We start from the raw sequence: 72,089 nt of genomic DNA, 5'->3' as shown, positions 1-72,089 counted from the left end.
AGTAGTTTTATTTTTGGTGTCACTGACTCACCCCCCCTCTCAGTGCTTTTCAAGTCCATTAGAATCATTTTTGGAAAGATTTACAAGATGCCTTCTCCATGATGGACTTCATTTTTGGAATGGACAAGGACAATGATGTTGACTAATTTCAAGTTGCTTTCGGGTATAAGCTACAGACGGAGAGTACTTTTAGTATAGACTTCTCGAAGGTTATCACCAACAAAATGACCCAACAGTTACAAAATTATAGAACTAAATCAACTTGTAGGTATTCTTCTTTTCTGGTACATATGATATTACATCAAAATGATAAAAATAAAAAATAAAAAAAATTGTTTATTGTAATTAATTAATATTTTTATCCTAATTAATTATAATAAACATCTTATTAATTAATTACAATAAATATTTTTTATTTATTTATATTAATTGATTCACTATAGATTGATATTTCTATAATAAATTTAATTTTTTAAATTATAAAAGATAAAACAAGTTATGAAGGGCCCAAAACCCTATTACTCTTACAACAAGCATAAGGATAGCCAAAGCCCAACCAAAACAAAAACAATCATTTGCATTATCTCACCCTTACAAATCATAGAACAAAGAAAAATAATCCCTACACAACCAAAAATGGCTAAAAACACACAACGCAAGTTACATATATTCTTAAGTTTTTTCTATAGTCACTACAAATCAATACCCCCACCCTTACACATTTGTGAACATTCTTTTACTAAGCTTTGACTAGGAAAGTGAAAAATGTGTTTATTTATGGTTTTATAATTTTACAGTCATATATAATTAATTGAAGTAAATTGATTGGAACAATGACCTTCTCCATATGTAACTACAAACTTCTTCATATATTAGAGTTCAATTAGTTGATTTTCTTAGTGTCATGAAAATATCTACATTTTTATTTTTCCTTGGTTTAGTTTTTTAGCAAAAATTGAGGGAGATTAGAAATTTTTACTTGAGGTAGTCAAGGGCCTTGTGTATTGGGATTAAGTTCGCATTTTAAAAAGTATATTATGAAAATGTGTATTTAGGGGTGGAAACTAAATGAATGAAGACAATATTTATAAGGATAAGTTCACATTGATTTCATTGTGAGATAGATATCAAAGTCAATTTCTCTTTCAAGGACTACTTCCACTCTTGCCTTATTTTAGTTTCTAACCTAATTATAATTTAAATTGGTTCTGGCATATTTTTTTTCTAATTTTGGACTCTAACTAAATTGTAAAGGGTTGGTTTCTAGTAGATAAGCTCCATCTTGTATTCTACTATCTTAGGATTTATAAATGGAAAAGGATACTAAACTAGATATAATTTAACAATAAATAAATAAAATTCTAGATTATAGGTGTGAAACTTTAAAAAATGAGAGGAAAAGTATGTGTAGGGGAGAAAAGGTCATACATTATCCTATTACCATCTTATTTTAAACTCATTCTAGCCTTGTTATAAATGTAAGACCCCATCTAAAGGACCAAGGCAAAAACCAAATTAACAAAAAAAAATTGAAATACTTACATTAACATACCACCTCAAAGAAGATAAAAGGGTAAATAATCTCACATGTAGAGGAATGCTCACAAGAGTTTCACATAGGGATATAGTGTCATTGTGATTAAGTTAAAGGAGAAGTCCCCACCATTGCATAGGCAAGGTGGTACATGTAGAAGATTAATTATTTCCAAAGAAAGATCAACCACAATGGACGATGAGGAGAGTGAATAAGAACATCCTTGGATGCCTAGGGTCATCATCAGAAATATTCCTCACCGAGGAGATATGAATTATCAAAGTTTAATTTTCTATGTCTCAAAATAATGTATTTTTGAAGGAATTCGAAGTGGAATTAGGGTTTAAAATTCCATCTCCCTCTTAGAATGATTACCATAGATCACTTCGAGCTCTTTCTGATAAGATATAGAAGTTATAAATTCACTAGTTTAGAAGTTAGGACCTTTCAAAGATAGGGTAAAAATTAACACTAGATTGGATAATATTAGATTTGTTGTTAGGGTTTAGGGATTAAAGCTTCACTTTACCTTGTTCACAAAATAAAGAAAACTCAAAAAGACGAAGCCGAAATTTCAATGTTCGAAGAATAAATTGGGGATCAAAGGTTGAGGATTCAGCTTGCCTAGTGCTGAACATAGGAGGACATGATAAGGTGAAAGTAAAAAAAATTTAAGCTTAACAAACATGGAACTTTCAAAGTTAGACATCCAAATGGTCTTCGCCAGAGATTGATTAAAAAAAATTATAACTAGTCAAAGTCAAACAATGAAGGCCTGATGCCCGTTGTCCAAAAAATGTTGAGGGTGCAAGCCCAAAATTTATCTTTTGGGGTTGAGGATTTGGGGTCCACCTTCCCACTTTCCACAAGAAACTTAAAGTGTAAGGTGAACATTCAACATCTGATGCTTGATACCCTTATAAAAATTTAGTGATAGAGAAAGAGATTTTAGGGCTCAAGGGTTGAGGTTCCTCCTTACATTTTCACATACTTTGTGAACTTAGAAATGCAAAGGCCAAATCCTTGAAACTAAAAAAACTTAGATATTTTTATAGATGAAGAAGAAGCTTTTAGGGTTTGGGGATCGAGGCTGCACTTTACCTTGTTCATACATTTAACGAAATTCACAAGGCAAAGGTTTGATCCTTGAAGCCTAAAACACTTAGAAATTTCTCTTTTAGATTGAGAAAACAATGTTTAAAAGGATTTATTGTTACAACTAGGGGATTCATTTTAAGCCCAAATAAAGGTTCCTATAATCATTTAACCAATTACAACATTCATTTTAGAAGGAGAGGTACATGATCTTCATGCTTGAAATCAACACTGAAGAACGCAAACTATTATAATCATTCTCGTTTACATTTTATTATAATTATTTCTTGAAGAATGTATAATATAAAATAATACACCATTCGATAGCTATGATTGAAAAATCCTTGAATTATGCATTTGCAAGAATAAAAATGATTAGAAAGCATGAAAAGAAGGGTGAGAAAATGGAATCCAATGTCGACTCCAATGTTAAAGCCTCTAGTCTCTAATGATGGTTACCGTGCCAACCTACCATGTGGAACTTGTAGGTCCTCCAAACCATTCTATGGTAATCACATCCCAAAAATAACAAATACATAATGCACTTGGGGAAAAAGGCTTACACGCACCAACCATGAAGTATACACATCATGCAATACATAGAATAAACACCAAAATGGAAAGGAGTATTACATTTCTAGGGTACTACCCAAGATACAAAGGGGCTACATATTAAATTCATGGAAGGGGAGTGTCATTGTGTAGGACCAAATTATAGGACACATGGAACAAAGTGATCCTCTTGAGGGCACAAGGAGACTCGATCATACTAACTCAACATACTGAGGATGGTAAAATATTTTGCTTGAAAAGTTTGTAAACTAGGGAAGGTTTACAAAATGATAATTTCAAACATAGTGTATAAGAAAATATCTCTTAGAAGGCAAGATACAGTCTCTCCTATTTATAAGGAAAGGCTCCTCCTTTTTGCTGCAATTTATATCTAATATTTATTCTACCTGGTAACTTTACACTAATCAAGGATGATGCAATTACTTCACTCTCTTTTTTCAAAGTAAGTATTTTCCCAATTCCCTATCTAGTATAATTTTCTTTTCATAATACTGAAGACAATTTTAACTTGCTATAATTCAAAAATATACCCTAATTAGAAGATGTAGTGTCATCAAATTGTGACCCTAGCAATTTTTGACTGCATTAGGGTCCTCACACATGTGAGATCGAATCCTCTATCTTGATCGGAGACCGAAGATTGCTGAGCTTGCGGAAACAACTTCTTCCTTGGCCTCTGCATCACCCCATCCGCACTCTACCTTGGAGAAAGAGGTAGGAAATATGCATGGTGTCACTATCCCCCTTTGATAGGGGCGTGGTGCCCTTGTCCTCCTAGGACAAAGGCATGGCACCCCTGTCCCTACCCTATTTTGGGGTAAGACCCTTCTTAGGGTTGCATTGATGGTTGTGCATCAGGCGGGAAACTCCCCCGATGTCGGCTTGTGATGAAAATCATATCGACTAACATGTATTTAAGGGGCATTCATCCTCTCATTTGCATAAGTTCAATAAGTTGAAGTTGGATAAGATTGGAGTGTGCACAAGTGATCAAGCATTCAAGAGCATTCAAGCATTCTCAAGTCTCCCTTCAAGGATAGGTGTTGCATTCAAGTCAAGGATTCAACCATTGAAGAGGAGATTGATTTCAACATTCAATTCCATGCAAGCATTTCTATCAACATTGCTATCACAACCTCCATTGAGGTGATTTATAATATAGTCTTTCAGTTACATCTACTTGCAAGTACTTTCTTTCATTACTTGGTTAATTCCAAAACCGGGGTTTGACCTAAAGGAAAACCCCCAATCCCAACCCATTTTCCTCTCTTTTCTATGTGTAAGTTGCAGGTGTGCAACTATACTTTCAGATCCAGGCTTCATTTGTAGAGGCAAAAAAACCCTTTTCATTTCATGGATTTTTTGGAGGACCATGTATGTTCCCATGATGATTCAGGCAACTTTTCCTCAAATTCATAGGGCAACTTCATCTTGACATTTTACTGCCAAGTCCAGGTGTACAACTTCATCCCATATTCTGATCTCAAGTTATAATCAGTTCTTTGTCACTTTTGCACTACATAATTCAATATATTCCTTTCCATTTCCAACAATGAAGAGGGGATCAACTTAACATTCCCAATTCATTCAGAATTCAATCTACCATCTTCATGTGGAGAGATCGAATCTAGTGAATTATCCTCTCATCTTCCTAATATAATATGGTGAAAAGTGCTTGAATTGTAATCGATAGTGAAGCTCTCATCTCTCTTTGAGGGAAAGGGTAGTTTCCTTCTTGATCTATCATTCACCATTTTCCCACCATTACATTTTGGTGAACCCGACATCTTGCATTCTTTCTTTTGAACAAAATTGCATATTTTTCATTATAAGTTTTAAATTTCTGCAAACTTAGTGGTTAAATCATTAAAAACCCTAGTTTTTTTTTATTAAAATAGATCTTGTGATTTGTAAAAATTGCTTGTGGTTATCTTAGATCTGAAAATTGTTTTGTTTGTAAAATTCAATTTCCTCATTCTCTTGTTCAATTTACAATTAATATTTACAAAATTAAGAGGTTACTTGTTAAAACCCTAATTTTCAAAAATCTTCTTGAAGATGTGCAAAAATTGGATTTCCATTTAATTTTCAGATTTCTGATTGTTCTCAGATTTGTCTTCAATCCTACAATTCAAATTTTCAATTTGCCCCCTTTTTCCCAAAATTCAAATTTCAAAATTAAGTGGTTAGGTCATCAAACCCTAATTTTTAAAATTAATTAGATTTTGTGTGAATTTCAAATCATTTTTTTTACATTTAGATTTCTAAACATTTTCCAAGGTGTCCTTATCCATTAGGTTTGACCCTTTTTATAATTACAATCCAATTCCTCTTTTTCTTCAAAATCCTAATAGGGTCCTATTTTCACATTTGTGCCTTCATTTTGCCCATCTAGAGATCGTAAAATTTGCCAATTTTGGGGGTTTAGCTTTAAAATCATCCTAATATCCATCCCTGAAAATTTTGAAAAAAGTTGGTCGGGCCATGTGCGTTCCCGCCATGGTCCTCGGCTATTTTCCCAAAATTTTGGGAGACTATTATGATTGTATTTAATAGCCTAAATCCAATATATTGGCTAATTTTATCGATTTTTTATCCCTCTAGAATCAAAAATACCTCCCAAATTCAACATTTCAAATTTCAAGAAATTTTTTAAAATTAAGAGGTTAATCATAGTCTACCTTGATTTTAAAATCAAGTGGTATTCCCTTGGCCCTAATTTTAAAATTCCAGTTTCCTTTCATTTTTGGAAATTGTGTCATCCTCTTCCCCCAACAAAGTTCAAATTGTGTAATCATGATTTTCTTAAATTTTGCATTAATCAATTTTGTAAGCTTTGGTCTACAATTCAAATTTCAATTTTCCCTCTAGTGCATGAGTTTTACAACTATTAGTCCTACCCATCCTATCCTCATTAGAAAAAGCATTAGAATAAAGGCTTCCAAAGGTTTAATTACCGAGGAGATGGAGCTTAATTTGGGTGACTTCTTTAATGAGGATCATGCTAATTCTTCCCATCCTAATCATGTTCCTATTTACCCCATTGATAGACCCCATGATGAAGAAGAATCTTTAACTAGGGTTTCTTTAGATCAACTTTCCACATTGGACAATCAATTTGATAGCTTTCAATAATGGATGTCCCAAGATTACCCTAATAGTGAAGCTCTTCCATTAATTGAAGGTCTTAAGCACATGCTTCAAAGTGATAATAATGGAATTGATATATTGTGTGGCATTGCACATATTATTGATTCTAATGTCATGCCTATCAAGAGTTGTGAGGAAACCCTAGGTTACTCACAACCTTAAACACAAGTCAATCATTCTATTCCTTTGACTACTCCTATGACTAGTATTCCTACTTTTACATCTAACATCATGGCTACTTCAACTCAAAATGTCATCCCTACAACAATTGGTCATGGGGGCAATCCCTCTTCTTCATTTAATCCTCCATCTTCACCTATATCTTCCATGAGTGTTCCTATTATTCCTCAACTAATCAGTATGAAACAAGGGGGCAATTCCTTCAATAACTTTATTTCTCCTTTAAGTCTCCCTTTTCCTACCCAATCATCACCAATGCCTACTTATCATAATGTCCCACCACCTTATTCTCAGTCCATGCCTTATTTCAATAGCATTACACCACCTTCTCAATCACCTATGTCTAACATCAATTCTTCTACCGAAATGAAAATCAATAATCTTGCCCAAACTGTGTCTTACAGCAACAAATTGCTTCTATGAGTCAATCCAACTTTAGTGTGCCCACCTTTGATATTGTGAGTCCACTTTTTCTTGATATTGTTAAAGTCGTGCCACCTAAACATGTGGATATCCCTCAATTGGAACTCTATAATGGGAAAGGCGATCCTCTTATGCATGTCAAAACATTTCAAACCTTGTGTACCAATTTTGCTTATGATCAAAGATTGCTTGCAAAACTGTTTACAACAACACTAAGAGATAAGGCCTTACAATGGTATTGCTCTCTGCCTTGTTATTCTATCACTTCCTTTCAACAACTAGCAAATGCTTTCATCCAATAATTTCAAAACAACATTGGTCCTAAAATCACTTTGACTGATTTAATGCATTGTAAACAAGGTATTAAAGAAAAAGTAGCTGATTTCATTGGTAGATATAAGCATTTGTGTGCTCAAATTTCTTTTCATTTTCCTGATAATGATATTCAAAGAATTTTTATTTCTAATTTGCAAACAGATATCAGGGAAAAGCTTGTTTTGTCTAAGTTTACTTCCTTTCCGCAGTTGTGCACAACACTCCACATTTATCAACTAGTTGTGAGTCAAATGGAGCAATCCACTCCTATGGCTCTGAGTGATAAGGGGGAGAGTGTTCAACAACCATTTGCAAATTTCAAACCAACAAAAAGATTCATCAAGTCCAATGATCCAATTAACAACAACCATGTGAATTCTACAATAGGTGTGCCTTCTATTTTAAATTTTTTCAAAGAGACAGACAATTTACTCCTTTGAATGATTCTTTACATAGTATTATGTCTTCGTTGTTGCACATAAATGTTATAAAACTTCCTCCTATAAAACAAATTGATCCTTCCAAACTTTCATCTCCTTATTTTGATAACAATTCCTTTTGCCAATTTCATCGTCAACTTGGTCATGATACCGAAAAATGTTTTGCATTGAAGAATAAGATTCAAGACTTGATTGATAATAATACTATATCTGTGGCAAGTGTGAATGATAAAGTGAATAAATCAGTAGCTCCTCCTAATCAAAATCTTAATATTTTCACTGATCCCTTGCCATGTCATACCTCTAACATTATTGAGATTGTACCTAATTCTCTCTCTTCTGAAGGAGTCACCTCTATGGCTCCAAACTTGGTTAAAATGGTAGAGACACATGATGTTCCTAAGGATCCTTGTATTACATTTGACCCTAGCAAGACCATTAGAGAACCCAGTGGCCCTTTATACACAGTTGTGAAGGTTAAGGATATCCCTTGCTGTGGTGCCCTGAATGATTCCTTTTGCATGGTTAATGTCAAAATTGTAGAGTATCTTTTCACTTTACAATTGCATAAACTAATATATTATGCTTCTATTGTGGTTGTGAAGTTATTTGATGGCTTCTCTTGTCCTACCATTGTCTCTATCACCCTTCATGTTGAAGTTCATACTAAATCCATGGATGTTGACTTTTTTATCATACCATCTTCTGAGATATTTCGTGTGAAGTTGGGCTATCTTTGGCTATCTTCCATGAAGGCTATTGCTTCTCCAATACACAAGTGTCTTAAATTTCCTCACAATGGAGAAATCATAACCGTGAACCATAGCTTATTTCGTCCATCTGAAAGAAGCCCTGGTTTTCCTATTGATTTCTTTTGGCCTAAACAATTTCAATCGCTTCCATTAAGGAGTGATGCTCTTTTTCAATCTTATCAACAATGGAACAACGATATGATTTTATCCTTAGGTCAACCTAGATCTCCAACACTTGACATTTCTATTATTCTTCAAGATGATGTTCTTCCCCTCATAGATAGAACTAGTCTCCCTCCTAAGAAAGATCATCAACCTATACATATGGATGTGACTTTACCTTCTCTTAAGGAGAACAACAATATTCTTCCTAAAGTTAGACCTATACCTCCTCCTCATGATGGACTTGGTCTCCTTCCTACACCTAATATTCCTCCTTTCTATGGCGTAGTTCCACCTCCTTCCTCTTATCAAGAGAAGAGGCCTTCTTGTCCTCTTGTTCAACCAAAAAGACCTTAGCCTAAACCTTCAACTATCAAGGAGACAAATATTCCTACTTGTTCAAATGTTCCTCCTCCTTCTCAGCCTTCCACGAAGACTCGACAGAATTGTTGTGCAAGAGAACACCAATGAAGACACCATGTTAGAGCTCATGAAATTATTCCTCATAATACTCAATCTCCTCAAACTCCAACAATTGACATGATTCCCTTTTCTCCTAAGCAAGATGTTCAACCTACATCTCCAAATCATAAGTTGCATAATACATGTGATGGTTTTACTCTTATTTGTGTTCTTGCTCCTCTTTCTCTAAACTTTGATTAAGAAATGGGTGAAAATGTTATTAATAATGGTAATATAACTCCTAATGTTTCCGATAGTGAGTATGATTATGTTGATGTGGACAAACATTTATCCGATGAGTTTTCACAAACCCTAATCCTAGCTCCAAGAATCAAATAAAGTGACTTACAACATGAGCATACTCCTTGTTTGGATCTTGTGATAGCTCCATATGTTGTGCTCGATGTTGCTTCTCTGGCATGTTGCTTGCCTTCCTGAAATAGTGATCAACAAGATCTGGAGGCAGATGTCATGCTAGATTAGCAATATTAGCACTGTAGATCTTTCTCTCTCCTTTCTTTCTCTTTTGTGACCATTCTTCTATGTGTATCTACATTCTTCTATTGTTCCCTTAATGTCTACTTGGGGACCATGCAAAACATTGAAACCTTTTCTTGGTCTCTTTCATGTTGACTCAAAAGACATCCTCTCTTCCCTTACTTCTAAGGTAGTGTCCTTCTTTGGGGAATGAATATTATTATATGCATGTACATACATGATATACATGAGTTATCATACAACATATTGACCTCAAGGAAAGTGATACTACCTTGTGTTTTGTGTTCATTATCCCTGGGTTTATAACTTGATTGGGGGATAAATCCTTGTAATACCATACTCCCTCCTTTTCTCTCTCTTGGGTGTATCCTACCTGAAATAAATCACTCCCGATAAGGCATGTGTGATCGCTTTAATGTGGGGGCATACACTCCACTCGAACTTTCCTTGTGATACTTAGAATTACTTAATGAACTTTGTTTTGCTTTGTAATCTTTTGTATCCTTGCTTTCATTACTCATAGTGAAGGGAACTTTGCTACTTGCAGTCATGGTTCTCCCCTTCTTGATCTTCCCTTTTATTTTGTAAATCGAAGTCTTAAGATCCTAAGTCCACTGGGGGTTTGGCGCATCTTGCCTCCTTGACATGGTTAAAGTCTTTCAATCTTGTTTCCTTGTACTTTATCGACAGTATTCGCATACACTTATACTCCCGCTAAAGTGGGAGATAAATGTAGTGTCATAAAATTATGACCCTAGCAATTTTTGATGGTATTAGGGTCCTCACACACATGAGATCGAATCCTCTAACCTGATCGGAGACCAAAGATTGCTTAGCTTGCAGAAACATGTTTTTCCTTGGCCTTTGCATCACCCCGCCCACACTCTGCCCTGGAGAAAGGGGTAGGATAGGGGTGTGGAACCATTTCCACCCCTTGGGTAGGGTCATGGATCCCTTATCCTCCTTGGACAAGGGCGTGGCGCCCCTTTCCCTACCCTATTTGGGGTAGGACCCTTCTTAGGGTTACATTGATGGTTGTGCATCGGGTGGGAAACTTCCCCGATGTTGGCCCATGACGAAAATCAGATCCACTAACATGTATTTAAGGGGAATTCATCCTCTCATTTGCATAAGTTTGATATGTTGAAGTTGGATGGTATTGGAGTGTGCACGAGTGATCAAGCATTCAAGAGCATTCAAGAATTCAAATATTCTTTTCCAGCATTGAGCATTCTCAAGTCTCCCTTCAAGGCTAGGTGTTGCATTCAAGTCACGGATTCAATCATTGAAGAGGAGATTGATTCCAACATTCAATTCCACACAAGCATTTCTATCAACATTGCTATCACAACCTCCCTTGAGGTGATTTACAATTCAGTCTTTCATTTACATCTACTTGCAAGTACTTTCTTTCATTACCTGGTTAATTCCAAAACTGGGGTTTGACCTAAAGGCAAACCCCCAATCCCAACCCATTTTCCTCTCTTTGTTGTGTGTAGGTTGCAGGTGCGCAACTGTACTTTCAGATTCAGGCTTCATTTGCATAGGCGGAAAACCCCTTTTCCTTTCGTAGATTTTTCAAAGGACCCTATGCATTCCAACCATGATCTGGGCAAATTTTCCTCAAATTCGTAGGGTGACTTCATCTTGACATTTTACTGCTAAATCCGGGCGCACAGCTTCATCCCATATTCTGATCTCAAGTTATAATCAGTTCTTTGTCACTTTTGCACTACATAATTCAATCAATTCCTTTCCATTTCCAACAAGGAAGAGGGTATCAGCCAATTCATTCATAATTCAATCTACCATCTTCATGTGGAGAGATTGAATCTAGTGAATTATCGTCTCCTCTTCCTAATGTAAATGGTGAAAAGTACTTGAATGATAATCGATAGCGAAGCTCTCATCTCTCTTTGAGGGAAAGAGTAGTTTCCTTCTTGATCTATCATTGACCATTTTCCCACCATTATAGAAGCAAAGTGTTCATGAAATTACAATGCCTCTCATTGCTTCCTTTTCTAAAAATAACTTATGGGAAAAGAAAATAGCAACAAAGCTCACAGTCTTCTCTTTACCACTTTCATATCAACCTTTTTACAAATAACTCTTTTTGAACCAATCTTTTTTGAAATAACAAATAAAGCACAAAGTCTATATGTTTCTAATTTCACACAATTTATAACTTTCTCTAAGTATAACAAAGCAAAGCACAAAGTATTTGAATGATTATCCACACACAATTCTTATTTTCAAATTCTCAAAGTAGCACAAAGTTTACTTTGCAAAGCCAAACAACTCAATCTCATCAAGAATATATGACATAAGAACATCTATATCATAAACAAAGATGATTCCAACACACGGTTTGAAAGCCAAAATTTATCTTCTTCTTATTTGATTGAGCTTGCAAAGTCACAATTTGAACACAAAGTCTCACTTTTGTTTTCACTTTGGTAGAGTTTTGTTGCATAAAATAGAATATGCTAATTACAAAAGCACCCTCATATATATAGGTGAGGTATAGTGAGAAAAATTGAGAAAGCTACAACTAATTCAAGACTAAGTCAAAGAAAGAGTTCGATTTGACTTAGGACTTATGAACTCCTAAATGCAAAACTATATATGCAAAATGACACTATAAGTGTGAATCGAAATTATAAAATGACACTAGGCTAAGATTACATAAAATTTACTAAGTTGTTGGAGCTTCATCTTGTGTATCATCATCTCCATCTTTCTTTAGAAATTCATCATACTTTTGAAGAGAAGTTTGGATCTCTACATCATTGAGTTCATCTTCATAGATGGAGATAACTTGTATCCCAGTCACTAAATTTTCTAGTAAAGTACATTATTTCTTGGACTTCTTCAAGATAGACTCTAGAGTATCCAAAATGGACTGAATTCCTATCAACTTATCAAGAGAGGAAAGTGAGAAATCTCCTCACCCTACTTCATCCTGGATGAGAAAACTAAATACCTAAATAAATTAATCCATGAGAAAAAGATAATGTTCTTCATCAAACATTTTGAAGGGAAATTGTGTGATCTTGGCCAAAATTTCTCTGATAGTATTATCACTTGTCTTTCTGGCCTTTTAATGTCTTCAACTAATTCCTCCAAAACTTCCATTCTATGTTTTAAAGGTTCCTTATGTTGCACATAGAATTTTCTCGAAGGAACAACACCATTTTCAACTAGAACATGCAAGGGGAAATCCCTCAACCTATGCCAGGCCTCAAAGTTATTTTCATGTGTTTCAATCCGTTGTGTTAAAGTATCAAGTATTGTATCAAATTGAGATTCAACACCTTGAATACTATCGACCAACTTGATCGTTGAACTCAGAAGATGTGTCCCTTGACTTTGAATTTTGTCCATCCTCTCACCCACTACTTTTCCTCTTGAGGTGAGCCTCTCGACTTGTTTGATGGACCCTTCATCAATAGATGAGGTCATTGGCTCAACTATCTTAGTAGACTTAGTGGTTTTGATCAAAATATTTGTAAGTAATTCTACTTGAGTTTTGAGCTTATCCTTCTTTACTTTATCCTCATCTTATCTAACAATGAGATATTAGAGGGCCTCTTTAACATCTTGCTTGGTGTCATCATGGGTTTATTTTCCAAGATCTATTCTTCTGATAGTATAATCCTTTGTGTGAACTTCATCCATATTTTTATCCATAGGAAGCTCTGCCACTTTAGCATACTTATTTCTAGCCTGATCAATTTTTATCCTTGAGATAGTTTTGGCTTTCTTGGTAGTCTTTTATTTTACAGGAACTAATTGACCAAAATCAAAATCATCAAGAGAAATTGTTAGTTTCTTTCTTTTGGGGGTATTTTAAACCAACCACGGTCGAAGTGCAAATTTTTTTTACAACCAGAAACCAGTGTTTGGGAAGTAGTCTCTTGACTTTGAACAACGATAGCCACTATAGGTGAAGTAGAAGTTGTAATAATAATAGTAGGAGGATTTTGAATGGATGACTCATTAGGCTTAGAACTAGTTTCTACCAAGAATTTGTCAAAATAATCCAATATGATGGAAGTTACTTCTAGTAAAGAGGAAATAACATGAACAATGTTGTCCTAAGGGGTTTCTAACACAGACTGATTAGCTACAATTGGTAATAATTCATTAGTAGAAGTAGTTGGTACATATGAGACTTTAGATCCGAATGGCATAGAATTAGGAATAGAAACTTGTGAAGATGAAATGGTTGTTACCAGATCAGGTGCTCGAGAAACTTTCTCTTGAATCTTCTATGGTTCTCCATCCTTAGAAGTTTTTGGTAATCTTTCCTCATAAAATTCTTCCTCTTGTTATCCATCATTCTCTCCCTCGATAGGTTGATCCTCATATTGACCTTCATCATCTACTGATTCATTGTCTAAATCAGGAGGTTCATAATCCAAGTGTTCACCTAGTACCTCTAACTACTTTTTTCCCTAATCACTTGGAGTAGAAGATTCAACTTTCTCCTTTCCTTTACCTTTTCCCACTATAAATTTGAATCTAGGAGTGGAAGCTGAAGCAATAGGATCTTGTTTGTTCTTTGTTCTCAACTCTGATTTCTTCCCAATAGGTCCCGCAATATCTTCTTCTAAACCTATGGTGAATTCCTTAAGATGAATGTCTTTTGAAGCAAGCCACACACTAGTGTTTGCAATCCTTTGGAACCAGGATTTTATAGAAATAAATTCCTTTTATGACCATTAAATCAAAGAGAGGGGTGCACTATCAATTTTCTTAACCACATACATAGAATCCAAAACATTACCATTGTCATGTAGGTCTTCAGGTACATTTTCCAAGTTGAGATTAATTATCTATTCTTTGATGAGATGACAATAATCAAGTTTCTTGATATCCTTCTCTATTTTATAGCCTATCCAAATATTTGCAACCCTATGACCATGAGTATAAGATATTTTTGAGTTTGTTCTTCATACCTCTATAATCAAAATCCTTCCGAGCTTTGAAAATTGAATTAATTGAAAATCTCTCAATGGACACAAAAAAATTGAACCTTGGTCTATGTGAACCTAATTATTTCTCATGAAAATGTACCATTTGTCATGCTAATTCCATCAAGATAATCTTCTCGGATGGATACCTGGGAAGCATGAATGGTTGGTCATCAAAGCAACCAACTCTAAGGTAAGTGAAAGTGGGAAATTGGAGGAACATGCATCCATACTTATTAGCCATTTCCCAAGCTTGATTTGAAAATATTTTGTTTTCTAGACTCTTGTCAAACAAACATAAAAAGTTACCAAAGAAAGCATCATTGATTCTTCTAAAATGATATTTAATCTATTTCAAAGTCAACTGAGGATAATACTTCCAAACAAGAACAGATCTTTTGTCACCTTCTATAGATAGACCTAGAAAATTCCTCATAGATACTATAGAATATACCAAGTATGAAGTCATGTAGAACTCCAAGGCGACAGGAACCTTGGTAAGTTGATCACAAAGTGCATCACGTATTTGCCTTCCCCAAAATATTATCTTGTTATTTTACCTTATGACATGAATGTATTGATACAGACATTCATAGTATGTACCTAAGGATGGTAAATGCTTTACCCTACTAAGAAGAGTGATTAGGTCATTCACTTCTTCTTTGAAATCACTTTAGGGAAAAGTCTTGGGCCACCTAGAAATGGTTGGCCTAGGAGTTTTTAACCAATTATCATTAATGTTTCTCTTGTGCTTGTCAGAATTATTTTTGTAATAAACTTTAGTTGATTCTATATTTATGTTGGCAAAAGAATCTATATCTAAACATTTGAACAATGTATCAAATAAATCTTCATCCAAAACCAACACCTCATCAACATCTTTGACACTTCTACTCACTGGATCAAAATGACTAGCGATTGCAAGCATGAACTCGAGATTTTTAATTGATGTGGGGAAAGATGTGACCAAATGTATACTACTATTGATAGTGGGTAACATCAAATAGTAGTTAGAAGGATTTTCAACCCTTTCGACAAACTCTTCCAAGTCTACATGACCAATCTCTATATCCCTGATATTCTCTATGTTGGATGCCATTGAGGATGATGGAAAGGTAGGATGGGGATCTTGACTTTTGAACTTAATATTTTTCTAACTTGGAGAAGGTTAAGTCATGTGGTAGAAAGTTGTAATTGCAACATATTGAGGTATTTGAGGTATAACATATTCATCACATGAGAAATCATACTCAATTGAATATGACAAGTAAGGCTTACTAAGATTTGGTCATTGTAATATCTTCATTTAACCACCATCAGGGCACACTCATACCCATGGAATCGGGTGGAGTCAATACCTAGTACCTATAGCCACTTAAACACACACATTTCAAGCATACATGATCAATATACATATGAATTACTAAAGCATTAAATGATCACTATAAGGGATTCTAACATCATGTCTAATCTCATTATATTTAAATGATACAACACCACTATCTATACATCAATAACAAATTTAAGCATAATAATCATAGTTTGGGCAAGCCCACAACACGTACACAAGTTTCATGAAACATAGTCATGGTTAATCTCATTGAACACATAGGATCAACCAGAAATTATTAATGTTATAACATCCATCTAGCATCAAAATGTAAAATCAATATCAACACATTACCTCACTCAAGCTAGGGTTAGCGAGGCATTACAATAAATGTATTATATTGGTTCTCAATTTGATCTATTTTATTTACAAGCTAACACATTCCTACAACCAATACTTCATTAGCTTAATTCAATCCCCAAAGGTCTAGACCAAATTTTACCATATCCATCCACACATAAAGGAGTAGGTTGTGAGTGTAGATATATCTTTTGGATAGAGCCATGTATACTACCTAATTCTTGTAATTCAAAATCCTTTCCCTACATTTTTGAGTTGGCACTCTTATATTTTATGACTATAGCTATTAGCTTGTGTGTTAAATATTTTATGAATAAAGCACCTATGACCTTGTATTTAGGGACAAGCCCTGATACATTAGTCATCATCAAGAGGAAGCAAGTTTGGTTGAGAGAGAAAAAAGTTTAGATCATATCAAATAATGATATCAAGAACATTACTTTCTTATTTTCATCAAATATACTACACAAGGCACTTGATTAGTTTTTCTTTCATGTTTTAAATATTTAATAGACTCAAGTAAATTTTAATAGAGGGAAAATAAGAATATGCAAAAATATCTATACACTAAACCATGAGTACAACATAGTCTTAATTAGTCTTAGAGTTACACAACAAATTCATAAAATTAATAATTGTAAATTTGATTGTCAAACATAATACACAAGTAAATCAACATCATTGAAACTCTAAACTAATGAAGAACAAAGCAATATTCTAACATTTTTACATTGATCATTCTCAACTTACATTAAGTTTAGATTGATTATTTTTTATAAAATAAGATGGGAAAAGGGTCCTTCACACAATGAGTTATAGAAATAAGTTAGGCTTGATTGTTACTAAATGATCATTTCATTACATCCTAAATTAATGTAGGTGAACTTTCTTACTTTATAATATTTTTTTCAACATATTTCAAAATCACCATCATAATCATTAAATATAAATATTTTGTTGTAGAATGTATAACTTATAACAATATTAAAAAAATTTATAAATAGATGTCAAATCTATATTCTATGAAAATGACATTTTAAAGTCAAAGAGAATTTATTTACATAATTGTCTAATCAATATCAAGGTTAGCCTTTCTAACCAATACATTTATGTTTTATAAAGAACTAGGTCTTATAAACAAAAACAATTTATAATTAGATTTTTATGTAGATCTCTTCAATAATCATAGACAAATATTATACTTAATTTTAATGAAGTTTACCAATATAAGGGTTTGATTTTTTAGATGTAAAATGTGCATATTCTAACACTTTTTCCTCTTTTTACATCACTTTGGACATATGGTTATGATATTAAGGGGTCCTTCTAGATTGGCTATTTTTTACACACGTTTATGCTTTAAAGGGGGCTTCTATAATTAATTTATGTGTACGCACATTGTTTATATTATTAAATTAGTTTTAAATATCCCTGAGTCATTTTCTTAGGGTGTGTATTTAAAGGAGTTACCTCTAGGTCTTTTTATACATGGAAACAATATAGAACATTGCATCACATTACCTGTATTAAAGACTACATATAGGCATATTTTTATCTAACAATTTGTAGGTTCATATCAACCTCCTATGGATACATCAACACTTGACATCCAATTCTATGGTATCCTTTATGGTTGAAAGGTATATGAGTAAGAAAAACAATTTTGTATGCCAATATAATTGGAGGATATTATGCAAAAATTTCCTACAAACCCTTATCACTTCCCATTATTAGATGCACTTGAATCACTAATACAGTTAAATATGCAAAATAATATAAACCATAACAACTAATTTACATGGAGAAAACCCTTTCAAGAGAAAAAATCCACACTCAAAAACCAAAACTCTTTGTATTATCAATAATTAAAAGAGATTACAATATAATCATGGAGCTAAAATCATTCAAAAGACTTCAACAATGACAATATTTATAGAGTGATTATGAAATCATAACAATATATATGAAATATTCAAATAGGTACTACTTGCAAAATGAACAAGTACTAAATAAATACAAATCCACAAGAGAATATGTATTCCTAGGATTGCTACATGAAAAGAATCCAATATTTGTATGTTTGTCTTGACTCTCCTTGACATGGATGAAACTTGCATACATGCAATAGCCTTACATGAAATGCACTATCATAACTGGGACCCACCTGATTGGCATTAACCATTTTCAATTCCCTCCTCCTCATGCATAGAACCCCTCAAACATGCAATGCACATGTGTGCATGCATACACCTTGAATGCATAGGCACCTACCTACCATAATTTTTCATAGACTCTTCCATCTATCATAACTTGTCATATAAACTGTCATAATCTATCATAAATATAACTTTTACAACTTATAAAAAATTTCCACCAAATTAGCGTCCAATGGGGTCCACTAAGTGGGAGGCCTACTTCCACAATTGTAGCTTACATATGATGAAATCACCTCCATGTAGGATGTCACCTCAATGGGTAAGTCTCACAAAATGACATGATATTAGTAGGAATAAACATTAGCATAGAATAAATAATTAAACAATAAATTAAATTAAATGCTAGGATTTGCAAAGGTTGAGACACCCTAATCCCAACATTCTCCCACTTTTCAAAGATCTTTTAAGAGAAATCAATAATTAATTGCTAGGGGTCATATGGCCCATGGAATTGGAACACCTAATAAGCTTATTTGTGCTTATATGTTTTGTCAATGCATCAACAAAATTCCTTAAATTGTGAACCTTTTACAATTTAACTTTTTCATCTTACAATGTGTTGGGCCCATATAAAATTTCCATTCCATATGTGTCCTTGTTTGAAGTAATGCCCGTCTAATCCATTCGTCAAGTCATTTGCTTAATTTTCCTCATGTAACTCGGCCATTGTTAAGTTTCACTGCGTTGAACTTGAACCTTGAACTTGAACCTTTTGGTTCAAGGTTCAAAGTTCAACGGATGTTGTTTTGAATGTCTTGTTCTTCCGCGCAGTTTTAAGTCTTTACTAGTCCTTGTCGACATTTTGCATTCTTTGAACCTTGAACTTGAACCTTATAGGTTCAAGGTTCAAGGTTCAGGATTTATCATATTAATGTTGTGTCATGATTGTTTCGCAAAGTTCAGAGTTTGATGTACAAGCTTCTTGGAAGACATGTGACTTGCCACGAGGTGACGATGTGAACTTTTAGGATATGATAAATGGCTGCAGAGGGGAGGAATATTCTTTCTTCAATGATTTGAAATCTGTCATTTATAGAAAGTATGTGTGAAGATTCGTAGTGTCAGAAGTGAAGTGACTTAGCATTTAAAGCATGCTCCAGCGTAATCATTTCAAAGTAAGGTCACACGAACGAAGAGTAATGAAGACAGTTTTTGGTAATGATGGGTAAGATTTTCTCGGCTTTAAAACTAAGTAGTTGTCACGTCGAGATTATCACTTTCTTTGGAAAGTTTTGAGGAGAAGTTTTTGGAGCAGGAGAAATAGACTGCAATAGGGATTTGTAGATGTCAGAGGAAGGTATGTTCAACAACTTTCTCAATTGTTGTAGTTTGCTTTAAAAGATCTGGGTATTTTGTTAGCTGTTTGTTTCCATTTTCCCTTTCCTTCTTTGCCTAGGGTAATTGGGAAAAATCATGAGCTAAGCATGACGCCTACTTTGCCCAAATTAGTGAATTCGTCTTCCCTTGTAAGCTCTTTACCGGAACTAGGTGACACAACATTAGTTCAACTGGATTTAGATGTTTTTCTAGAAAGAGTAAGGAACCCAGCCGTAGATCCTATGATGAGAGATATTGCACAAAACATATTATTAGAAGCAGCCGCATTTCCCACAGCTGCTCCTTGCCCTGAATTAGTTTTAGAATGTATGAATCATTATGAAAAGGGTAATAGATGCATAAGGAAAAACAATAGTGAGGTTTTGTTATCCATTGATAGACAGATAGTAATGGTAGCCATGGGTATCCCACACCAGGAACCCTATGAAGATTGGACGATTGGGAAATCCTATTGAATTTTCTTTGAGAAAAAGCAGTATTACAGAACTATTATTGCATGGAATTAGCTTCTAGGATTCCAAAAAGGAGGCTCAAGGCTGCTGAGACCTCTAACCCATGAGCATTTAATTCCCGCAATTTGAGACTTGGTAATATTGTTAAGCAGAGTAAAGGGTAATTCCCACTCTTTCTTTTGGGAGGACTGGATGTATTTCTTCATCCAGGTCACTCTGGATAAAAATCGGTTCATCGACTGGGGAACTGTTATTGCGGAAAGATTACATGAAGGTTTTAGTAATTATCTTGGAATGCCTAACTTTTATATGTCTTCCTACCTATTATATATGCTTGCCTCTGTGAGAGAATGGTCTGGATTGTCCCATGCAAAATGGGTTCAAGGCATAAGAATTTATGAGTATCATCCTAATTTGACTTTAAAAGGGCATGTTGATGCTTATCTCTGTTGGAATGATATTTTTGCTGAGAGGTTGACCCTTGAATTACAAGGTAACTTGGATAGAAGGATGTATGCAGAAGCTATTGAACTTGTTAACATCTACGATAGTTTCTTTACACAGTTTAGTCACTTCACTTACCTAAGGGTTGGAGGATTTAAAGGTGAACCCTTTAGGCTACCCAAGTATGTTTTAGACTCCTGTATTTTGATCAAAATTTCTAGTCAGCTTTCCTATGTTGCAAAGGATTATGGTGATGACTCTGAAACAAGTGGGATTTTCCCCATTGATTTAGGCCATTACAACTGCAAGTTTGTCTCTGATGCATTGAATCTTGAGCTAGAATTTAAAAGGTTTCATTTGCAGACCTTTGTGAAAAGAGATAATTTTGATAGTAAAGGTTTCATTGCTCAATATGTGAAGAAGATGGTGCCTGATCAACATGTTCCTCAGTTGGAGGATTATTGGGAGGGTTGCCAGGATGAATTTGAAGGAAAAGGAGTTGGTCCAGGTTAACCTTGAAACAATTTCATGACATGAAATTGCCAATGGATACTTCAGGTGTCACCACTGATGATGAAGATATACTTGATTCTGAGTTTATGAAGTGGGTACATAAGGAACCTCTTCCAGAGGTAGATTGGAGAAAAAAGATGGAGGATAGTATTCAGACATGCACCTTCAATGTAATTTGCAGGACAAAAAATTGGCTTAGGAGTTACCGATTTCATCCGACACGAGCAACCAATTCAAGAAGCAAAAGTGGGAAGAGGAATATCGCAAGCAAAACTTTGATTTTAACTAACACTCCCATTTCTGTTGCAGGAAAAAGGTAGGCAAATATTAAAGAAGAGAAAATTGACATTGAGGCTAAACTTTCTATTGGGGGTCGGGTTACCAGGTCAAGGTCTAAGAAGAGTTTTCAGCTATCGGCTCCTCATCTCATTCTTGATTTGGATGCAGAGGAAACACTGTGCAATATGGCATCCCCTATTTCTGATATAGATAAGGTTTCAACTGGCATAGATACTACCTTCTAGGATTCAGGGACGCTTGATATCTGGTCTCATGTAGACAGTGCCACATCGCCATCCTCAGTAGGATCTCCACCCATACCATCTAAGGAACTAACTCTGGCACCCAAGTGGTTGAGTGAATCAATTACCCAGAAAAGGAACGTGGTTCCTATTTTAGTATCAATGGAGGATGTTGTGAGTAAATGTTTGGGAAAGTCCATGAAGCCCAAAAAGCTAAAAATGGAGGCTATGATTGGTTTCGATGAAAATACGAAGCATTGGACTACAGACATTGCTAAACCTACGGCCGACAAAGATGTTGTTACTATTTCGGAAGCAGACTATGCTATTGAATGAGTTGATTTAGGGGTCAGAACCAGAGCTGTGGATGTGAAACACCTGGAGACTTCAACTAAATGAATTATCTCTCGTACTTGGAAGGATGAAAGAGACAAGGGTGATTTGAAGCAGAATTTAATGAAAATGGCTCAGTATATCCATGCACTGCAGGACAACCCATTACCATTGTCCCAAAGATCAAGGCCATTTACCCCGAAATCACTTGGTAATTAGAAATTCTTTGATGAATTTCAATGAAACAGGATGATCGTTGAGGTCTTCTCAGAATGGCTCACCTCGATCATGCACCAAGGGACCAATTACATAACAAATTTAGTCCAAATTTTTAAAGATGCTAATGTAGTCACCAAAGAATTGGATTCTGATTTAATCTTGTGGTAGAAAGAGAAGGCTAAATGGGAAGTGATTTCAAAACAGATGCGCGACATTCAATATTATGGCCTAATGAATTTTCTTGTTGAAAGGCAAGTGTCAGGGTTAAATGAAGATGTAATGTTTATTTGCAAAGAGAGCATTGAGTGGTGTAATCAGATTATTGAATAGGGCCATAGTGAATCAACCAGTTTGCGTGGTGAATTAGCAACCTTAAGGACGACCATGCAAAAGGATCTCCGTTGCATGGATGTCCAATTGCTTAAAGAAGATAGCCAAACTCTGGAAGATACTGCAGAGATGATTAATCAGTTTAGCAGCCACATTAAACAAATCAAGGTGGAAAAATCCTTGGCCATGGGAGATTTTACGAGGATTTCAAAAGTAGAATCAATGCTCACAGTTTGTCTTGATCACTTGGACTCTCACAGGGACAAAGTGCAGATGGTAAAGAGAAAGGAGCTCTGGAAGCAGAGAGTAATTCACATCAGTTTGCCACATGTAACCGTAATTCAGGAATTTTTGAAGGTATATCGAGAGTGGAGTGCGGCAAAGGCGGTGATGGTTTCTGTCCAAAACACCAACCTAAGCGATCACACTGAGATGGAGCAGATGACATGACTAGCACTATTGGCAGTTGTTTGCTAGCAAGTCTAGTTCATTTAAATTTTGGTTATGCAGTTAGGGTATTTTTCTATTAACTCATTCGAGTTAATTTTACTTGGGTTTTCAAACTATTGGTTCAGCGATCTATATATATGTTTCACATTGACTTTATTGGGGTTCACTAAGTTTTTGAAAAGACTATCTTTAAAATTGGCTAAACACTTTGTGTATGTAGAAAGTAGATGATCATCAATGAATGAAAAACTTGTTAACAGTTATCTTCGATTTCAAATCTGTGTGTTTGATATTTGAAGTTTGGTTTCTGGGAAAATCTGTTTCAAAGAAGGGGCTGTTATACTTTCTATATGTGCAGAAAACTATTGGCAAATTTCATCTTTAAGAGCTTTTCATTTTGTTTTAGTGTACATGTGAAGTCTGTCGGCTTTATGTAAAGAGTTATATATGAATCAGTGCTTGCATTTATTTTGTATTGACTGGTGGATGCAATTGCCTTTTAGTGCTTTCTGGTGAAAAGCATTCTATTGATTGTGTGTAATTTGGAGCTGATTGAATATTTATTAGAGGAAGTTGTACCTTAATTTAGAGGTTAATCAATATAATTATTTTCCAACTATTTGGTAGAAAAATTATCTTTCTTTTCTCGACCCATAATGCATAAAAATTAAACAAATAAAGGGAGACAAATTTGTTTACCAACACAATGTCATAGAAAAAAATGGAGCTAAACATTAATTGAATTCATTTTAGGATAGAAATTAGGATTATTTACCAAACATATGATACTCTAACTATCACAATAGATCTACTTAATCACCCCTATATAAAAACCAATATTTGAACACAACTGTCTAAGAATAATGACTTCCTTAAAAGAATGAGTAGATTCCATATACTTTTCTTTTGTTATGGACAAAGAAGATACAAATTTTTGCTTACTCATCTAATTGGTAGCACCACCAAACATTGCAAACACATATGCAAAGGTGAATCTTTAGCAATCAATGTCACCATCCCAATTTGAATCCACATATTCATGAATACACTTTAAATGTAAAGATCCAATAGGATAATTATAAAAACATAAGTAATTTTTAAAATTACATCAAAAATATTTAAACACTCTCTTAACTACATCCCAATGTACCCATCCAAGATTAGCCATAAATTGACTCAGGACTCACACTACTTGGTAATCTATGGCCTTGCACATATCATGGCACACATTAAAATGTTAATAATACTTGCATAAGATACTCTAGTCATTTCCTCAATCTCAATTGGATATTTCGACAATACTCCATAGATAAATTGATCCCTTGTAGAACATGAACAACCAATGATTTGCAAGTTGACATGTTGAATCTCTCTAACACTAAGTTCATTTAATTTATCTAGCTTAATCAAATATTTTTGCTAGCTCTATCTCTTCTGATCTTCATTCCTAGAATGAACCTAGTTGCACCTAGATCTATCATCTCAAACTTTTCTTACAACTGATACTTCAAGTAAAAAACTAAACCCTTACCATAACCAAAAAAATAATATATCATCCACATGTTATATAATATGAATGTGAACATTACCAATTTTATAGTAAACAAATTGATTTTATTTTGACCTCTAAAATCCCAAACTCAACACATAGGTATCAAAATTTTGGTATCACATCCTAGAAGATTGTTTCAAACCATACATAGGTTTCTTCATCTTGCAAACGAGATTTTATTTACTTTTAAAAACAAAATTCTTTGGATCTGAAATATAAAGTTCCTTCTCCAAATCACCATGAAGGATTGTTGTCTTCACATCCACCAGCTCAACTAACTCATATGTTGCAGGATGTGGCAATAGGAATTGAATAATGTCAGATTTTCTAGACAAGAGAGAATATTTCACCATAATCAATTTACTCCATTTGTGAGTACCCCTTTATGACCAGCCATGACATATGATTCTCAACACTACTAATAGCACCAAAAAAAATCTTGAACACCCATTTACAACCATTGGGTTTATGTCCTTCAAGAAAAGGTACTATATCCCATGTATTAGTTTTCTTCAATGTGGCCACCTTTTCATTCATTTCTTTCATCTAAGAAGTTGCATCACTCATACTTAGAGCCTCTTTTACAATCCTAGACTCATTAGTTTTAGCAATCAAAGAAAATATACAACTAGACTCCAACAATGAATAACCAAACCTTTCTGGTTGTCACCTAACTTGTGTGGACCTCCTCAATAGTTGAGTTTGAGGTTTTTCTTCTTCTTTAGAAATTTCAAAGATATTAGAGATCTCCTCATCATCAAATAAAATATGTATTCATAGTTTATTTCTTATAAAATTATGTGTAATTTGAATTAAATCCTTTTGTTTATCTTCTTTCTCTAGCTACAAATCAATAGAGGATGGTTTCATCTCTTTAAAAGTTACATTTCTACTATAGATAACCTTCTCATCCACTGGATCCCAAAGCTTGTACCCTTTCATACTAACACCATATCTGATAAAGATACTCTTTGAAACCTTGTTCTCTAACTTAGGCCTCTTCTCACTCGACATGTGTATATGCCTCACAACCAAATGTTTTGACATGTCTCAATAAATTATCATTTCTTGACCACACATCCATGATTGTATTATCAACTATAAGTATTGATGTAGGAATTTGTGTACAAAATAGAAATTTATTGGTATTATTAAGGCGTTTTACCTTTTTTATTCTCCACCTAGATCCTAATTACACATCACTGAAGCTTACTTAGGGAACCACATAGGATTTCATTGGAGGATCTCCACTTTAGGTGGCATTATCATGTTATCATTTCCACTTTATGTGGTGTCTTCACCTTTAGTTATTTTATCGCACTATCATATCCACCTTTTGTGGCTGCACTTTTCCACCTTTGGTGTGTGATCCACCTTTAGTAGTGTTATCATGTGATTAATTTTCCACTTTAGGTGGGATGATAGGTTGTCAATTTTTGTCTCATGTCCTAAGATTATGACACATCATAATATTATGCACTCCTATTTTCTCACCTTGGCTATGTAACCAAGGGGTTTCCTATGTAATAATAATCCATTGATAATCCATTGATCCATTTTGTATTGCATCATTGATAGGAATATAGTATATTTGATTCACATTATTTCTCTCTTGTTTGTGTGCTTTCCATTTGGCCTCTAGATCCTGGGTGGCTACCTTCATAGCCAATTCTTACAAAAGAAATGGTTATAGATTTAGCCCAAAGTTTTTATTCAAGAAAAAAGCCACTTAGAATATTCCTATCCCTCTACATTAGTTTCATGTTCATCCTCTTTGTAAATCCATTCTACTGAGGGTTCTATGGATTTGTACAATTCCTCTCAATCCCATTCCCTCTACAAAACTTGTTAAATTATGTTGAACAAAACTAACCATCGTTATTAGTCCTTAAACACTGAATCTTTCTACTAGTCTAATTTTCACCCAAGGCATTAAACTCCTTAAAACAACTAAAGGAAAATATATAAATGTCTTTCTATTGTATTTTTTAATAAATGAAATAATATATATATAGAAATCAAAGGAACATTAACAAGATTAAAAACATTAGAATGAATATAGTTTGAAACACTAGAAGATTTGTGAGAAATATAGTAAAATAAAAATAGTTTCATTTTTCATAGATGTAATGTTCATGAAATTCAAACTCAAAATTACAATCATTACGATCCTCCATAAGGCATTTATTTTTTATGGTTTTAAGACCCTTCTCACCAACATGGAAAATTCATTGGTGTCATAATATTGTCTTCTTTTCTTGAACCTTCATCTCTAAGGAATGAGCATCCTTTGGTACCCAAAGTGCATGATGGTCAAGAGTAGATGCAATTGAAGAATTTATTCCTTTTTTTATCTAGTGGTGAGGATGAATCTAATCTAAGTCTATTTTCTTTGGCTTATCAAAAGATCTATTGCATTGAATAATGCATGAATTAAGATTGAAAAAGGTTTCGATTTGAATACCCTTAGCCAACACCATAGCTCCTCTCATCATCTTATATTCTCCATTTGATAAAATAACCTACACACATACATCATTAAACTTCTCACCGAAAACAGGTTTCATGCCAAACCTGATATATGTAGTATATATTCAATCCACTTCAATCTCTCATCATAGAATCAATTTTTTACTCTTTCATGACCAATAATTCTTAAATGAGATTCATCACCCAAATAAACCTTTTCACCATCAAAACAACCTATAGATAAGGTCATATGAAAAGATGCATTGGAGTCTATCAACCACACACTTCAAATGCATGCATTTATAAGGCTACAATAAAGGCTTCACCATCATCCTAGGACAATTTATCCAAGTCAAACTTGGAGGAATTATTCTTATATTTCTTATTTTTATTCTTCTTAGATTCTTTGTGGAAATGACTGGTTTTTTTCACAATTCCAACATTTTACCTTGGACTTTCCAATATACCTATATATCCCTAGAGAAATGGATTTTGACTTCTTGTCCTTCTTCTTTCCTTCATCTTTCGATCTACCATGAACAACAAGAGTCTCCTTATCCATATTAAAAAACTTTTTGCATCTCTTGAAAAAGAAATGATGTAACCACTTCATCCATCTTGAAAGTGGTGGTACTCCTAATGGCCATCGCAAGGTGATCCCATCAATCTAACAAAGAAAATAGAAATGTCATATAAAAACCCTAATCCTACATCTTAATACTAATAAAACTCAACTAATAAACAAGCATGCTAAAGGCATTTAGGTGATCAACCATGGATCCTCCTTCCATCCTTAAAGACCACAACTGCTTCTTCAAGTACAACTTGTTTACTAGGGATTTAGCCTAATAAATTTCTCCATGTTTCTTCCACAAGCTTGCAATATTTTTCTCTTCATGGAAATTTGACAAAATGAAATATTCTAAATAAAGGCTTATCAAACCCTTGGATTTTTTATCCAATAGCTTCCAATTTTCTTAAGCTATGTTGGCAGGTTTTACACTAGATATTATAGCCCATAAATATCTACCTATGAGCATATCTTCCATTTTAAGCTTCCACAAATCAAAATTACTGCCATTAAAATTTTCCATCTCGATCCTTTTGACTATTCTTGTCATCTTTTTCCTACACCAAGGTTACGAAAAAATACTTCTACAAAATTTCTCACTCAAACAAAGATTAGTACAAAAAAACCCTTTACCAATCAATGGGACAAAAATTAGCTAGACTATGATACCAATTTAAAGGAGCTTGATTAAGTAGAAATAACTTCCTACACCAATCTAATAGGAGATATTATGCAAAAAAATCTTAATAAAAACTTATTAGTTACAATTAGTATATGCACATTCATTTCATATAATTAAATATGAAAATACTACTGTAGCGTCGTAAATTGTACACCTTTATTAGTGTGTCCAATTTCATACTCTCCTAGCACCTATTTTAGTATTTCCATTTCCTCTATGTATTATAGGACCTTTATTGTAATTAATTAATATTTAATTCAATATTATGTGTCTTATTCCATTCCACTTTATTACATAATCACACTCTTATTTGGGCCCTTAATTCTAGTTGTACACTTTACCATTTTATTCTGATTTTGCCTTAATCCTACCCTAATTTCAACTCTCAAAGCATATTTCACATATCTACACATCTCGGCTTGAGCCACCGAGATGGATTTAGCATTAGAATCACAATAGATCACATCCCTTGAAATTTGAAAAAAAGTTAATAGGACCATGGCGCCCACCACCATGGTCCTGCACTTTTCCCCCCAAATTTTAGGAGGATAATTGAGCAATCTTATCCTATTCAAATTTAAGTCCGTGCCAAAAATATATCAATTCTAAGTCAGTCTAAATGTGATTTTAATTATGAAATCCCTATACAAGGCATCCTTCTCTGATAGTTCTGATACTTAATGTAAGTACAGATCCAATAGCCAACAAGATGAGAGGGGGGGGGGGTGAATCATACAAACTTAATCATCCATAAAAACATCAGATTCAACCTCGGTAACATATATTTGAGTAATAAAACCAAAATTGTTAAACATGCAAACTCAAAAGCATATAAACATCATAAACCTCATAACACTAGATTTAACGTGGAAACCCAAATAGGGAAAAACCACTATGGGATTTTGGACCCACTAAGAAATATACTCTTCTAGAGTATGCTCGGTTAAAAGAAAATCCTATTAAAGATTACAAACACATTGCTAGATGTGACCCGGTTAAGGGATTTCCCTCAGATCTGTTAGGATCTTCACCTTGTTAGAAGTGACCTTGCTAAAAGATTTCAAACACTCAATCAGAATGTCACCTTGCTAGAGGGTTTTACAAATAAGACTGTTAAGTCCACTCGGTTAAGATATTTTTTGTCACTTTCACAAAATAACAGTAATAAAAATCTATCTGTAACTTCACAACTAAAATGCTAAAGCAGATTCTTATTTGTTCAATACAATCTAGACATAGAACTAATCTTGTCTATCTATTGGGCTTCTATACTCTATTATTCAAACAAGTCTTCAAGCTTCTGTGCTCGGTAATCACTATGTAGCATCCCTATGCATACACTTGCCTGCATACATTGTTTATCAACAGTTTCCTATTTATAAACAATTAGGTAACCGCTTAATCTCCTTGATCACATTTCCCATGATCAATCATAGCCATCAGATCTTTGATCTTGTCCAGGTTCAATGCATCTTTCAATCTGAAAACATTTTACCCCACCTAGGAACTTGTATATATTTCTTGGAACTTGTGCCAGGGTATTGCAGTTCAATCTATGTTGTAGATCTTCATGCCGACTTTCCATTGCCTTAGATTCATTAACAAACTTCATGCATGGCATACCAATCATTTAATTAGTTCCAACTCATCAGCTTCCTTCATTAAATAACGCATGCAAACATTTAATGCATTCTGTTATAGCTCGGTTACAACTCGGTAACAACTCAGTAAATACTAAACTTCACTCGGTAGACATTCCGCCTTCATTAACTGATAGCGATAACCTTAGGGTTTACCGACTAGGTTCCTTAGGGTTTACTGACTAGGTTCTTTGCTTGATAACATAGTATAGTATTAACCTTTACAATTTACAACATATGTATGATGTTAAAACAATCTAAAACATCATGATCTCATCATTGTCTGACTCGGTAATAGTTGCCCATTGAATACCTTATTCATCATATTCTTTTCTGTGTCTTTTACCGACATCTTTATAATCTTCAAATCATACTTCTCAAGATATGGCAACATCATACTAAATTAGAAAATCAATTTCTTGACATCAATGACAAAATAATAATATCAAGACAGTAAACATCCTTAATCAGTTATATCCATAATCATCAACAACCTTCTCAATATCCTTATTGAAATGCCAATAATCTTCCATTGTCTGTTATAATGCCAAATGCTAACAATCTCCTCCTTTGGCATTGATGGCAAAACCAATTGATTTGACCTTAAAAGATTCGGATTGCTGTGATTCTGAAATGCTGAAATGCTCTCTTGTTGTCATTAGAATTTCTCCCCCATACATTAGACTTCTCCTATTTTCTTTAGTTTTCTTTCCAATCTCCAGTCTTCTCTCAGTCTTCTCCCCTTTATAGTAGTCTTCTCCCCCTTTGACAACAATGCCAAAAAGTAAAGAACTAAAACATAATTTCTTCCTGTATGAAGTGAATTCTTGTTGTTGTGTATCAACTGAGTCTCGGTCAGAGCATTTTGCCTTTAATTCCTGTTCTCTGTATAATTTCCTATAATAATTCTTGTACATCTTTAGAAAACATCCTAAAGTGTATAAATCAGCATCAACTCCTAAAAGATATTCGATAGAGTCATCGGATTGATGCTTTCACCGAACTCAGTAAGTGAGTAGAAGATAGGGTAGGACCCCTAACTTACTTCTGAGATATTCAAAAGTGTCCCTTGATAGTGGCTTGGTAAAGATATCTACTATTTGTTCCTTTGTTCTAACATATTCCAACACCACTTTCTTCTCTTGAGCTTCTTCTCTAAGATAATGATATTTGATAGAGATGTGCTTTGTCTTAGAGTGCATAACAGGATTCTTTGAAATATTAATGGCACTAGTATTGTCACAAAATATAGTTACTGGCTTGGTAACTTTCTCATTTATACCTTCCAACAATTGTTTGATCCATGCAATGTTGGTAGAATTCAATGCTGCAACAACGTATTCAGCTTCTGTTGTTGCCTGTGAAACACATCCTTGTTTCTTGCTAAGCCAACTCACTAGTCTTTCTCCTAAAAAGAAAGCTCCTCCACTTGTGCTTTTTCTGTCATCAATGTTGCCTGCCCAATCAGCATCTGTATAAACTTTTAAATCAAAATCATTTCCTTTCTGATATACTAAGCCATAATCCTTAGTGCCTTTCAAGTATCTAATTTTTTTTTTGATTGTTGTCATGTGTGTTTCCTTAGGATCTGCAGAGAATCTTGCAACTATACCTACTGCATGTGCTATGTCTGGTCTGCTGTGAACAACATATTGTAGCTTTCCAATCATGGATCGATAAAGTGTCTCATCAACAGATGCAGATTCATCATTCTTTGACACTTTACAGTTGGTAGTCATAGGAGTACTTACTGGTTTTGAATCCTCCATTCCAAATTTCTTCAAGATTTCCTTTATGTACTTGGATTGAGTAATGAAAATATCATTTTTCATTTGCAGTATCTGTAAACCTATAAGATACTTTATCTCACCGATTAATGACATCTCAAATTCTTTGCTCATTTCATTTCCAAAGTTCTTGCATAAAGAGTCATTTCCACAAAATATAATATCATCAACAAATATGGCTGAGATCAGTATTCCATTTTCATCATTCTTCATGTACATGTTGCTGTTCTCACTTGTCCTTATAAAACCAATCTTAATCAAATAAGAGTGCAATCTTTCATACCACGCTCTAGGTGCTTGTTTCAAACCATATAAAGCTCTGTTCAATTTACATACCTGATCTTTATTCTTGTTTTCAACAAATCCTTCAGGTTGTTCAATAAAAAATTCTTCTTCTAATATTCCATTCAGAAATGCAGATTTGACATCCATTTGATATACCTTGAAATTTTTGAAAGAAGCATATGCCAACAATGTTCTTACTCCTTCAAATCTAGCAACAGGTGCAAAAGTTTCACCATAATCAATTCCTTCTTCCTGAGCATAACCTTTGCAAACTAGTCTTGCTTTGTTTCGAATGACCTCTCCTTTTTCATTTAGCTTGTTTTTGAAAAAACACTTTGTACCGATTATAGTCTTGTCCTTCGGTCTTGGGATTAGTGTCCATGTGTCATTCTTCTTGATTTGATCAATCTCTTCTGTCATAGTATTTATCCAATCTTCACTATTAAATGCCTCTTTCACTATTCTAGGTTCAAATTCAAATATCAAACATGTGTTCTGTCTCAGTTTGTTCCTTGTCATCACTGGATCATCCTTATCTCCTATAATTTGACTTGGTGCATGATGTCTTCTGACATACTTGGCTAATACAGGCTTGGTAGGCTCTGTATGATCTTCTTCATCACTCGGTAACTGGATATTCTCTTCATTTTCTTCAACAGTCCTCTCGGTAAGACTTCTTGATTGAACGTAGAAAAATTCATCATAGTCTTGTGGTTCCTTGGAATTTCCTTTATCATTTCTTTCTACAAATTCATCAATTTTCACATTTGCACTTTCTACTATTTTGTTAGATGATTTGATCAGACATTTAAATGCTTTGCTTCTAGAAGAATAACCTAGAAATGTTCCTTCTTCACTTTTCTGATCAAACTTGCCATTTCTATCATCTTTGTGAACATAGCATCTACTTCCAAAGATTTTAAAATAACTTACATTAGGTTTCTTATCATACTAGATTTCATATGGTGTCTTCAAAGTACCTTTCTTCAATTGAACTTGGTTCAAGGTGTAAACAGCAGTGCTTATTGCTTCTCTCCAAAATGTTTGTGGTACCTTCTTTTCAATCATCAGTGTTCTAGAACAATCCACAATAGATCTGTTTCTTCTCTCAGCTATTCCATTCTGCTATGGAGTTCTCAGTGCAGAGACTTGTCTTTTAATACCATGATAATTATAGAATAAGTTGAACTCATTAGATGTGAACTCTCCTCCTCTATCTGATCTAAGACATTTCAGTTGTCTTCCTGTTTCATTTTCAACTCTTGCCTTGTACCATTTAAACATTTGAAAAGCTTCTAATTTTTCTTTTAGAAACATTACTGACATCATCCTTGAATAGTCATCCACAAATAATATGAAATATTTATCACCATAATAACTTTGAACTTTCATAGGACCACAAAGATCAGTGTGCACTAGATCTAAAATTCCCTTAGAAGTGTAAGACTTACTTGTAAAGCTTGATCTTGTCATCTTCCCCATCTGGCATCCTCGGCACATAGCATTCTCAAGTTTTTCAAGACTCAATAGACCTCTTACTCGGTGCTTCTTACTTATTTTGATTGGATTATCAAAATTTACATGACAAAACCTTTTATGCCATAACCAGGTATTATCTATCTTTGCATGCAAACACTTGTTGCGAGTTGAGTCAAGGTGAAATGTGTTACCTTTTGTTTGTGTCCCGGTAGCAGCTAACTTTCCATTCTTGTCATGAACTTTGACAATTCCTTTTGAAATTCTATTCGGTAACCTGTGTTGTTTAGCTGTGCTACACTCAACAAATTGTATTTCAAACCTTCAACCCAATAAACATCATTGCATCTTGCATTGTCAAGAAGTGTTATAGATCCTTTACCTTTCATCGGACATGGTGCATCATTACCAAATCTGACATAGCCTCCATCATAATCTTCTAATATAACAAACTTGTGTTTATCTCCTGTCATGTGATGTGAGCATCCACTATCTATAATCCAAGAATCATTAGTGTTTATGTCTGATATTAGGGCTTTTCTTCATAGCTTTCTTCATCTGATCCATCTTTGATAGCCACATAAACTACTTCCTTTGTATCAATCTCATCTGATTTATCATCATTGGATTCCTCATCAGCTATTAAACATGTCTTTCTATCTCTTCTTCTGAAGTATTGGTGTCCTCTGTAATGATTGTCTTTATGTCTGTCATCTCGGTAATCTCTCTTTTCAGTAGAATCTTTGTCAGGACAGTTAGAAGCCATATGTCCTATCTTATCACAATTGAAACATTTCAAAGGTAGCTTTCCTTTATACTTACCTTTGCCTCTCGATAACCTTTTGGCTAATAGTGCTTCAAACTCTTCTTGCTTTCTGATTTCCTCATACAGTTTGTGTACTGCCTACATGTTCTTACGAAATATTTCACTTGCTCCATTGTGATCTCCTTCAGAGTACTTATACTTTCTTTCATTGAAATCATTAGATTCATCAAGATGAAAAGAACTAAATGCATATTCAACTTTATTTACCGAAGATCCACTGTTATCAAAGTTACTTAATTCAAATGCATGTAGTTTACCAATAGTAGCATCTAAAGAAACTAGCATATTAGGTATAGACCTCAATTCATTGATTGCAGAGACTCGGATTGCATAAGCCGGTAGAAGGGTTCTCAACAACTTACTTGTTATATCCTTTTCTTCAATAGTTCCACCTGCTCCTTTGATTTGATTGACAATCTCCTTTAGTCTTGTACTGTACTGAGTTATGTTCTCACCTTCATTCATCCTCATAGATTCAAGTTGTCCTCTTAGACTATCTACTTTTGCTCTTTGAACATGTTCATCTCCTCCATATACTGATATGAGCTTATCCCACATAGCCTTTGCATCATTACAGCCTTCTAGATCATTAAACTTTGAATCGGACAATGCAGATGTTATTTCAATCATTGCTTGAATATGTTCTTGCCTTGCTTTTATCTCTTCCATAGTCAATGGATAGGTGCTCGGTGTGACAAAATCATTATCCAGATAGTATACAACATATTCTCCAACTACTGATAGATGTAGCTTCATCCTTTTCTGCCATGTAGAGAAACTTGACTTGTTCAGCTTCGGTGCATCCCTCTTATACATCTTTGGATCTTTAACTCAAGTGTCTTTAAACTTTTCTTCCAGAGTCCAAAGCTTTGATACCAATTGATAGTTTTGATACTTAATGTAAGTATAGATCCAATAGCCAACAAGATGAGGGGGGCGGGGGGGTGAATCATACAAACTTAATCATCCATAAAAAACATCAGATTCAACCTCGGTAACATATATTTGAGTAATAAAACCAAAACTGTTAAACATGCAAACTCAAAAGCATATAAACATCATAAACCTCATAACACCAGATTTAACGTGGAAACCCAAATAGGGAAAAACCACTGTGGGATTTCGGACCCACTAAGAAATATACTCTTCTAGAGTATGCTCAGTTAAAAGAAAATCTTGTTAAAGATTACAAACACATTGCTAGATGTGACCCGGTTAAGGGATTTCCCTCAGATCTGTTAGGATATTCACCTTGTTAGAAGTGACCTTGTTAAAGGATTTCAAACACTCAATCAGAATGTCACCTTGCTAGAGGGTTTTACAAATAAGACTGTTAAGTCCACTTGGGTAAGATATTTTCTGTCACTTTCACAAAATAATAGTAATAAAAATCTATCTACAACTTCACATCTAAAATGCTAAAGCAGAATCTTATTTGTTCAATACAATCTAGACATAGAACTAATCTTGTCTATCTGCTGGGCTTCTATACTTTGTTATTCAAAGAGTTCTTCAAGCTTCTATTCTTGGTAATCACTATGAAGCATCCATGTGCATACACTTGCCCGCATACATTGTTTATCAATAGTTTCCTATTTATAAACAATTAGGTAACCGCTTAATCTCCTTGATCACATTTCCCATGATCAATCATAGCCATCAGATCTTCGATCTTGTCCAGGTTCAATGCATCTTTTGATCTGAAAATGTTTTACCCCACCTAGGAACTTGCATATATTTCTTGGAACTTGTGCTAGGGTATTGCGGTTCAATCTACACTGTAGATCTTCATGTCGACTTTCCATTGCCTTAGATTCATTAACAAACTTCATGCATGACATACCAATCATTTAATCAGTTCCAGCTCATTAGCTTCCTTCATTAAATAATGCATGCAAACATTTAATGCATTCTGTTATAGCCTGGTTACGACTCGGTAAATACTAAACTTCACTTGGTAGACATTCCGCTGTCATTAACCGATAGCAATAACCTTAGGGTTTACCGACTAGGTTCTTTGCTTGATAACATAGTATAGTATTAACCTTTACAATTTACAACATATGTATGATGTTAAAACAATCTAAAACATCATGATCTTATCATTGTCTGACTCAGTAATAGTTTCCCATTGAATACCTTATTCATCCCTTTATTCATCATATTCTTTCCTGTGGCTTTTACCGACATCTTTATAATCTTCAAATCATACTTCTCAAGATATGGCAACATCATACTGAATTAGAAAATCAATTTCTTGACATCAAGGACAAAATAATAATATCAAGACAGTAAACATCCTTAATCAGTTATATCCATAATCATCAACAACCTTCTCAATATCCTTATTGAAATGCCAATAATCTTCCATTGTCTGTTATAATGCTAAATGCTAACATTCTCAACTCATTTTCAATTAAGTGATCTAACACTCTAAGGAATCAATTCCTATCATCCATGCATCTGTGAAGCATTAATTGTCAAGCATTTTCAGAGATCTTTAAGGCTGCATATTTATCCTTCAACTATTATGGAGAAACATTACATCAATCTGATACAAGCATGTGTATGTGATTAGGGTTTTGAGTTTTTCATGTCATTTTATACAACAATTGTGATTATATTTAAAGAGAATAGCATCATCAACAACAATTGTAGATCTGAGTTATCTTTCATTAAGTAATTATTTTAGTATTTGTATTATTTCATCCAAGGTTGATTCCAAATCGGGGTTTTACTTAGGCAAACCCCTATTCCCAACATATTTCCCCTCTTATTTGTGTGCAATAATAGGCGTAAAGTTGTGTTTTTTAGGATCGACATAATTCACAAAGACGGACATATTCACCTTTCCATGGTGAGAAATTTAGAGGAACATGGCGACTACCACCATGGTCCTGATAATTTCAGCCTAACTTTTAGGAACAAATCTGAACCATCATCTTCTACCTAGATCCAGGTTTGTGGCTCTGTACGATGATTGTATCTCATTGTTTATGCCTGATCTCTTCAATAATAACCTATTTATCCTAATTTCAACATTTTCACAATTCAAGTTAGAAAGAGAGAGTCAAAACTATAACCAGTTAATCTAATTAGAATTCTTAGACCTTCCTTAATTGTATTGAGACTAGATCTATTGGTATCACCCCTCTTTCAATGTAAAAGTTAATTTGGTTCATTTGTGGTTTTATCCTATAAGGTGAACCCTAGTTTGAAGTTACACCTCTACATTTTGGTGAACTTGACTTCTTGCACATCTTAATTTCTAATTTGTGTTTTGAAATCTAATTTCTATGCATTTTTTATTTCAAATTTGCACTCATAGATCATATTTTTAATTAAAAATATAAATTAAGAGGTTAAATTCATAAAAACCCTAATTTATTTTCCTAATGTTGACTTGTGGGTTGCATAATTGTTTAATTGTGTTTTCAGATCTAGTTCATTCTTTCATTGTATCTTCTAATTTTCATGTTTCAAAGTAGTAAAAATAAAAAATATATAGTTCTTTCATGCATTGTTATGTGTGTTTAGATTAGTCCCTTTATGATTTATTTCATTACATTTGCTTCTTTCATTGCAAGTTTTCTTTTTCTTAAATTAGAAAAATGTCAAATTTATTTTTACAAGATGATGCTCTTAAGTTGCAAGGATTTAAGATATATGAAAATCCCCTTTATGTGTTAATGTGAGTATCTGATTAACACTAAGAGGGGGGTGAATTAATGATAACAATAAACAACAAACTTTCACAAATCTGAAAACACTTCACCAAAAATAGTTCATAACCAGTACTAGTAGCTTATCAAATAGTCTCCAAAATAGATTTACCAAACTAATACCGACAGCTACTTAAGTGTTCATCATTAACAAAATATAGTAAAGTTATCAAATGAACAATCCATCCACAACGTAAACACAATGATTTTTTAGATGGAAACCCAAATGGGAAAAACCACGATGGGAATTGGTACCCACAAAATATTTGCACTCTTTTGGAATGCGCCTTGTTAAGGGCCTACCTTGGTTAAGAGCAAACCCTGTTAGGAATCACCCAATGAAGGGATTTTAACCTCAGCTCTGTTAGGATATCTACCCTTTTAGGATTAACCTTGCTAAAGGATTTAAACCCAAATTAATGAGCCACTCAGTTATGGGATTTACAAGATCGGGCCTGTTAGGACCTACCTAGTTAAGGGATTTCAATACTGCTGCAACTATTAGGAAACAATAGATAAATGATCTCATCAATGCACTCTTTTCTTGCTAATACAGATCTATTTCAGCTCCAATTTGCTTCACACATGCAAACATCTCAATCTAGTTTGGCACACTCTCCTCTGATCACCAACATAATAAACCTTGTAAAACTCAACCTAAATAACCTTTACAATTAGGTCAGTTACAGAACCCTAACTCATCTACAAGATACATTGAATTTACATCATAGATCATATCTGATCATTACAAATCATTACAAATCATTACAATTCATCATACAGATCATTACAACAAATTTCAAGACAATTAGAGTCGTTGAATGATCATAACTCATCACCGCACATCAATCTGATAAGTTGTCAAACCCTTATCACATTCTCCTAAGAACTTCGTTGTTTCCCAAGAAATTTGCTCCTTGTACGTACTAAAATAGCATCTTATCTCTTCACATGGATTCTGACACATCATCATCAACTTATGAACATGAAAATATTTATCGCCAAACCATAAATTATAAGCGGTCAAAGGATCTTGATACCAGTTCTCAAACCCTTCACTGAATATACAATAGTCAAATACAAACATGACTTCTGGTTCTCCAAACATGATGCGGTTCCAGTCATAGACTCATTACAATATCATAAGCATACTCTGAGATTTTTCCAAGATCAAGAGCTCAATGAAATGTACAAATAGAGAGACAAAATATAGGACAAGAATAAACTGTATTCTCATGAATAGATAGATGATCAAAAGATCAATAGTTGTTGTTACATACAATGTAGATGAGCCTACTTATATAGGCAAGGTAATATGGATATTTGAGCACACAAACATGACATGGATCAATAAGAAACAAGGGTAGGTAGGAAATAGGTGTGGTAGGTAGGAGAAACAATAAAATATTCCACATGATATGGATCACCCAGCGAAGGTGGAATTATCACTCCATAATAAGTGGATATGATAGAGTAGTAACAAGATCAACACCATTCTGAGGATTGTTTGATTTGGAGGGAAACTTATAATGGGAAATATTTTGTGTCTTGAGTGGTGTGTATCCACAACAAAGTTCCGGAAGAGATCCCTTTGTGGGATAAAGTGTGGATAAAGAATTTGAAGCCCAAAATTAATATCTTCTTTTGGATTTTTATCCAAAATAAGGTGCTAACTCTTGATAATCTCCATAATCGTGGATTTGTTTTTCCTAATAGGTTTTCTCTTTGCTGCAGAGAGGAGTCTGCTTGTCATATCCTCTACCAGTGTATTTTCAGTCAGGAAATTTGAAATATTATTTTTAGTAGGTGGAAGTTGAGCTGGGTTTTCCTGAACTCTCTAGAAGAGTTTTGGCAGCAATGGTATTGCCCTAGTTCCAATTCTAAGAATGTTGAGCTTTGGAAACTTAATCTCCCTAATGTCATATGGAACATCTAGAAGGAGCGCAACAACAAGATTTTTAGGGATAAAAGTGCGAACCCTGAAGTGGTGGTGGATAAAATCTATAGAGGGATCTTTGAATGTTTAAATGGAATTGATAATGGTTTAGCTGCTAAAGAAGACTTTAATGAAAGATGGAACCTCTCCAATAACATAATTAGTAAGGATAAGGATAGGGATGGTATTTTTTGGTGCTTTCCTCCTTAGGGATGGATTAAGGCCAACTTTGATGGGGCTTCTAAGGGGAACCCGGGGAAAGCTGGTTATGGGGGCATTGTCAAGAATTTTGTTGGAAGTTGCCTTGCAGCTGTTGCTGGCCTTTTGGGTAACCAAACTAGTCATTATGCTAAAGCCTCGGCGGTTTTGAATACTTTGATTATAGAAAAAAATCTCAATCATGATAATCTATAGTTGGAGGGAGACTCACTTAACATTATTAAATGCCTTAAGGGAGAAATTGAACCTTCATGGACTATAGAAAATATTATTTTTAAAGCTAGAGAAATTATTTCTAGCTTTAAATCTATTATCATTGAACATGCCTTCAGAGAAAAAAATGATGTAGTGGATGGTCTAGCGAACCTTGGTGTATTTTACGAAGCTCAAAGTATATGGAATGGGGAATTTAATATTGATTTTAATATTAAAGAACTCATCAAAAAGGATAGATTTATGGGGAAAGATGGATCGCACGTTAATCGTGAAAGTAATGAGTAATCTTTAAATTTTTAGAAAGGTGATGATGACACGTCAGAAGGGCAGAGTCCTAACCAAGAATATTAATTTTCCACACATTTTGTGGGTATGCATTTTCAAATAGTTGACTTTCATTTGGAAGAGAGCTCTGAAGTTGCAGAAATAGAGAAATTATAAAACGAAATCTAAAATGGGGGGGGGGGATCTAAGAAGAGAGGAACCTGATAATATCTCTAGATGGTGGGAGATGCCTAAGGTTTGGACTAAGCTGGAGAAACGAATCATGATGAATTTCATGGAAAAGTTGGTCAACTATGATAAAGGTAGAGTTAACCTAGAGGTCACCAGAGTTACTTAAAATTGGATAAATGTCTCCTTCAAAATTCATGGTGTTAGGTTTAAGCTGGATGCGGACCTCATTGTGACGGTCACATGTATGCCCCATTCTGGTGTTAACTTCTTTAGAGACCTAAAAGTGTCTAATAATGTAGTTAAGCATTTCTGCATAAAGAGAAGGAGAGAGTGAAACTAGGAAAAGCCACGGGGGGTATTATGATGCTTCCAATATAAAGAAAATTTGGGGTTGCGTGCTTAATGCAATTATAGAATATATTACTGTGGAGGGTCATTTTACCAGGGTCTGCACATACCATTTTGTGCTTTTAAATCATTTTAGAAATGAGAAGAGGATTTTCTCTACCCTATTACCCCTTTAGGTCTCTGTCGCGGTCTCTGAATAAGCATAGCAAGAACCCTTCTTCGCCTGTACTTCATTACGGCCTTATTTTTCTCATTTATGAGCATTGCAAGATTCTGGCTATTCAAGAAAACAAGAGATTGTCGGTGTCACCAGGGAAAGGAAAGAGGAAGATAGAGGAAGGTGATCCTAGCAAGGATGAGTTGACATAGAGCAAAAAGGATAAAAAAGCCACTGTGGAGAAAATTCAAGAGGAGATGGGTAATCAAAAGGATACGGAGGTTGAGTCTGAGGACATGGGAAAAGATGGAAGCAAGATGGAGACCGGTGAGTCTGACGGAGAGGAGAGATGGAAAGAAGAGGAAGTGGGGGAAGAGGAAGGAGGAGCTAAGGATGTTTCTGATCAGAATAGCCCTACCCACAGTGTGAGTATAGGTAATGTTAATAACCAGCCAATGGAGGAGCAGGACAATCAAATTTATGAGGAAAGGGAAATGAAAACTGAGCAGAAGAAGGATAAGAAGAAATCGAGTAGGGATCAGGATAAAGCTGGAGATGGGATTATTCTGGAGAAACTCAAAAACTAGTCCGAGGCTCGAATGGGTTTTGACAGGTGGGTTTATGAAGGAATCAAGAATCTGCAAAAAATTGATAAACAACAAGAAGAGAAGGGAAAGAAAGCTAAAAGTAACTAGGAGCAGTGGAAAAAGGGTATGGAGGAAAAAGTGGAGAAGCTGGAAGCTCAGATTAGTAAACTGGAAGGAAAAACTACCATGAAAAATGTTTTGGTAATGATTTCGGATATCCTTACCTCTCTGGCTAAGAATTTAGAGGAAATTACCAAGTTCCTTGATGACTCCAGCACTTCCAAACCTGTTGTGGACCTAGATATTGATGAGGATGCTATTGCAGTAGGGACTTTGGAATGCGGTCCTAGTGGTGCGGCAAAAAGAACAAGGGCGAGTATGAAAAAAGTTGCTTTGGCCTCTTCCAAGGATATCCCTATGCTTAGGGATAATATTAAATATTTGCAAGGGATTAGAAGAAATTTGGGTAATGCCCTTGAAAACATTAAGTAATTTGTTTTTTGTCTTTTTTCTGTTATGGTTGGATGTTGCTGGTTTTGTTGGGCTTTTATGCTGATTTTTGCTTAGAACTGTGCTAGTTTTTTGGCAGAATGTCTTTTCTTGTTTCTTAATGCTACTATCTTTTAAGGATCTTTTGTAAAGGGTTTCAGGATCCCTTCAAAACCTATTTTTCCCATAATCAAAAACAAGATCAACACCATAAAAGGTGGAAATTTTCCTACACACACTATCCCAATGTGGCACAAACACCCAAGTGTCTCATACCCAAACTACTATGAAATGCATTATCCTAAGTAAATTTAAGTAAGGTGTATTAATATCCAAAATGAATAATTATTTACACCAACACCCCCCCTTAAGTGCAACTTAGGGGAATGCACTTAAGTCTACAATGCAACTAAGCAATGCAAGATGGGTCCCGACTACTAGGCCATGTTAGGTACCCATGTACAAATGCAAATGCATGCAAACCAATGCAATGAAATCTCTCACAAAGTGGGGAAAGAGAGAAAAACCCAATGGGAAAAAACCCTCCCCCAAAAGAGAGATGAAAACTATACAAGAGAACTCTCATAGAAGTATGTGAGGAACAAAACCTCATGTGATGAAAAAGTTCCCCCCATATGAGAGAAGAAGAGAAGCTAGGTAGCCCCCCCTCAATGTAGAATTTACACCAATGATAGAAGCTCAATGAAGAATGAAGAAACTTCTCGATGAATGTCGGACAATATTCCTCCCCTTAGGAAGAAACAAAACCAAAGGTGTATCCATGAAGTCTTCCCAATCATGAAGGGAAGTAGGAAAAACACTCATGATGAATGAAGTCTCTGAAAACTGCTCAAGTGTCCCCATGTCAATGCTGAAAGATACCCCCTCCAAAGGTAGTGAACTTCTCCACACTTCTAAAAAAGGCACTCCAATATCTAGTGGAGATGAATGCAGAACAATATCCAAAGACTCACATGTCTCCTCTAAACATAAAGCGACCTCCTCCAACTATTGTACATAAAAATCCACAATCATGTCAACCTCGAAAGAATGATCATGTAGAGAATGAACAAAAGGGTCAAAGTGTTCCCTTGCAACAATCGAAGAAGGATCATCTTCATCAAAGAGAAGATAAATATCATCAATGATGTCTCCCAAATCTGCAATGTAGGACTCCACAAACAAACTTGCTATGTCTGTCAAGTAATCATTCCATGAAACTGAAGATGGAAGACAAGATATATCCCATTGCATTGAATCACAAGAAGGTGAAACCATCGCACTATTTGAATCATTAGGTGCAATAGGTGATGTGATATCAATAGGAGGAGATGAAACACAAGGCTCAAGAATAGGGTCACGTGTGAGAATACCCAAGTTCAAGTACCCAAAGTTCTCAAAATCTGAATCATCACAAGAAGTGTGATCATCATGTGTAGAATAATCATATGTGAAATCATCATCATCAACATCAACAAAATCTGAAAAGGAGTATAACTGAGATGCATGATCAACCACCCCAATCGCAATGATAGCTCTAGTCTCCAAGTCTCTAATGAAAACTGACTCAGGTGTGAACTCCACAATTCTCTTAGTTTTGATGAATACGAAGAGGGGGGTGAATTAGTATACCAAAAAATACTGTAATCAATCTCTTAAACAGTTTAGCAGATAACCGGTGCAACAAATTCACTAATAAACCGGTTAAGATAAGTGTAAACCAAATAGCAAACAAAGCATTCACCCACAAGAGCACAATCACCATAACACAAGATATTTGATGTGGAAACCCAAATGGGAAAAACCGCGGTGAGCAGAAACTCACAAGTAACTATCTGCAGAATAGTAACCAGATCGGTTAAGGTCATACAATGTTCTTCACCAGAATAGATCCTATTAGGAATCTAGATCTTTGTTAGAAGATAAATCCTGTTAAAGACTACCTTGTTAAAGGATTTCAGATCCATAGTTGTGAACCACCTTGTTAGAGGATTTACAAAGGCTTTGTTGGGCCTACCCAGTTAAGGGTTTCAAACTTGTCGAAGATATTAGTAATCAACAAGTGAATGATCTAGATAATAGCACAGTATGCTTAATTAGATCCTTGACACCTCATTGTTAATGCATTTCAACATAACTTCAGTCTTCAATATCTCCACACTCTATCTCTTCACACAGACCTAATCTTCTCTTCGATGATCACACATAATAACCTTTTCTTCTCTATATCATACTCTATCTCATACATGCAAACCCTAGACATGATGTCCTTATAAAGAAATCTGATTTCATGTCGGTCCAATAGAATTAGACTACAAGTTCCTAGGTACAATGCATCTATACACATTTGGTAATGCAGCACAAACACACTGCCAAAGTGTCGGTGGATGATAACTCATCACACATTACAGTAATACCGGTTGGTAACTCATCACAGATATATACCAGTTAATACAATATACCGATTACCAGTTGTCAAAAATGAAGACTGGAAGATCGTAGTGTTTCGATCAAAAGTTAACTACTACTTGGGTCCTTCGTATCGCTTGAGATCCTTGAACCACTTGGGGTCTTCATACCGCTTGGGATCTTCAGTCAATCTGTGATCGGTAAACCATCTTCTGCAAAATACCGATAGTCTAAAGACTATACATTCAACAATATACAATACCAGTTGGAACAATTACCAATTGAGCATAACTCACACATCAAGAAAGTGTGTGTCCATCAATGACAATCAAAATATCATCAAAATATCAACAAGTTTCACCATGTGTAATTTGATAGATAGAAAGGAAATTGTTTATCAAATAGGATACACACAACACATAATTGAAGGAGTTATCCCCAATGGCAATAGATCATTTCCCAATCACATCCATGTATGTATGATTGTCCATCAAAATCTGCGGCATGGTGCAAGGCTCGAATGTAGAGAACATAGACTACGAAGATGCCATATGATGAGAAGCCCCTAAATCTAGAAGGCATCTCCTTGAATCATGACTTGTAGTAGCACAAAGAGCTTTTCCTTTTCTTGTCCCAAAAGAATGAGTCTTCCCACTTGTAGAAGCCATGAATGCTTTCCCTTTCCCCTTTGATTGTGAGGAAGTCGAAGTTGATGAATCCTCCTTCTTGTAGACATTAGGCAAATCAATGTTGTACTTTTTGAGGATGTGTGTGAGCTCGTCAATCTTCTTAGAATGGCAATGATGCTCCTCATGACCAAACTTTTTAGAATAGGCACAAGTAGATCTCTCCCTCTTAGGTGAATTGTCCTTCTTGGAAGAGGATGAATCTCCTTGTTGTGGAGAAGGTGATGCTTTGTCCTTAGGATTTGATTGTCATTTCTTCTTGTTGAGGTTGTCCTTTCCTTGATTTCCTTTGTTCCCTTGATTTGCCACTAAAGCTTGAGACTTAGAAGTCTTAAGAATGCCCATGCTTATCAACTTAGTTTTTTTCATTATTAACATTTCAGTGAAAGCATCAAATGTAGGCATTGTGTAGCTTGAACCCATTGTCATCCTATGGGTTTGGAAACTAGAAACAAATGATGCATATTCTTGTGGAAGTTTGCCAATCAAATTGAAGATCGAGTATCCTTCTTATCAATGCACAATCTTTGAGTTGTGCCCTCAACTCTTTTGTCTTAGTGACATAATCTTGTATAGTATCAAAGTTCTTGGGATCTAACATGGTGAGATCACTATCAATCTGATATCCCCTAATCTCATCAACTTGACCATACAAGTCTTGAAACTTTTGCCAAGCATCCTTGATTAGAGTACATTTCCCAATATAAAAAATGAGATCCTTTGATACATACTTTCTTAAGGTACCAATTGCCATGATATTTTTAGTGAGCCAATCCAAATGAGCAATAGGATCAGCGGGAGCAACAATAGTTCCATCAATATAATGAGTTAGTCCTTTTTCCATAAGTTTAGTCCATGCATCAATTTTCCAAGTAGCATAATTATGAGGAGTTAAGAGAGGAAACTTAGGAGAATCCATATTAGAGAAAAGGAAAGAACACAAGAGAACAAAAGCACAAGAGACACCCCCCCAAATTTAATCAATCAAAGTACCCTCCCCCCCAAAAATGATGATTTTGGCACTTTATATGTAGTCAGTGTACAATAGGCCACTTACAAACAATGGCAAGGTGGACTTCTGATTTTTTTTTACAATTGCCCCAATAGGCTGAAAACTATAATGCAAAAGATCAACAAGATAGATCTATGCAACACAAGTGCCAAATTGGCCAAAAAAGACCATATGCTAAAAGTACTATTTCTACCCAAAATCATTGCAAACTAATAACATATTATGAGAGTAGACAAAAAATTATTCACTTTCAAAAAAAAGGCACCTAAAAAGGAGTTCGTATGAGCCCAAACAGAGTCTGGGAAGTTGCAGAAACGAGGATTGGATAGGTACAGTCGCCAAAAACTTTGGTTTATGAAACATTTTTCCATAAAAATTAGAAAATAATGCCATCATGAGAAAGTACATGAAATTATAGCCCATTTCAAAAAAAAATGCACCCAAAAAGGAGCAAAAATGAGCAAGATATGGCCATTTGAAGTTGGACTGCAAAATCAAAAAGCTCAATGGAGGGGGCCTGCCAAAATTTCAAAAAAATGATGATTTTAGCATAAGTCTAGGTTAAATTTTATGGCCATATAACCGTCACCAAAACTTCACCTCCTTGCTGACTGGCCATCTGTACGGTACGAATTGCTAATATGGCAAAGTCTGATTGACCGAAAAAATGACGTGTCTGTATGACCAATGATGACCGTGTAGTATGGAAATGATGTGGATGGTGACATGGCAAGGATGGATAGCTCTGGGTGGTTGTACGGTCATTGATGTGGCAACCACGTGGACTGCAAATGTGGCACCGTATTATTGATGTGCGTGGGCGATGACAGGGATGGCCGCGTGGTGGCTGACTGTGTGCAGCCTGCGAGTGATGTGACACCACGTGGCACTGTTGGGGCTGCAGCCGGTTCACCAGAGAGAGCCAGCTGGAGATGGCGGCCAAGAGGATGGGTCGCTCGGAGCATCGGTCAGTGAAGAACCTGGTGGCGACAGTGAAGGAAAACAGCGAGAGCTGGTCGGGGCAGGGGTGGCGATGGAAACGGTCGCCGATAACAGTTTGTAGCGACGGTCGGGAAGACCACGGGCGGCGGCAAAAAATATGGGGCCTGCAAAAAGCTACGGACGATACAACAGGGTTCGGGGGGGTGGAACACCCCCCGTAAAAAAAAAAAAAAATTATTTTTTTTCAAAAAACTTTTAAATAAAGAAAATTTTCTGCGAATTTAATTTTTTTTGCATAAATTTTTTTTTTTGAAAAAAAATACCTAGGCCTTTTTTTTTTAAATTTCAAAAAATTGTATCGTACCACCCAAATTGGGCAAAATATTTCCTCCAAGCCCCAAATTTGATTTTCACCAAAATAGGTCGAATTTATACTCAAAATTCATGGAAACGACCACCCAGATGCAATGGCAAGGTCGGATCTGGTGTAGGATGCATCCAAAAGATGCTGCTCGTCAGATCTGCCTCTTGATGTTGCAATAATGCCTCTCAAGGATGAATCAATGATGCTCTAATGGCTCTGATACCATGTGAGATTTTGCCAAGATCAAGAGCTCAATATAATGTACAAATATGTACAAATATAAAGACAAAATATAAGACAAAAATAAACTATATTCTCATCAATAGATAAATGATCAAAAGATCAATAGTTGTTACATACAATATAGATGAGCCTTCTTATATAGGCAAGGCAATATGGATATGTGAGCACACAAAAATGACATGTGGCTTAATAAGAAACAAGGGTAGGTAGGAAATAGGTGTGGTAGGTAGGAGAAACAATAAAATATTCCACATGAGGTGGATCACCCACCAAAGGTGGATTTATCACTCCACAATAAGTGGATATGATAGAGTAGTAACAAGATCAACACCATAAAAGGTGGAAATTCTCCTACACACACTATCCCAATGTGGCACAAACATCCAAGTGTCTCATACCCAAACTACTATGAAATGCATTATCCTAAGTAAACTTAAGTAAGGTGTAATAATATCCAAGATGAATAATTATTTACACCAACACATACATTGTAGACCGCAAGACCTAACTCAACATGGATATCTACTACAATCATCTCCTTCACTATTCTTGCATACCGGTTCATTGCTACTTAGTAGTTTTGCTATCCAACTCAATTCATTACCTGTTAGGCAAACTTAGATAGCTTAGATGATATATCAAACATAAACAAACATGGTTGCCATCAATGACAACACAAATAACTGATCATCAAGCATCATATCACAATTATATCATCACCAACAATCCTTTATTGATACATCATTATCTCCATCAGTTATGCCAATATGCCAACATTATGATCCTTTCAATGATTCCTTTCCCAAAGTTTCTCTCCCTAAAGAGGACATATTGATGCGAGAAAATATTTTTCACACTTTCTCAATGATCTCCCTCTTTGGGATGAACTATTAGAGGATGGTGTGGATTATTCTATTAATATGTTCCTCCTCCATATAGGTACCTTGGTGAAAGAGGATGATATCATGGTAAACAAAAGTTACAAGAGTGAGAATTCACTTAATAACACCTCAACTTCTATTCATTTCAATAATCTTTCCCTTATAGATGAAGCATCAATGAGACATGATTGTCCCTTTCCTAAGGTTTGTCATGAAGATACTTTAGAACAAGAGGATAATACTATTTCCCATCATGCTCTCTCTCCTAAAGATGAACCTAACCAAGATCTAATCAATTTTATTTATGATTTTCAAGAACCTAAAATTTTTATTAAGGATGGAGTGAACTGTCAACCTGATTATCATGCAACTCCTTATATATAATAATGAAAAGTTTTCTTTGGAAGTTGACAATAATATACAAATTGAAGAACAATATAATTTGTTATTTCCTACAATACACTCTCCAATTCGAACAAATACACAATCTCCTACTAAATAAGTTCTTAGACAAGAACCCTTGGAGGATGATTGGGGGTCAATAAATTTTTTATCCTAACACATGTCTAGATATTTATTGGGCCTCTTTAAACTTCAATCCAATTCCAACTAAGATAAAACCCTCTCCTAATCCAAGTCTTGAAAGTCATGTGAAATCACACTTTTCTTATGAAAAGAAATATTTCCAACCTCTTTCTTTATCAACATCCCTTCCTCCATTGTCTAGTTTTAGTGTCATAAAATTGCGACCCTAGCAATTTTTACCATATTTGATGTCCTCACCTTGGCGACAACATCTTCCTTCCCAACTGAGATGTCTCTTTGCATTTTCACCTTGAACCCCTCCTTGTTTAAGCCATTTTTTTGCCTTTAGACCTTGTCCGAACCCCAAGATAGGGCAGGAAAAGGGCGTGGCACCCATGTCCCCCCCTTTTAGGGTGGCCCCAAGATAGGTCCCTCCGATTCTATCTGCATTTCAGGATTCCAAATCCCCCTGATGTCAGCCTCTGGTGAGATGAATTAATCTTCCGAGGCATGTATAAAAGGGGAGTTGGTCCTCTCATTTGCAGAGACGAGATATACACGAAATACACGATAGACAAAATTCAAGCAAAAGGTCTTCATCAAGCATTCAAGTCTTCAAACATCTCCTTCTTCATGTGTCTTCTTCATTCATCCATTGGAGCAACATTGCAACATTCATTTGCAAGCATGTGTATGTGTTAGGGTTTTATCATGTTACATGCCATTTCATGCGACACTTGTGATTACATTCAAGAAGAAAAGCAATCATCATCAACAAATTGCAGATCTATAAGGTATACATTTCCATCATTCACATTTAAGCATTTGCAATTACTTTCCTTCAAGGTTGATTCCTCAACCAGGGTTTGATTGAGGCAAACCCCTATCCACAACCCTTCTTTTCTATGTGTAGGTTGCAGGTGTGCAATTGTAATTGCAGGTTTGGACTTCATTTGTAGAGACGGAAAAACCCTTTTCATTTCACGGATTTTTTGAAGGACCGTGTGCACTTTCAACACGATCCCAATGATTTTTCTCCAAATTTATAGGGAAGATCCGTATTAGTCTAAATATCTCAGATCCAAAGTTACAATGCGATCCTGAACTGGTAGCTCCTCATTTCACCCTTTTTATCTCTCATTTTTGCATAGTCAACAAGTCAACTTTTCTATTTACAAAAGAGGGAAAATTACATTCAAACACTTGCAATCCACTTAGAATTCACATCCTTGTTTCCCATGGATTTGGATCTAGTGGATTCAACCCCTCTTTTGAATGTAAAGTATCTCCCAAGTGAAAATCATCCTAGTGATTTCCTTTCTCTCTCCTAGGTGGGGAATCACTAGGGTTAAATTTTCCACTTTACATTTTGGTGAACCCAATGCCCTACATCTTAATTCTAATTTCTTATTTGTTAGATTTGAATAATTGCAATTTGAACTTTCAAACTTCATTTCCAAGTATGATCCTTTTGCAAAATTTAGAGGTTAATTGCATAAAAACTAATTTTTCATTTTGAGGAAATTAAGCTTGTGAAGTATAGAATTTTGGTTGCTTGTTTCAGATCTGATTTCTATTTCAAAATTGTAATTCAAATCTATCTTTTTATTCTGGAAATTAAGTGGTTAAACAGTAAAACCCTAATTTTTAATAATCTTCTATTTCGACCTTTGATTACTAATTTGAGCGATCTAGACATCTCCAAATCGGCTATTTTTTTGGATTCCGCAATAAAATCATAATTTCTATCATCCCTGAAATTTTTTTAAAAAGTTGGTCAGACCAAGTACACTTCGCACATGGTCCCTATCTTTTTTCCCGAAATTTCAAGAGTTGGGATTGACTATATTTTTTTGCTTAAATCCAGGAAATTGGCTAATTTTATCAAATTTTAAACCTCCTAAGGTCAAAAATAAATTCAAAATTGAATGTTTGATTTTCTTGCTATTTACCAAAAATCTAGATTTGAAATTGAATTTATGCAAAACTTGGATTTTACTTCAATTTTTAGATTTATCACTGTTTTCAGACTTGTCTTCTTGTCAAAAATTCAAAATTTGGGTTGTAAAACCCTAATTTTCAAAATTAATTGGATTTTGTGCAAATCTCAATCATTTTCCCACAATTTTAGTTTTCTAAACATCATCTACGATGGCCTTATCCATTAGGTGTGACCTTTTTTAGATTTGTAATTCAATTCCTCATTTTTCTCAAAACCCTAATAAGATCCTATTTTCACATTCAAACCTTAATTTCACCTATCTAGAGATCGTAAAATCAAACAATTTTTTGGGGTTAGCTCTCAAATCATCATAGCTTTCATCCTTGAAAATTTCTGAAAAAGTTGGGAGGACCGTGTGCACTTTCAACATGGTCCTTGGCTTTTTCCTGAAATTTTAGGAGACTGTTATGACTATATTTATTTGCTTAAATCCAGAAAATTGGCTGATTTTGTTGAATTTTGATCCCTCTAAAATAAAAAACAATCTCCACTTTCAACATTTCAATTTTCAAAATATAGTTTAAAATTAAGTGGTTAATTAAGAACAACCCTAACTTTAAATTTCAAATTTTCAATTCAACAACTTTCAATTTTTAAATTAAGAGATTTTTCAATAAGCCCTAATTTTAGTCTCTTTTGGATAATTTTTAAATTAAGAGGTTATTTTTTTACATAATCCTAATTTTAAATTTCAATTTCCTAGGAGGTTGCATTATTATTCTTTTAATTAATTTGTTCATTTAATTGAATAATCATTTTTCCTAGAATTTTGAATTATTCAATTATTTTGCAAGTCTCAATTTCAAATTCAAATTTTAAATTTGCAATTGAAATTCCATTTTCCCTCCTTTATTCAATTTTCTATGCATGTATGGGGTGAACATTATTATGGTTAAATGACATATGAGTTTCTTGCATATGGAGTTCTTATCTTATTTTGCTAATTCAATTACAAGTTACATTAAAGATGTTCATGATGTTCCCTTTCATGCATATGATGATAGTTTAGTTCTCCCTTTCATTCATACCTATGATTTACCCTCTCCCAAAATTGATCTCATTAATGAGGGTACATTGGTGCAAAAAGGGAATATGGACACTTCTTTCAAAGATCTCCCTCCTAAAGATGAATCTTTGGAGAATTGTGTTCCTTATTCTCCTAAAAATTACCTCCCTCATAAGGATTATTTGGTGCAAGAGGATGATATTATGGCTACTTATTCTAGCTAGGGATACCATACCTTCTTTTCATGATCTTCCCTCTAAAGATGAAGCATACGATAGTCCTTTTCCTAATGAATGTCTTGAACATAAAGATACCTTAGAACAAGAGGATGATATTATTTCTCCTCATAATGCTCTCTCTCCCAAAAATCAAGAGCCTAACAAAAATCAAAATCAATTCCATTCATGTTCCTAGGAAACCAAAAATTCTTCCTGATTATCATATTCTGCCTTACACATATACTAATGAGGTAGTTGATGAGAACATAAGTAAAGCATCATATTCTTTCTTACTTCCTACAATCATCTCTTCAATTCACTCAAATACACCATCTCCTACCAAAGAATTTCCTAAAGAAGAACTCTTAGATGATGATTGGGGGTCCTTAGATTTCACTCCTACCTTTTCTAGAAAGTGTAAGACACCTGAATTTCATATTCCAAATTTTTCTCTTAAGATAAATCTTGAAATTGATTGGGCCTCTTTAAACTTAAATCCAATTCCCCCTAAGAGTGAACCTTATTTTGAGCATACACATGGATACAATGGACAAATGCTTGAATGTGAGTGACAAAGTCTTGAGAAATCACACTTTCCTTTGTCTACATCTTCTTCTCTATTGTCTTCTAAATCCACACCTTCTCATTCTAATTTTGAGTTACAACAAGAAAAAGTGTTGACCAATATTATAATTTCCAACTTAATATCTCCTCTTTTCCCTAAACGAAGAAGAAAACATAAACAAGATTCTCAAAATTGTGCTTTTTGTAAATATCATCAAACCCATGGCCATTCTACTAATGAGTGTCAAGATTTGAAAACACAAATACAACATTACATTGAATTGATTTGAGAATGTTAAAAATGACATTTTACAATGAATGGTATATTCATCATGATCATTTAAAATAACATTCAAGTTCCTATTATGTTGCTCCTCACTATGTGACATAGTTAGCCTACCTATTGGGGGCTCCTTGTTATTTGTGGTGGTACAATTTTAGGTGCAATCATACTTAGTGAGAAACATAATAGTCTATTTATTCTTGCCTCTATGCTAGGGGGGAAAGAATATTCCTTTTCCTATTTTCTAAGGTTTCACTATTTTATTTATGGAGTATGCTATTCATAAACTTGATGTCCTTTCTTGCATGGAGTTCTCCTTCATGCGAGCGCATGTTTGTTCCATGAGTGGGATCTTCTCCTTGCTTGAAAAAGTGTGTCTATTATGAACAATATCTCCTCAGAGAACTTTTGTGAATCTTCTTCTTTCTCTTTCTTTGCAAATTACCTCTTATGTTGTGTTATTCATAACTTGATGTCCTTTCTTGAATGGAGTTATCCTTCATGCGAGCACATGTCTATTCCTTGGTTAGGATGTATTCCTTGCTTGAAATGGTACATCTCTTATCAGTAGTCTTTCTCTAGAAGCTATGTAATTCTTCTCATTTTTGTACACTTGGGGGGAAATAACCTCTCTCTCCCTCTCTCTTTATCTAAGGATCCACTCTTTCCTATGTTGTGGACGGTAGGTTTTATTACTTGATGCCATTCCTTGTGTGACATTGTTGTTGTTCACTCAAGGGTTATCTCTTATACAAGAGGTGTAAGTCCTTGACTACAATCTCTTTCACACTTGGTAATATACATCTATAAAAAATTCACCCATCCCCATTGGGATAAAAGTGAGTCATCCTTCATCAAGAATCCCTTTCACCTAGCAATATGAGGAAGGATTGAATTCTTGTTCTCTTTTGTGCTTCATTCTAGAAGATTTTATATTTGTCTAAGACAATTCCTCTTGGAGGGAGATGTATTTTGAACAAATATCTCTTCTCCTCCAAGGATATCCTTTACACTTACAACAAGATATCTCTTTTCAACTATCCTATCCTTGCTTGAAGATTATTCCCTCTCTTTCTTGGGTTTATGACATTGTTGCATAACATATATCTTCTTTGTGATGAAGGTAGGTATCCTTGTTCTACTTTCCTTATGATATCAACATCAACCTATGTTGACATCTTAAGGGGGGGCACCCACACTGCTCCTTTGTACTATACTTCTCTCCTTCATTGTACAGTGGGTCATTCTCGGAACCAAAGCATAGACTCTTAGAGTGATAGACTCTTAGAGCAAGATGTCATCACTTTTTCCTTGTACAGTGGGTCATTCTCCGAACTAGAGCATGAACTCTTAGAGTGAGATGTCATCACTTTTTAATTTTACAGTGGGTCATTCTCGGAACTAGAGCATAGACTCTTAGAGTAAGATGACGCCACTTTTCTCTTATGCAGGGTGATTATTCTCATAACTAAAGCACAGACTCTTAGAGAGAGATGTCATGCCTTTCTTGACACTTGTACTATACATCTTATATAGGTTGTAGCATACTCAGGCGTAGACTCCTATGAGGCACTTTGAACCTCACTTGCACACATGCGCATGAGGTTGGGTGGAAGTAACGGTGTTCTCACTCTCCTCCTTTACATGGATCACCTAGACAGACTCTAGGAGCTAGATTTCCATGTCCTCTTTTGCATGGATCACCCAGATAGACTTTGGGGGCTATATTTCCATGTCCTTCTCTCCATGGATCATCTTAGTGATTTCCTATCTCTCTCCTAGGTGGGGAATCACTAGGGTTTAATTTTTCACTTTACACTAGTGAATTTACATCTTCTCATTTCTATATGGAATTATAACAAGAGTGTTTTGTTTAACCCTCTTTATGTCAACTTGATTTCTCTTCTCTGACCTAAACAAAGACACAAGCTTCAACTTAGTACCTAGGGTCTAGGGTGCACAGGGCCCCTACCCTGGACCAAGGCACCCAAAACCCTGGTCCTCTTTAGGACCATGGCACCTAGCGCTATGGTCCTCCCAATTTAGATTCAAATTTTAAGGTTCCGTTATAGACTGTTTCAAAGTCCAAAACTCCAAGTTTCCGCTTCGAAGACCATAAAAATAACATAAAAGTAATAGGTGACAATGGATGACATATTTTTCATAATCATTTGAAATAAGATTCAAGTTTATATTATGTTGCTCCTCACCCTATGGCACTATTATTTGGCTTAATTGGGGGGCTCTTTGTCATAAGAGGTGATACTTTTTCAATTACAATCATCTTGGGGCAGCAACATAATTCATTGTTGCCTCTATACTTGGGGGCAATAATATTATCCTATTTCTTCTCTCTATCTATGGTTTCTCTATTTCCTTTAGAGGTTGCATTTTTCATACCTTTATTTCCTTTCTTTCTTGAAATGGTATGTCTTTTATGGATAATGTCCCCTTAAGGGGGTGTGTGATCCTTCATCTTAATCTTTCCTTCTTTGAAGATTACCTCTTCTTTAGAGTTTCATTTTGAATATCTTGATGTCTTTTCTTACATTGAAGATTACTTAATGTGAGTAAAATGCGCATTTGTTTATATATGTGTAATATCTCCTTAGAGGTTGTGTAATTATTCTCATTGTCCCTACGCATGGGGGGAATTGATCTTACTTATCCTTTCTAAGGATTCACTTTTGATCCACTTTTCCTTTGTTGAGTGGTTTTTTCTTATGATTTTATGTCATACCTTGTGTGAATTTTTTGTTTTCTCAAGGATTCTCTCTTATGTGAGAGGTGTGTATCATTGACTACAACCTCTTTTACACTTGGCAATGCATATCTATTATAAACAAACCCTTCACTTTGGGTCAAAAGTGTGTCATCCTTCATCAAGAATCCCTTTACCTAGTGGTAGTAGGAAGGTAGGCATTCTTGTTCCCCTTCCCTTCTTTTGGTACAAGATGTTATGTTTGTTCAAGAAATCCTCTTGGAGGTATATGCATTTTGAGGAAAGATCTCTTCTCCTCTACAGATTCCATTTACACTTGTTGCAAGATATCTTTTCCAACTATCTTATCCTTGCTTGTAAGAGTATTGCCTCTTTAGCCTAGATTTATGAACACTATTGTCTAAAGGATATCTCCTTGGTGTTGAAGGTGGGTATCCTTGTTTATATCTTCCTTAAGACATCAACATAGAGATATGTTGACATCTTAAGGGGGAGCATACATATCGCCCTCTTTGTACTATATTGTACTATATTTTTCATGCCTGAAACCTGATGGAACATTGAATAATGTCTTATATGGGGTACAATTTTTTGAAACCAGAGCAAACAAACTCATACACGAGATGTCCTCGAAACCAGGCATGTATTTGTCTTACACGGGGCTACACATTCTCGAAACCAAAGTGAACAAATTCTTACATGATATGTTCTCGATACCAGACACACATTTACATTTTTATTCCATGTCTCACATAGGTTGTTGCATGCTCGAAGCCAAAGAAAAAAATCTCGTATACAAGATGCTTAACACGTAAAACTAGACATCACTTGCACACATAGCATGATGAGTGGAAATAGCAAAACATAGCTAGACTATTCCTACTCTCCTCCCCAACATGGATCACCTAGAAAAACACATATAGAATGTGTATCCATTTCCTCTCTCATTATTATTTTCATGGATCACCTAGAAAAAAACAACTAGAATGTGTATCCATGTGTCTCTCTTTTCTTCTTCTCATAAATTCATAGCTTTTTCTATTTGTAGTTCATGGATGTTGCATATTCTTGCTATTTTTATTTGATTGGTTGTGTTCTTGAGATCTCATTTTTAAGAGTAATATTAGTAGTTGAGACATTTTTATTATCGAGGTCTTTTCCGCTAGTTGACTTGAGGTCTTGTTTTTAGTGCTAACCCCTTGTGTTGTGTGTCCTTGCATGAGATATTGTGAGTTAAGAGCCTAACATTAGAGGCTTGGTTCCTCTAATTTAGTGATGTCTTATCTCCTTGTGATTGTGCTCCTAATTTCTCCTCTCTCTCATCTTTCTACTTTACTAAGAGGGTGATCATAATCTCATGCTCTACCAAAGTGGGGGCTAAATGTAGTGTTGTAAATTGTATACCTTTATTAGTGTGTCCAATTTCACACTCTCCTGGCACCTATTTTAGTATTTCCCTGTCCTCTATGCATCATAGGACCTTTATTGTAATTAATTAATATTTTATTTAATAGTATGGGTCGTATTCTACCTTATTACATCATCACACTCTTATTTGGTCCCTTAATTCTTGGTGTGCCCTTTATCATTTTATCTTGATTTATCCTTAATCCTACCCTAATTTCAGCTCTCAAAGAATATTTCACATATCTACAAATCTTGGTTTGGGTCATTGAGCTGGATTTAGCATTAGAATCATAATAGCTCATATCCCTTGAAATTTGGAAAAAAGTTGACAAGACCATGGTGCCCATCACCATAGTCCCACACTTTTTCCCCCAAATTTTGGGAAGATAATTGAGTGGTCTTATCCTATTCAAATCTAGCTCCGTGCAAAAATATATCAAATCTAAGTCATCCTAAAGGAGATTTTCTTTATAAAATCCATATATAAAGCATCCTTCTCAACTCATTTTCATCTAAGTAATTCAAGACTCCAAGCAATCAATTCCTATCATTTGTGCATCCATGAAGCATTCATTATCAAGCATTTTTAGAGATATTCAAGGCTATATATTTATCCTTTAACCATTATGGAGCAAAATTACATCAATATTATGCAAGCATATGTGTGTGATTAGGGTTTGAGCTTGTTATGCTATTTCATACAACATTTGTGATTACATTCAAAGAGAAAAACATCATCATCAACAATTTCATATCTAAGGTATCATTCCTTAAGTAATTATTTTAGTATTTGAATTATTTTATCTAAGGTTGATTTCAAACTGGGGTTTGACTTAGGCAAACCCCTATTCCCAACATATTTCCCCTTTTCTCTAAGTGTAGGAATAGGTACGGAGCTATGTTTTTCAAAATCAACATAATTCACAAAGATGAACAAATCACCTTTCAACAACAATAAATTTAAAGGACCATGATGATCAATAGCACGGTCCTCACAATTTAGGCTAAACTTTTGGGAACAAATCCAAACCATAATTTTTTGCTCAGATCCAGGTTTGTGTCTCTGTACAATGATTGTAGCTCACTATTTATGCCCAATCTCTTCAATAATCACCCATTTATCCCAATTTCAACATTTTCACAGTTCAACTTAGAAAGAGGGAGTCAAAACCCTAACTAGTGAATCTAATCAGAATTTTCAGCCCTTCCGTAGTTGGATTGAGGCTAGATCTATTGGATTAACCGCTCTTTCAATGTAAAGGTTAATTTGGTTCATTAGTGGTCTTACCTTAGTAGGTGAAATCCTAGTTCCAAATTACACCTCTACATAAAATGTATAGGGAGAAAATGGAATCGGGTAGTTTAGGACATAATCCCACTTTCATCAAAACATTGGAAGAAGAAAGCACCTAAAGGAGTAATCCTCTTTGACTAACTCTTGTGAAAGAGAGTCAAGGGATACTTCTAGGGTCTCTATTCCTTCATTGTTATGAAACGGAATTTGTGAAATATGGAAGGATATGAAACTATGTAAGGAAGATGAAAACAAGTGACTAAAATAGTAAAACAACAGACATATAATAAACAAAACTGAGATAAGAAGTATAGATCTGAGAATGAATTTTTGATGTGCATTTATGACCAAAAAATGAGCTTGAATTGGCAAGATCAGGGCATTGTATGCCCTAGTCTGAGAAACTATGAGAAGTTGCAAGTTGGAGGATAAATTATGAGATTGTCTAAGAACTTACTATAAAAGCTGGAGCTTACTAAGGACTAGGGCATGGGGTTCCTTGGTCCCTATGTTCTAGGTCCAAATTCTGGTGATGGGTCTGTGTCTGTCTATTGAGATCTCCTAGAAATTGACCGCTTTGATAGAAACGTGTAACTGCACCTGCAAGATAGAAAATGGTATGTTTCTGGATATATAGGGTTTTTTCTTATTCAAACCCCTTGCTTTGGTGATTTACACCTCCTCAAATAGCCAATGTTGTATTGAAAATGTGTGTGTGCACTAGAATCTCATGTGTTAATAAGATTCCTATGAGCTAAACGCAAACTAGAGTTCTACCCTATGTTTTGAGTAAAAGCCCTAAAATGAATGTAATGTAAATGCTTCAAATCACAAATGCAATATAGATATAAAGAAATAATGTAAATATGAAAATCAATGATGTATAGATCTGAAACTCAAATAGAGATATGAAAAAAAACATGAAGCCATACCAAATCCTAAGGAAGAGGTACAAGCCAATCAATAGTTGGTGATCTCCTTATTATTCTTCAATCTCTCCTAAAGTTTTGATGATTGATAAAAATGTTGATGAATACTTTATTGATGAATGAAGTTTCTGATTGAAGACTTCACACAAAGCTTCTCTTTCACTTCACAAGGATCTCCCTTCAAATTTCTTGATTAGGATCCTCAAATGAGGAAAATAAAGGCTTTATATATGAAACTCTAGCTTTAATTTTGATAACAGTACTACTTATAATTAATAAAAATTGATGCAAAGTAGGATTTGAACATTATAATACCGCCAAATTAAGCTCCCAAAATTTGGGGAAAAAAGTTTGGGATTGGGTAGTATACTACCTGGTCCAACCAACTTTTTTTTTAATTTTCTAGGGATGCAAGATATCGTGATTATAAAGTCAAAATCCAACACCGCAGGTCAATCCAAGATGTGTAAATATGTGAAAATGTTCTTTGAAGATTGAAATTAAGACATTATTAGGATTAATTTAAAATAAAATAAAAAGGGGTGCACCTAGGGTTAAGGGCCTAATTTTATGATGTGTGAATTAGTTAAAGAGGACTTTAGATTTAATTAAATTAATAATTAAATACTTAAAGAACCCCTATAAATGCAATATGCAATGGGACACACTAAGGAAAGTGATAACCTAAGTGTAGAATTAGACAACCCTAATTACGGGTTTATAATTTATGATGCTACATTTAGAGCTAGGGTTTCACCTAATAGGACAAGACCACTAATGAACCAAATTAACCTTTACATTGAAAGAGGGGTGAATCCAATAGATCTATATTCACCCCTCTTTCAATGTAAAGGTTAATTTGGTTCATTAGTGGTCTTGTCCTATTAGGTGAAACCCTAGTTCCAAATTACACCTCTACAAGTACAAACTACAATAACTGATTTATGCCAAGAAAACAATTTCAAGGGGAAAAAATCACACTCCAAAAGCACAACTCTTTGTATTATTAATATTTTAAAAGATAACAATATAATAATAGAGTTAAGCTCATTCAAGAGTCTTCAACAACAAGGTTTATAGAGTGATTTAGGAAAGATAATTATACTCATAAAATATTCAAACTTGTAGTAATTATATATTTTAACTAGCACCAACTAAATATAAATCCACAGGAGAAGATGGATGCATAGGATTTCCAGATGGAAAGAATCAAATGCCTCCATAGCTATATTGAGTCTCCTTGATATGAACAACACTTGAATGCATGTAACAGCCTTACATGAAGTGCACTTTCATAATTAGGACCCACCTAATTGGTATTACCATTTTCAATTCCCCCTCCTCATGTATAGGACACCTAAAAAATGCAATGCACTTACATGCATGCAAACACCTTTCATGTATAGGTGCCTCAATCACATGGGGCCCACATGTCGTAGTTTATCATCCAAACTCTTCCATTTGGCCTAACTTGCCATAACAGCTAGAATAATATTTAATATACTAAACTCTTACAACTTATGATGAAGTTCCTCCAAATTAGCCTCAAATGGGGCCCACCAAGTGTGATTCCCATTTCTATAAATGTAGCTTACGTGTCATACAATCACCTCCATGTAGGATGCCACCTCAATCAGTAGGTCTCATAAAATGGCATGACATTAATAGGCATACAAAATATCATGAAATAAATAATTAAACAATAAATTAAATGTTAGGAATTACAAAGGTTGGTACACCCTAATCCAAATAATTCTTTCACTTTTAACATTGTCATAAGGCATGAGGAAGGTATAAGGGAAAGTTAGTATGATTTCACACTCTATATTATCTATTAGGATTTAGGTGCCATCAACTTTATAAATCTTTTATTTCTTATTTTCTTAATATCTTTTGCAATTTACCTATAAGAGGTTAAACCATTTAACCTGTTGAACAATATTAGATGTTGAGAGGGAGGGTTACTAAGAATATACTAAAAATTGATCAGATTAAATCAATCATTTTATTAAGTCTTCAAAACATCATTCATCATACACATATGCAAGTAAATAAATGAAATGGTGAGCACATCCACACAAGAACACCAGGATTTTTACATGGAAAACCTAAATTGGGGAAAACCATAGTGATAATCACACTCACAGTATATAAGAAAGTTGTTTACAAATATTTAGGTCATAGGCTAGGGAGCTCATTGCTTCCGACTTGCAGGATAAGGCACAAAATCTTAGGGAAAGATACAAAAAGGACTTGCACAACTAACGATCACTTCTTTAGAGAAAGATACAAAACATTTTTCTAGATACAATAAAGATAATAGATTGAACTACAAGGGAATAACACTTACCAATATGCAAATAATAGTTCACAACTTAATACTCATTTAATCCAACCTTCATTACTGGATGGTACCACATTTGGACCTCAGTATTACTTCACTTAGCTTTGAATATCACAAATCACCTTAAACTTGCAACATACATTCATAGCCATAACAATCACACATATATCATTACTTAAATAATCTATCCTTTATATATTTACAAGATCTTCAATATCCTCTATTAGGTCAACCTATAAAAATGTAGCGTGTGTATGCATCATCAACCCAAAATGATTTAAAATACATGTGAAAGGCAAAAGAGACATGTGAATATTCAAACCATGTTGACACACCTTCCAATTATCTCCAAAGAGGTTCTACACTCACACATGCAATCGCTTGAGCAAAAACACATAAGTCAGCTCATACCAATCTATCTTACACAAACTTTTGGACCAAAAAGATAAGATTTGTGCACCATCATTGAAGAAACATAAATTTCTAGAGGACATAAATAAATGATACACAACACCTTTGAAGTACTAGCAAGTCGAGGAATGTAACACATTCATCCACAACCTGTAACTACATTATCCCTTAACACAAACATAAATAGTTCTCATGGTAAAACGTTTCTCCTTCTAAAAAATTAAAATATTAAGAGATCAATATTCCATAACCATTCCTCTTCATTCCATACATCCATCTGATACATATCCATAACAACCACAAACCATGAAACAAGGATATAGTTTACCAGAGTAGTCACCTAAAATAGTTATACAATTTTTGGACCAAGTAGAAAGACATCAATCCTCTAGAAACACAACATACCATCAATATTTTCCATCCATAACACCTTCAAATAGTTTCCACACATTCACATAACATCTGTACAAACTTACACCATAGTGTCATCTCACTATTGCTCCACAAGCCAATATGTTCACACATGGATCTAATGGACACCTTCTTCATTTCAAACAAAGACATCATAGCACCTTATTTCAATATCATAGGTATTTTCCAACATCCTACATATAATATACAAGATATTCATATATCACTTCCAAACCAACATCCAGACAGCCAACAAGTTTGACACCAATATCGAAACTCAACCATATCAATTTCAGACCATACACCTCTACATCATATCACTTTTGGAACAAGATCCAAACCACCAAGAAGTTTGACACCAATGACAACATAAACTTATATGTGCAACAATCTTCCCCTTTGTCATTGATGGCACACTTGCATATATACAAAATAATTCTCCCCCTTTGATATCAAATACAAAGGGAAACCATACTTGCCATGTTGATTATATACATTTGTAACTTCCCTTATCAACAACATAGATCTCAAAATAGAAAAGATCGGTTTGTATGCATGTGCCTTTAGAAAATAGTCTATGCAATAGTTGTCCATAAAACCAACATACTTTATGCTCTTTTACCAAGCCAAATATCCTTGAATTGCTTCTTAACTCCCACAAAAGAAGAATCCCATGAATGAATAGTAGTAGAAAGAATTATACTATGACACTCATGCTAAAGATACAAATCTACTGCAACATAAAAAATATCAGAATCCTGCACACTCCAACTACCTTTTTAGTATCTGCAAGTAATATACAAGATATTCATACACCTCTTCATCATATCTAATTTCTGAACCAACATCCGAACCACTGACAAGTTTGACACCAATATAAAAAAATCGGCCAAATCACTGCCAAACCATACACCTCTACATCATATCACTTCCAGACTACTAGAAAGTTTGACATCAATCACAACATAAACTTATATGTGTAGCTTAACTAATGGTGGTGAAAGAGACCATGTAAAAGCAAAGTTACTTTTACCATTTGTCTTTGGTGAAAAGGACAAAATAGCTAGATGACCCCTTGGAAGATTCTATTTTGAGGTGGTTGGACACTTGTAAGAGCATCAATGATAGTTATGATAGTCATTATTCATTCTATGACAATATTAATGATGGAATCCTTAAATAGGTTCCCATGCATGAGAGATGCCTTATGATAGTTGTAAGATCATTCGTAAGAGACTATTTTGGGGTTTTTTACTCATTTCAAGGAGATATACATGAGTTTTTCTAGGTGGTTTTGTATCCTATTATTTAGTGATACCATGGTGGTATTCATCCTCAAAAATATCTATAAATTGGTGCCTTAAGCTAGAGTTATTCATTTAGTCTTGCTTAGTTTCTAGGATAACAAAGTGTTGCTGGATATTATAGAGGTCTACAAGAGAAGTGTATTGTCATTGTAATCCTCATTTGATTAGTAATATAATTGCTTCTCTTTCTATGGTGGATTTTTTTCCCGAAAGGGTTTCTCCATGTAAATCTAGTGTTTCGTGTGTTATGGTTTTCTTCTTGCTGTTCTGATTCTACATTCACTTTGTTAAGGGTTTATCTCTAGTTTCAAATTTGCAATAATATTCATTTAAAGTTCATATTGCAGGCTTTCTTCACCTTGTTTTACAACATTATCAAGACCATAGTGCTTCTTATCACCATCCCTTTTTCTCACTTTAAATAAAGACATGTGATTTATTTTTTTAGTACTGAATCCCTCTACACCAAAGATGAAAACAATATTTGAAGTGTAAAAAATATAATTGCATGGTCAAGGATATAAAAATTGTTATCAATCTTATAGTGATTGAACTTATACAATATTTATAGTTTGAACTACTCAATTTTAAGTGATTATAAGCCACAATTCAAATTTTATTATCAAATGATGGATAGCTAAATATGTCAAGGGTAGAGGCAATTTTTTTTTGGTTTAGTGTCTCATTTTTAGGCTAAAATACATGCCTATGATTTCTAAGGTTTACTTATGGCCTTGATCTATATTTAGACATTATTCTAAATTTTGAAATGCACGCGCACACACACACACACACACACACACACATATATATATATATATGTATATATATATATATATATATATGTATATATATATATATGTATATATATATATATGTATATACATATATACATACATACATACATATACACATATACACATATATATGTATATATATTATATATATGTATATATATTATATATATGTATATATATTATATATATGTATGTATGTATATACATATATATGTATATACATACATATACATATATATACAAATACATACATATACACACATACATACATATATACACACATATATATACATACATACATACATACATGTTTGTGCCTCTACTTTGGCGCGTCTCCACCTCATTTCCTATCCAAGTCCATTTGGTGCCTTAACTCTAGTTTTGGTGTCATGTACACCTACCAAATGATCCTCTGAGGTTGTGTCCTTCTCCCTAGAGCTGATTTGAGGTCCCTGATTGAGAAGGACGAAGGTGCTAGTACCCAAGCCCCCCTCAATGGGAGCCAATTTTATAGGGACGGATGAAACTTATCTCTCTGGAGGGAAATGAACTTTGTGGCTCTATGTGACCATTGGAGGTTGACCTAATTAGTAAATTGGCCTAGATTATCATATATAAATGCATTTTGTGAGATTTTGCCAAGATCAAGAGGCAATGGAAAGCACAAATAAGAGAGAACAAAATAGAATGACAAGAACAAAACTGTATTCTCATCAATATGCAAATGATCAACTGGATTCTTACAAATACAATGAATATAGGCCTGCTTATATAGGCAAGGCCATATGGATGTATGAGCACACAAATATGACATGTGGCTCAATGAGAAACAAGGGTAGGTAAGAAATAATATAATATTCCACAAGAGGTGGATGACCCACCGAATGTGGAGTGTAACAGCAAAATAAGACCACAAAAGGTGGAATTTCTCCTACAAGCTCTATCCCTATGTGCACACTTCCCTAAGTGTCTCAAATCCAAACTACGAAGAGATGCATTATCCTAAGTTAACTTAAGTAAGTTTAATAATATCCAAAATGAATATTTATTTACACCAACACATTTGATCAACTTAATTTCATCATAAGTATCCTAGCAGCTCCATTTGAAGCAATAAAGCATTGAAGTGTTCATCATCAAGCATTTTCAGATATCTTCAAGGCTATATTTTCTTCATTCAAGCATTGTGGATAAAATTGTATCATTCATATGCAAGCATGTGTGTGTGATTAAGGTTTTGTCATGTTCATACCATTTCATACAACATATGTGATTACATTCAGGAAGTAAAGCATCATTACCAGTCATTGCAGATCTAAGGTATATCTTTCCATTATTTATTTTAATATTGGCATTATTTCATTCAAGGTTAATTCCTAAACTAGGGTTTGACTTAGGCAAACCCCTATTTCCAACCTATTTCCCTTTTCTTTTGTGCACAATAATATGTATGGAGTTGTGATATTCAGAATAATTTTTATTTACAGTGATGAATCGATCCCCCATTGGAGTGCAAAAAGTGTGGAGGACCAGAGCGACCACCTACCTAGTCCTGACAAATCATGAGCTCCTTTTGGGAATCAGTCTGAATCCTTTTATAATCCTCAGATCCAGGTTTGTGGCTCGATCTAATGATTGTAGCTCACTATTCACGCATAATTACTTTAGTTTCAGCACATTTAAGCTAATTTCAGCATCCTCAATAAATCAATTCAACTCAAGGGAGAGAAGAGGCACACTAAAACCCCTTGGAATTAGATCAGAATCTAGATCTAGTGGGTTTAGATCTATCTAATTCCCATCTTTCCCTAATATAATGTTCCCCAAGTAAAATATTAGCGGTTTTCATACATTTAATGGTGGAAATCCTAATAATATTTTCACCATTACATTTTGGTGAACCTCACTCCTTACACCTTTAATTTTGATTTATGTTCTTAGATCTGAGTGTTTATGCAATTTAAAATTAAAATTTACATTTATAAGTTTAATTTTGAATTGTATTTCAAAAATTTAGAGGTTAATTTCACAAAAACCCTATTTTTTTTTAAATTCTAAAATTGAGCTTGTATTTTGTCTAATTTGGATTGATTGTTTCAGGTCTAATTTAGAAAAAAATTCAATTTTAAATTTACATTCATAGATCTCATTTTAATCAAGTTACATAAATTTCGAGGTTTAATTCATAAAAAACCCTAATTTAGTTTGGTTAATTGGATTGGTGGGTTGCATAATTCATCACTTTAATTTCAGATCTAATTAAATTAAAAATTAATAATGGCACTTAATATATCTGATTTATATTCTATTTCACATATTATTACTTTTCTTTTCACTTATATTTATCATAATCATGTGTTGGATAATGGCTTCTTTCATTTCATATTTGCTTCTTTTCATTCATAGCACTTTGGCATATTGGATTTTTTGAATTTCAAAATTTCTTCCTTTAAATCAACTAGATCTCAAAACTTTCATTTATATTGCATTTTTTCTAGGAAAGTGTATTGGATATATAGATCATTTTAAAGCTTTTGTAGATCCCAACCCTAGAGATGTTAATAGGAAACCTAATACTTGAACCTCTCCTAGGGTATCTAATGAGAATGAAGAACAAGATAATACTCTTATCTATGATCTCTCTAATGGAGAGAAAATGTTGAAGAGAAACATGGCACAATCTTATTCTCATACGCATACCCTAGCGCAAGGGAGACAAGATCAAAATATTGGTGTTTCAATCTCTTCGGATCCTCCTTATTCTTCAAGATACTATCTTAGTCATCAAAACATATATAGAAAAGATTATGTTATGCATTTTATTCTTGATTTATCTCCCAACATACAATTAAGAAAATATTATGCCTTAGATGATAAGGATCTCCCTTCCTAATCTACCAAAGAGGATATGCATGATGATAGAAAGGAAAATCTTCCTCCACAAGATATTCCTTCTTCATCTACTTGTCCCTTTGTTCCTTCAAAACACACTTAAACTACAAATTTAAAATAAATTTATTATAATTTTCCTCCTCCTTTTCAATTAAGAGTATCTTGTAGGAGTGGCTTTAACATAATACCAAAACAAGGTTTTAGAGGACAAGAAATTGGAAAATTTTGGTGCAGGAACACCCTAGGGACCTAGGTTTGGCCAATAGGGTCAAAATGTGAGTTTCTTGTTTATTTTGTGTTATTTTATTAAAATAAGGCCCTTTGACACCATTTTGATGTATTGGGACCTAATTGTGCAAGTTTGAGGTCCATTGAGCAAAATGTGTCAAAGTTGCAAAAAGTTGTCATTTTGTCATGGCAACTTTTGTATTTTTTGTAACAACTTTTTAAAATTATGGTTAGGAAGTTGGTTTTGGGAGGTTTTAGGTTTAAAATCACTTATATGGGCATAAATAGGTCTTTTGCATGCCATCCAAAGGTTTCTTTATGAATTGTGAAGAATTTGCTCAATAAAATTGGGGTTTTCTATGCATTTTTGGATGTTTTAGTTAGATTCTCTTTATTTTTCATTGTGAAAATAATCATATGAAGTCAATTGTATGTGGTATATAAGTTAATTAACTTCATTTTTTATTTTTTGGCATTTAATTTCATTGTTTTTTAAAGAAGACATCATAGCTTTTCTAAAAACTATCAAAACCTTGCCTAGGGTTTACTAAGAGAAGTAAATAATGTATAATTTGGTCTCTCAAGCATAAAAAATCACCTAAATGTATGGGAAGACCTATGTTCATTCTATGTATCATATTATGTTGTGTTTGAGGCTCCAAATTGGATTCAGCATGTGTTTGGGCATGAGGACAGTCTGATATCTCTAAGTATAGACAATAAAAGGCAGTTAGGGTGAAGAATTTGGTGGGAAGACCAAAGTGAATGGTCTATTGAAGTGGTTGATGACAGAGAGATGGGTGTAAGTACCCTATACACTATTTTGAATCATTTGGAAGTCACCATAAGAACAAATAATCCATGTGTAAATGATTTCCCTAAGGCATTGACTGTGACAGTCACAAGTATATCAATGTTAGTGATCTTCACATGAAGTTTTGTTTGGAAACCTAAGTAGGAATTCCTAATGGTTGAATAGAAAACATTAAATGAAATCCCTCACATCAGTAAGCATAGCTCATGGTTTCATAAAGATGTTGGTGTGGCCTTTGACCAATGATATTGACTGTCCCAATTAGGACCATTGTCTCAATCCCAATTTACAAGTCACACATATGTTACAAAAGTACCACAAAAGGAGTCTTTTACTGTTGTCAATCCAAAGTAGGGTGCTTAAATTTTGTGTAGGGTCCTTTTGAATATTTTGTGAGGTTTATCAAAATAATGTACTCTAGTTTAGACCTTTTTGGCCACCTATAGGGTGGTCCTAATTGTTAAGGCCTATACAGTGACAATAGAGGGTTCATAAGGTTGCATTTGTTGTAATGGTTCAATCCCAAAAAACAATATACATACATTTATTTTGTTGTTGTTAAATATCCTCATTAATGTGAAATCCTATGTGTAAAGGTACAAGTTTGTTATAAACCCATGGTGAAGACTAAGGAAAGTGAACAATTGAGATTGCCTCGCTAGTTTAACCCCTGCCTCTACATCAAATTTGAACAAGGAATTAGAGTCCTTATAAACACTCCTACAAAAGATAGCACAGAAGGCCTAGGATGTTAATCATAATTATCCTATAGATGATATCCTTATGATTCAAGACTTCAAAGATCATCTTGCAAGACAAAAAACCTATCCCTCATCTAAAAGTTCTTCTACTTCAAAAACTCCTTTTTGCTCATATCACCAAAATCATGATCACACTACCAATGATTGTTCAAATTTTAAAAATGGAATGCAAGGAATAAATGATAGAGGCATAGTTAAAATCATATATGACGATCCTTCTTCTTCTAACAATCCTTGTCCTACATCACAAGAGACAAGGCCTAATCCTAATGATGATAAAGAAAGATTAGCAACTAGAATCTTTTGGAAGTTAAAGTATGATAAGAATGGTGTTTTCCCTTTCATAAATTTAAAAAAAAATCATAAATAAGGTAGTGAGAATTGTATTTTTCATCATGGCGGTTCTCATTCTCTTGGAAAATGTAAAGCATTTAAAGAATTTGTTCAAGAACAATTTGATAGGGCTCGCATAGATCTTTCATCTGATATTGCTCTCTTTCTTGGTGAATAAGTAGTTCCTTATCACTCTTTCCACCCTTCATGTTTCTCCTCACCCTATGACACAAGTAGTTAACTTAATTTGGGGCTCTTTGTTATAAGAGGTGATTCTTTTTCAATATCAAACATTTTGGGGGCAACAACATCTTTTTCTCTCTCTATCTAAAATGTTACTATTCCCTTTAGGGTTGCATTTTCCATACCTTGATATCCTTTCTTGCATGAAATGGTATGTCTCTTATGATAAATATCTCCTTGGGGAAGTTTGTGATTGTTTATTCTTTCTTTCTCTCTCCCCCTTTGAATATTACATCTTATTTAGAGTTGAATTTTACATATATAAATATCTTTTCTTGCATTGAATGTTCCTTCATGTGAGTATATTGTGCATTTGCTTATGTCTAACCTCTACTTAGAGGTTGTGTAATTATTCTCATTTTCCTTACACTTGGGGGGAATTTGATTTCTTTCTCTCATATCCTTTCTAAGGATCCACTTTTTCCTTTGTTGAGTGGTGTTTGCTTATTATCTGATGTCATTCCTTGTGTGTGGTTTTTTTTTCTCAAGGATTCTCTCTTATGCAAGAGGTGTATGTCCTTGGCTAAAACCTCTTTTGCACTTGTTAATGTACATCTATTATAAACTTACCCCTCAAATTAGGTCAAAAGTGTGTTATATTTCATCAAGAATCCCTTTCACCTAGCAATAGGGGGAAGGAATGAAATCTTGTTCCCTTTCCTTTCTTTTGGTAGAAGATGCTATGTTTGTCCAAGAACTCCTCTTGGAGGTACATGAATTTTGAGGAAAGATCTCTTCTCCACCAAGGATCCTCTTTACACTTGTTGCAAGATATCTCTTTTTCAACTATCTTATCCTTGCTTGAAGAATATTCCCTTTTTAGCTTAGATTTATGACATTGTTGCCTAAAGGATATCTCCTTGGTGTTGAAGGTGGGTATCCTTTTTATTAGCTTCCTTAATACATCAACATAGGGTATGTTGACATCTTAAGGGGGGGCACCCATATTGCCCTCTTTGTACCATATTGTACCATATCTTTATATGTCTTAAACAGGGTGTTCAGACTCCGAAATAAAGAAAACAAACTCTTATACGAGATGCTTCATGCCCAAAACCAGACATAGAATTTGATATATGTCTTAGACAGGGTATAGAACACTGAAACTAGAGAAAAAAAACTCTTGCATGGGATGTTCTTGAAACCAAGCATGTATCTATCTTGTACGGGGTTACACATTCTCGAAAAACAAAGAAAACAAACTCTTAAATATAATGTTCCTAGAATCAAACTTGCCCCTTGGCATTTTATTTTCATTATAATCCTTAAATAGGTTGATGCACACTCGAAACCAGAGAAAACAAAATCTTATATGGGGTACTATATACTTTAAACTAGACATCACTTCCACACACACACGAGGATGAGTGGAACTAGTAAAACACAACTAGACTATTCCTATTCTCCTCCCCAACATGGGTCACCTAGAAAAACAAATCTAGGGTATGTATCCATGTCCTTTCTCTTCATTCTTCTCATAGATCACCTAGAAAAATACATCTAACGTGTATATGTGCTCTTTCTTTCCTTCTTCTCATGAGCTCAAAGCTTTTCTATTGGTGGTTCATGGATGATGT

This window comes from Cryptomeria japonica, chromosome 5 (genome assembly GCF_030272615.1).
Source record: "Cryptomeria japonica chromosome 5, Sugi_1.0, whole genome shotgun sequence".
NCBI lineage: Eukaryota > Viridiplantae > Streptophyta > Pinopsida > Cupressales > Cupressaceae > Cryptomeria > Cryptomeria japonica.
Note: the sequence above shows the minus strand (reverse complement) of the source record.